The 70,783-nt window shown below is 40.3% G+C and overlaps 4 protein-coding genes across 9 annotated transcripts in view; 3 read left to right on the top strand and 1 right to left on the bottom strand.

The window, feature by feature from the left end:
* The first annotated feature begins 5,172 nt into the window (after positions 1-5,172).
* Positions 5,173-34,300, top strand: fgfr1a (fibroblast growth factor receptor 1a). 5 transcript variants are annotated; one of them, XM_008276704.1, is made up of 18 exons: positions 5,173-5,791; positions 10,268-10,448; positions 18,337-18,579; positions 19,033-19,122; positions 19,805-19,977; positions 21,945-22,068; positions 23,034-23,224; positions 24,758-24,908; positions 28,364-28,560; positions 28,980-29,125; positions 29,492-29,613; positions 30,129-30,239; positions 30,945-31,135; positions 31,328-31,450; positions 31,535-31,605; positions 31,712-31,849; positions 32,739-32,844; positions 32,943-34,300. In XM_008276704.1, exons 2-18 carry the CDS (start codon positions 10,295-10,297, stop codon positions 33,117-33,119), a joined length of 2,508 nt encoding a protein of 835 aa, XP_008274926.1. In that variant the 5' UTR covers positions 5,173-5,791; positions 10,268-10,294; the 3' UTR covers positions 33,120-34,300. The 5 variants fall into 5 exon arrangements, with proteins under 5 accessions (XP_008274926.1, XP_008274930.1, XP_008274928.1 ...); XM_008276708.1 differs by having other exon boundaries at positions 28,364-28,554; XM_008276706.1 differs by having other exon boundaries at positions 5,173-5,467.
* Positions 34,301-48,729: 14,429 nt separating this feature from the next.
* On the top strand, positions 48,730-55,112 carry lgi3 (leucine-rich repeat LGI family, member 3). Its single transcript, XM_008276710.1, has 9 exons — positions 48,730-49,006; positions 49,852-49,923; positions 50,523-50,594; positions 52,101-52,172; positions 52,326-52,397; positions 52,643-52,812; positions 52,923-53,087; positions 53,180-53,270; positions 54,383-55,112. Exons 1-9 carry the CDS (start codon positions 48,804-48,806, stop codon positions 55,110-55,112), a joined length of 1,647 nt encoding a protein of 548 aa, XP_008274932.1. The 5' UTR covers positions 48,730-48,803.
* Positions 55,113-56,971: 1,859 nt separating this feature from the next.
* Positions 56,972-62,890, top strand: chmp7 (charged multivesicular body protein 7). The gene is made up of 10 exons (XM_008276711.1): positions 56,972-57,508; positions 57,585-57,756; positions 60,098-60,283; positions 60,386-60,519; positions 61,201-61,249; positions 61,338-61,457; positions 61,537-61,635; positions 61,735-61,792; positions 61,888-62,103; positions 62,185-62,890. The coding sequence occupies exons 1-10, from the start codon at positions 57,252-57,254 to the stop codon at positions 62,238-62,240; spliced, it is 1,347 nt and encodes a 448-aa protein (XP_008274933.1). The 5' UTR covers positions 56,972-57,251; the 3' UTR covers positions 62,241-62,890.
* Positions 62,891-62,897: 7 nt separating this feature from the next.
* The window catches only part of ccdc92 (coiled-coil domain containing 92), an 8,173-nt gene continuing 287 nt past the window's right edge, over positions 62,898-70,783 (bottom strand). Inside the window, exons 2-4 of one of the 2 annotated variants that reach the window (XR_520013.1) lie at positions 70,299-70,340; positions 67,548-68,884; positions 62,898-62,908 (exon numbers count right to left, since the gene is read on the bottom strand). Coding sequence is in view for 1 of the 2 variants with exons in the window: in XM_008276712.1 (XP_008274934.1) it covers positions 68,076-68,884; positions 70,299-70,340 (851 nt within the window). In the remaining variant the exon portion in view is untranslated. Of the gene's footprint in view, positions 62,909-66,979; positions 68,885-70,298; positions 70,341-70,783 lie in introns of those variants that run through there. The other variant, XM_008276712.1, reaches the window with a different exon arrangement.

A 70,783-nucleotide genomic window follows, 5' to 3' on the forward strand; every position in this document is an offset into this window, starting at 1 on the left:
TTTATTTTCCTTCATCTGTTTTGCACAAATTTTACCACCCTGAGCTGCCTCTGCTCAGACCGAGTCAAGATTTCCAGAGGTTCTGACATACCACTCATCTCCGATCATGCGTGGAAAACAATAAACAACCAAATGAATTAACAATCACCATATGTTGTGAATTTTGCCAGGGCTTTCATGTCCTGTGCAGAACTTTTTTTTTTTTTTAATATCATTAACAGCTTTGTGTGCGTCTCAAGGGAATTCTTCATCAGTGACACAAAAAGAAAAAGAAACATCTATAAAATATCTGGTTCCACACTGCTGTTGCATCAAAGATCGTCTCAGTCGTGTTTTGATGCTGAAATCCTAAGATGTGGCTGATGGCGGCACATGCACCCCGAACTCTCACTGTTAGTTACTCTAATAAACATGCTTGGTTTTTCTTTGGTATGTATGCGGTTGTCAGATTCACACTCCATCTGCTTCATAGTCAGCAGTGCTGTTTGAAGTTGAAAGTTAATTTGAGCTCAAAGTGCGTTTGACAAAAAGACAGTTTAGAAATGTTGAAAGTAAGAGTGTAGCATAAAGGCAGGGTGATGTTTGGCATCGACGTTCGTCACTGTTATTTACAGGAAGAGTTGACATTCTGGGAGATATATGTATTTATTTCTTGCCAAGAGTTTAATTAGAAGATGGATGGTGATGGTAGAAATATTCAGAACCTTTGCTTAAGAAAAAATACTCAAGTAGAAGTCCTGCATGCATCACTTCTAAATGTATTAGAATTAAATGGTGTGAGAAGTTTAGAGAAAAATTACAATATAGTGGAGCTGTTAACAATTCAGACATATAAGATGCTACCCAGACTACACATTGTTTTTGTGTAAGACACCAGAAGCCCAAAAGGTTAGAAACCAGTGGTTTAGCAATGTGTTGTATATTAAAGATTTGCTATATTATACACTGTGTAAAATCGGGAACTTAAAAGTTGTCAAATAAATGCACTGGAGTGGGAAGTACATTATTTTCCTCTGAAATGTAGTGGAGTAAAAGTGTAAAGCAGCATAAAATGGAAGTGTACGTACCTCAAAATTCAAAGTAAAGCACTTGAGTAGATGTACTTAGTTACTGTTCATCAGAGTACAGAGGGAAAAGCTGTCACAGCTTGATGAAAACATTAATACTAAGATATTTAATGTTACCTGATATTGTGAGAGGGACATTTTTAGAGGCCACCTTCTCGCATCATAGTATAACTTTGCATTTAGACCGATTTGTGCAGGTAATCTGAGATATCTGGGCACATGGATACGAGACTGAAAACTTCTGGAAAGGCTGTTGAGATAAACAGGATGTCATCTGCATAGAGTCTAATTTTGAGATGGAAAAAAAAAGATCTAAACTGAAACAACTTACTCACTCATAAAAATCTGTATTTTCATGAATGGTGATTTAATCATTTACAACGTTTGACTGTAAAACTACACTATTTTTACTGCATTTGATTCAGCCAAAAATATAATTATTTTACAGATATTTGTTGATATTTGAAAGGAAAATGTTATATACTGACTACTAAAAAATGGTAAATAATTTTTTAAAAAACATTTTAACATCCAACCCGTGTATTTTGTATTTTGACAGTAAAAATAAGCTATTTTTAAAAAAAAAAAAAAAAGATGTTTAAAACCACTAAAATACAATTATTTTGCAGATATTTTTATTTTATTTTATTTTATTTTTTTTACATTTTTGACACTTGTTGCCAGATTTCCATTATTCCTTTTTTACAAGATTTTTGTTTGTTTGTTTACAAAAATGTGAATATTGACAGGTTTTTAAAAAAAAATGATGCAACAGAATAAGAGACATCATCTCTTTTATTCCACATATTGTTCTTCTATCCCTCTCAGGGTTGCCTGGATTACCCACAATGCAGCACGACCACCGACTGTTTAGTTAGAGATTCAGGTGGGTTCTACTAGTAACTGCTGATGAGGCTACTAAGGTCTGGTAAGCTCACTTCTTTTTAAAGCCAAATTCTCCGATTACGTTTTTTCTTTTCCGGCTCAACTGATGCTGAAGTCTGATAAATTGCCTCAAGTGCTGCCCTTGAGGCAGTTCATCAGACTTCATGCAGATCCCCATGGAGCCACAAAACCCTTCATACAACTGCTGCACATATGGATTAGTACTCCTCAAATCCTATAAACAGACTTTGATGTGAAAGATCAGCGGAGTCTCCCTTTAAGAAAAGTTATTGCAACTGAAAACAGAGTAGCATTACTTTTATACATACAGTCAAAAATTGCAGATAAATGTGATGCATATTGAAACACTCTCCTTTTAATCAATGGCTGAGCATAAAAAAGACTTTGGGTGAAGATTTTTGGTGAATTAACATTATCATAAACTTTTGTATTTTAAGTAGCCCCTTTTTTGTAAAGAGATGTGTGTTTCCAAGAGTGTGTGTGTTGTTAATATATTGTCATTCTCTATAAAATGTTGCTTATTTACTATAAAGTTGTTTTTGTTGTGATCTTTTCTTGCACTTTTAGTTCACTATCTGACATTTGTATTGTAGATGGAACAGTACCAACAAAAAAAGTGACATCCTATAACATGGTGCCAACATCCTCCTGTGTTTGCTGATAGTAGATCAGTTTGGAGCCTGTGTAACAGCCAGTATACCTGCAATAAGACAATGTTTGCTTTCTCAGTACGAGACAGGCAGTAAAATTATGTAGCCTCTGGAAATACAGAGCAGAAGTATCTTTGTATGAGGCTGTTTTTCTTTTTGGGATATTTGACACTCCAGTACTGAGCGGAAAAACAGACTTTGGTTGTCAAACAAAGCCCAGCTAATAATAAAGTCACGGTATTTTATAAATGTCCTTTAACCCCACGCAAGGTTAACATTGCATGGAAGATGAAAGGCTAACACATGTTGAAACACAGCAGTTTTCTTTGTCATCTCTTACTTTAATCTAACTAAGAAGCTGGGCTTCATGTGTCTCTGCAGCTTCAGTCGTCAATCATTTGTCAGTTGTGACGGGAAATCAAAGACCATATGAGCTCCTCAGATACGAACTATGTGTTTGATCAAGCACAGCAAACTTTATGTTTGTGCTGAGTTGGCAGACACATTTGAAATTCTGATGCTCTTTGAAATTCTGCCAAAGCATATGATCCATACGCCAGCACAGTAAAGCTGTTTTATAGACCGCCTTGAACAAGAAGTTGATGAAAGTGCTAACGTTCTGTCACCAAATTAGTATTCGAGTTGGTTATCTGCAATCCTGCAAAACAAATCATATAATTGCCTTCACATTCAGTCATCCAACATCTACACTGATAAACATTTGTCTTCTTACATCTGCTAGCCCAATGACTGAACTGGTAAGTTGGGCAGGGTAAATCTACATCAAAAAGTAACTTGGCTGCCTTGAAAAGTTCAGTTAATTCAATAAGATGCGTTGTTAAGCCAACTTTAATGATATGTTTGCACAACCAATAATTACAGATCAGTTCAACAAGAAGCTGAGTTTTTTTTCTTCTTCTTCTTCACAATTCCACATATCAGTAGAGGTTTGTTGGTTTCATTCATCATTTTATGTTGTCTAAGTTAGGATTTAGGTTTGTACAACTTGAAAATTTCCTATTATTATGACAAAAAAACAACAACTTGTTGATTCAATTTAAAGAATAAAATCGATTTTCTCAGCTTCATCTAAAGTAGTTATTCAAAGTTTAAGAAGCTCCATTATATGTGCCAAAAATTAAAAGTTCCCAGCTTGCCTAACTTCAGATTTTAAGGCATCCATATAACATATTGTTCCAAGTCACATGTTCATTTCTACAGTGTGGTAGATGGTAGGTATGTGGTTGTACTGATGTGTTCTAATTCACGTGTCTTACAGGCCTACTGTCTTTCGTTGTGACCACGACGTTGTTTACAGTGACTTCGTCTTGTTTTTTTTTTTTTTTATCTGCTGTGGCGTCTAAAAATGTAATGCAGGAGGACTGTAACTATCTATAGTCAGAGCACCACCCTGCGTGTTGTCCATGTCTCGGGTCGCACGATGCACAGAGCAGCGTGGAGAGTCGGCGGACTCAGCTGGAGAGAGGTGCTGTGGATGGCAGGGGGAGCCAGGACTTACCAGGGCGAGCAGCCGCGCGTCAAGCTGGAGAGGAACTGGCCGAGTTTAGGCTGCTTGACTTTCAAAATAAAACATGCACTTTATACTATTAAAAAAAAAAAAAAAAACTAAAATAAGCCTAACACTGACAGAGGCAGTGTATAAAATATGGAGGGAATATATTGTGTAAAATGATTTACAAAATGATAACTGTGTAACCTTTCCAGATCAGCTGTCTTCCACTGTTCTTATTGTCACTTATGCCTATCTTTCAATTTACATTTATCAGTGTTTATATTATTTATCTAGCACACTTATGTTATCGTCCTTATGTACGTATCTATTTATATAATAACTATGTTCACACCACTCTGCTCCTTCTGTTAAGACTGTGTCATACTGTATATCTTGCATACTTACATGCAGTGTTGATACTGTATATATCTTAGCACATCCATACTGAACTCCACTTTCACTATTTCTTTTGCATTTCTGGTTAGCTGATAAATGTTGTTGCGTTAGTACTCGTACTCTGCACAATGACTATAAAGTTGAACCTAATCTAAGCTAATAAAGTCAAATGTGGGATGTCTTTCGTAGCCTATAATGGAAACCTACTGTGAATCAACTAAAGAGCAACAAATTTTAGTGTTAACTCAATTCAAAAGTGAACATGCTTTTTGCTATAATTTGAAACACAGTGAAGAAGTATTTTCTCTTCATTTTGGTTGAATTGTCTATTCTAACAACCACCTAATTCCATCTTCCCTTCATTATATTATATTATATTATATTATATATATATATATATATAATTGAAAAATAAAAAAAATACAACGGAAATAATAAAAATATAAAAATCTATCAATATAAAAGATAACAGGAGGCTTTTTTTTTTCCACAATGAAAAACTATTCACTTATCTGAATCACAACATAGTTCATCTTCTTCCGGTCTTTTACATTACACCAGCAGACCGGAAGTGATGTGTGTGTTGAGTGTATGCCCATTGACGGTGGTCCGGAGGATGCGTACTCTCAGATTTAAGGGGGGAGGTTTGTAGCTGCTCGGACTCTCGTTGTTGAACAGCATTTCTCCGCCAGGAATAGTCAAAAAATACTTTCTAGGACTGACTAAAGTGCCTCTCCCTTGTGAAAAAATAGAGCTCTGAACGACGTTTCGTTTTCGGATATTTTGTTAGAGTGAGTTGAACAACTTTAGGATTGAGTTTTCAGACGTGAGGAGAAAAATTTCATCGTGAGCGAAACGTTTTGGGATAAAAGGACTCTACGGCGAACTGCCGCAAAGGCTGCACTCACGTACTTTCTTCGGACCTGTTTAGCTAGGTAAGATAAAAGAAGCCGGGAGTTAACATTAAAAACTTTTAAAAAAACAAAAACAAAACAAAACTCTGTTTAGGAGGTTATTTTTTCCCACTCCGTTGATTATTTTGGGCTTTTCTGAGGGAGACGAAACATTCTTTTCTCGTGTCGCGCAAGTTTGGCGAAAATATGCGCAAACCTGTTAGCTAAACGTGGACAGCTTCGTTAACGGGACGTCTGGATTTACTGTTTTCGAGAAGTTTTTTTTCCCCCCCCGCATCCAGTCTGAGTTTAGGAGTCTTCCTTATCTGACCGAGCCTGACTGATTGTCAGCTCCCCGCCAGTAAGGTGAGCTGCTGCCTTTTTTATTCTCTGTGATTTAGCTTCATTTGACTGTTTGTTAACGGGGTTAGCTGCTGTTTGCGGTTGCACTGATTTGATGCTATCGAGGAACAACGTGTGTGAAAAAGAAGCTCATTGGAGAATTGCGGGTATTTGATGACATTCAACCTGCATGTTTTTCCTTTAGGACATATTTCTCTGGTGTGCATCGTACACATGTTGCTTTCTTTCCAGACATTAGACCTGGGTTCATGCGTCGTAGCTCCACAGTGCTTGGAAATAAAAGGGTACACATAATAATGTTAAAGCACAAGATCTGAAATGTTGCCTGGAGCCTTTGTAAAACCTTCAGTCATATCAGGCGCCTTTAATGAGATTAGATAACTTGTTTTTTTTTTTTATTACGTCAAGGTTACGATTTAGAAAGCATTAAAAAACAATTTAAAAAAAGAAACCTGCATGATACCCTTCAAACAGTGGAGTTTAGCTTCGTGAACACTTTACTGAACTTCTTGATTTAATTTTTGCAGGAGTCCTGCTAAAAGTGATCATGCTCTGACCCATTTAGGCCACAGGCTTAAACATCCAACCAAAAAAACCCACTAAAGGTCAATCCCCAACAGTTTTTTTCTTTCTTTCTTTCAAATCATGGAGTATATTAATTATTGAGAAATGCTGTGAAGCCACATCTTAAAAATCCTGTGTGGACGGCCATCATTACTACATCTGTCATGGTCTGGAAGGGCCCAGCCTGATGTTATGTAAAGCTCTAAAATGTTATGTTATAAAGGCAGAGGGAGAAGATGGATGGTTTAGAAAAGCAGCGTGTCCGCAGGGAGTTCACCGGAGGAAAAAAGTTTTTCCTGAACCATATAATGGGGAGTGAGGGATACGTCTGCCCTTTAATTTACTAGGCTGCTCCTTTGGCACAGGATTGTTGTCACTTGAGCTGTATGCTTGTATTTTATCTAAATCCATCAAGAACTCAGAATTATATGTTTCCTTGAAACCTTTGTGTGAGTGTAAATTTTATGAGTAGACAGGTTGATAATTTTGTTGTTTTCTAGGTGTTTTCGGGATGTTTTAGGCAGATTTGCGTAACATGTTCTTTGCATCTTGGTAACATCTCTGAGATTCTTTCAGTTGTGTGAAAGAAGAACATAAACACACATACTGAGTAGCACTGAAAAGCATTTTGGGTCTAAGTGTCGAACCAAATGGCAGCGTGTCGGATGGCTTGACATTGATTGTCTTTGCATTTAAGTGTAATCTAATGTCACCTGATCTCCTAGCGGAGGCACACTGTTGGTGAACCACCAATTCAGATTGTGTGACTGCAGAGGAAAAAAAACAAGTGTCTGTTTTTGTGAAAACAGTAGCCTTAGGGAATGGTCTGATGCTCTCCTGTCCACTGAACTGCAGCCATGAGCAGACTGGCCTGTTGCTGGCTGGAAGTGCAGACTGAACTGGGAGGGGGGGGATACAGAATTTGGGAGCTGAGGAATTTTATGCATGGATGGCAGTGAACAGTAATTATGGTGCAGGCCATGTTATGGGTTAGGCCTGTAACCTTTGTCTTTGTATAATGAGAGAAGCTAAATGTGTCGTGCGTGTTCTAATCTGTTTAGTTGAACCCTTTTTAGTTTGACGGATTTTCAGGAGAATGCTTTAATTTCTTAAAAGCACAGAAAAGGGAGTGGGCCTTTGCCAAACTTCTTTTTTATTTTAAACCACTTTTATACTGCAGAAAATTGTACAACGTGAATGTTCTATCTAGAATATTTATTTTCTGAACTGTCATTATTCTAAGCTGAGTATCTTTCCGTGTCATGTTGGTTTTTTGCCAGAAAAGGTACTAAGAATGGGACACAAGACGGTTGAGCGCTAAAAAGAGTAACGTCAAACCAAATTCATGGGCAGGTGTTGGTCTTAATATTTCAGTTTGATTCTTCCACTGCTCAAGGGTGTAGACGAGGGCTTGAACAATTAATCGATTTTACAATCAAAGTCACAATTTAAAACAACACAATTAGCAAATTGAAAGTACTGCATTTTAGGATATATGTTGTGCAGCACGACTGATTCAGGGTTGAAACTATCTTTGTGTGACAGTCACACTTTGGAGGATATTTCATGTGACAATGCTTCATCATGTTTTAAATTAATTACACTGTGAATATTAAGCTGAACCTTGATTTGGAAAAAAAAAATCCTATCACAAAGCAAATTACAATATCCATCAGAAAAATCACAATTAGGTATTTTTCCCAGATTGTTCCGCTTTACTGCAGACTTTCCTTTTAGTCCCCACACAATCCAAATAAAGTGGCATATAAATAAGGAGCATATGTCACACTTTAATCTTGCCTGATCGAATGAAAGAGTTTTATCTGCTGCATGGCAACAGTGCAGGACTGTAGTGTTTGAGAGGTCCCTCATATGAGATGTGCTTTAATTCTTCTTCCTTTTATCCCTTGTGTCATTAACGTTACTCAGAGTGTGTCTGCTATAATTTTAGATATAAAAGAAAAAAAGAAAGATGCATTTTTTCTCCAACTGGGACTTAATTGTTTTTCCTAAAATTGAAGAAATTGTAAGCAAGACACATAGACAGGTGTCTTCATTTATGAATATGAGTAGAAAAAAACCCAACTTTTTTTTAGCTTGATGTAATATTTTTGATATCGGTACATTACCTGCTATATGTATTTCAAAATACAACAAATATATATATATATATATATATTATATTATATTCTACTTTACATAAGATCCTTTAAATTTGGTTTGAGCGAGGGCTGATATTTTAATATTGTGAGTCACAAGTTTAGTGATGATGTTCATTTTATTTCCATTAATTGTTCAGACCTAGCTTGAGTTTTGCAACAAAAAAAAGCCTTGTACTATGTATTTTTTCTGTTGAATAATGAGCCAGCCAACAATAGGCAGGTAGGTACAGCACTTTGACATGACAATATGCACGAATAACAGCTTTTCATTACACAAATCCACCTCCGTCTGCTCCCACATTGACGAGGAGCATGCCCTGAATGTGGATAGTAAGACATACAGTATGTTTTACTCATGCTCCCAAAGGAGAGGACGATGACTAAATGTCCCGTCACACTCTGAAGAAGCTACTTCCGTCTCTTTCAAATATTCACGGTTGTTGTAGTGACGAGGGCCCAGGGAGCATGTTCGGCTGCTCTTTGCGGTTCCTTCTGTCTGGCAGCAGAAGCACTTTGTTGGAGACTTCCCAAACACTGACTCACAGCTTACAGAGCAGAGATGACCAAGCTTCTTTATCCCCCTTGGACCCCCCTGACCCAGCTCAGCTGCTGGAACACTAGACCATTCTTGGAAAGTGAAATTGAATTGGTTTTGAGGAGAACACAATGACTGTTTCAGTGAGCAACACTCAGACAAGCGATTACCTCCTAAAAGAAATCACAGCTGCATCTGTGCAGGACTGGATGTGAAAATGTTGGCCAGGCCAGGGTTTCTATGACCCAGATGTGATCCTGTTGTTGTTACAAAATGGACTTTGATATTATGGATTAATTTGTAAATGCATTGATTTTTAAAGGCTTCAGTGATGAGCCCTGTAATGTCAGGCTTGACTTTCTTGAACACTTGTTGACAACTCATGGGAGCAAATGGTAGCAGGGGGGTCATTTTGGGTTTGGGAACCAAAACCAACTGTTAGGTGATAGATCTCTCAGCGTGGAAATGATGGCCTGGCAGTCTCTCTCTACAAGGGTGTCACATAACAGCCTGTAGTTTTTTTTGTCTTTAACAGATTCTTTAAGGGGGGTTATAGGGGTTGTGGGCAAGTGTTAATCTCTGTGGCCAGATGCTGCAGAGGTGATGATTCGAGCAGATGTGCATGTGAGGGTCACCCACTCCCCGTTTTCGGTACTGATTAAGCAGAAAAACTAAACCTCATTGTGGCAGTGTCGGAGTGTGATGACAGTCTTAAATAGTTCAGACTTCGATAGTTACTTTGAAGTTTTGGAAACAAAACATTTTATTCCTAAGAACTGAGTGAGACGTATCCCCTATTTGTTTGTTTAAGCTATCACAGTGGGCCTTGTGCTCTGCAGGTTCTTATCAGTGTTTTGTATTGGCAGCCTGAATACTCAAGCACCTACCTTGAACCTTGCAGACATACAGAATATTCCCTTCTTTTTGGTGGGGAGGAATTTCCTTCTCAATACTGATTGCAATCAGTCAAAATTGATGTTATTACAGAGAGTTTATTTTACAGTTTTATTTCAGTTTGGGGCCCAGTTTCATTTTTGCATATCAAAGTTTGTTTGTCTTAATCATAGTCAAAGCAAATGTTTCTTTCTATCCAAGAATCTTGTATCCTAAACTGATTTTGACATATTTTTTCCTTGTTGATAGCACACTTGTTAAGGGATGAGGCTTGCTGATGTGGTTATCCATTAATTTGTTTTTATCATTTTTATTTGTTTTTAGTTGTGCACCGTGAATGACCCACTGCTGATGCCCCAAAGATCTGAATGGAGTTCCAGTCACAGAAAAGCCAACAGTTGTAGCTCCCTCAGCAGGATGCTGATGAGGCCAAGTATACTTCTGTTTCTGGCTTTATTTGCCCAAGTTTTAAGGACCCAGTGCCGGCCTGCCAGCACGGATGAAGGTAAGATGGCTTGATAACTTAAAGCTACTAAGACTTCATTTGTACAGAGCTTTTTTTACCCCCAGGTCTGGTTGCAGTATTATGAAATATCATGTAACTGTTTGAACTTATAAACTTATTAAGTCTGACTTATCTTGACTCTTTGCCTTGAGAAACAGCCCATTGATAAGCATAGCTTTGTTCTTTGTACAGGAATGTAATCCTAACACACTCCAGACTTTGGTGAAGTCTGTCTTTGTAGCGTCAGTCCTCCCTCTCCACCCCCATTTGCCTGAGTCTGATGTTGTTTGAGTGCACTTTAGTGTGTCAGATGTGGCACAACTGTGTTTCTGACTATCAATAACACCTTTTCTTTTTTCCTGGCTAATTAAACTAATTCATACTCCTGAGCTCATTAGAAACAACAAGTCTTTCTGACAGAACTTACTGTATAATAATAATTTTATTGTTTTTAAACCGGACAGTGTTATTAGACTTTCTGTAAAGAAGTTATCCTGGTCTGGCTGTTACACAAGTTCAGTTCTGAAAAGGGGAAAGAGGCACTGAAATCAAATCCTTAAAAATGTGTTTCTTGGATACAGTCCAGCAGTGTAATAGCTGCCTGGATTTGTGGGTAGATGGGTTTGGATGTTTACACTCAGCAGTCGGAAGTGGAGAGCAGCAAAAGAATATGATAAAGCTGAGCATTATAATTGAAGTAATTAAGCAAGAGGGTCTCTCTTGGGTTTTAAGCCCTAAAATAAACTTGGTGTGGCTGTGTTTAAGCCAACAGTGGGACAGGGAGGAGTAAATGACTCCCATCTGTAGCCCAAGGGCAGCTACCTAGCAGTCCCTGCTTCTCTCCTCCTTTGTAATGAAAAGGTATTTGTTGTCACTGAGAGAGGAGTTAACTGCCAGGGAACTATAAATTAGCCTATTTTTGAAAAAAGAAAAGAAGATGCAACTTAAAACCCTTCCTTATCCTCAAGGATAAGCTTTCTGAGGAGAATGTTTGTCTTCTAAGGTGAGCCATAAATTTCCACCAGGGTGGGGGAAGTCTGATGCATTTATACTCCACCCAGTTCTTGATCACCAAATGGCCAGGTACTATCTATGCACCTCGGTGCTTCTCCTCCTGCTCCCCCACTGACTTTTGCTTGGGAATGCTTCACTTTCCCCCCGCTTCCCTGCTGGGTGACGGATAGCTTCAGCTGTCGACAAACAATCACAGCAGAGGCATTTGGTTGCATTCCTTTTGTCTTGGATGGAGAAACAAAATAGTTATATGGAAATGGTCTTGTTTTATGCATGCCTCATTGTTTGTCTTGGTTTTTTTTTTCTTGTGTGTTGTTCACATAAGAAAAGAATATTCTGTGAACAAATTAAGTTCATTGTTTTTCTTCAGGGGCAGCCATTCAGATAATTACAGCCCCTTTAAACTTTTCTGCAGTGAGATCATTCAGAGAAACTCCACTCCGTTTTTGGCTTAACATCATCTTAATCTGTGTTTTTTATTTATTTTTTTGTTGCAACAGTGAAATGTCAGGAAGTTTTTTATGTTATTCTCAGTGGATTTCTTTGCCTCGATATTTTGCTGTCAGTCACAGTAGAAGAGCTGCTGACCCTTTGGCGGAGGGCTCTTAAAATCTGAAGCTGCCACAGTCCTGAGAAAGACTTAACAGACAGAAATGGAGGCCCAGAGGAGCATAGCTCTGCTGACTCTAGAGTAGGAGTAAATTGTTGTTTTTGTGTGAACACAATTTGCGTTGTTTTAGTCTTTCCAGGTCTTCTGTAGAAACCTTTGTCTACAGTGAAACTCCAGAATAGCATGAAAAGGTTAAATCTCTTTTTCTTCAGCTGCTCTTCAGATAGACACAAACAAACAATCAACATTTGGTAAGAAGTAAAACAGACAGCCGCTGTATCAAACATTATTTAACAGTTTGGACGTTGTCAACGAAATGAGCATGAATACAGCTGTGCTATACTGACATAAAAAAAAAGTGTTATCACAAAAAACAGCACCAGCCTATTACCAGATTCCTTCTGGTTTCTGTGGTCACTGTTTTTGTTGCAGACAAACACCACATAATTTATTTTCTGTTTCTGCTGCCAGGACTGAACAAAGATAAAAAAGTTAGTTAATCGCTGCCTATAAATGTTACATGCCTGTGGTGATAAAATCAATATTTTATCATTTCAGCTTTATCTGAAAGAAACAAAACACATAAATGGTGATTAATGATAACAACTCTGATTTGTGTTCAGCTTTAAGGGCATTTAATAGAACAGAGAAAATCACAACTAAAGGTTTACTTTTTAAATTTTACTAACAAGTTCAAAAATAATGACAAAAATAATTACTTCCTAGATTTAGGATTTAACACTGATGCACAAAACTTGTTTGATTATACTGCCTGCACAATTGTTGGGCAAAGGGTATTCCTCTGGATTTATATTTTTTAACATGTTTATCTGTCTCACTCACACAGTGTGTACAATTATGAGGTGACTAAATTACAGTTCCCCCCCAATTCACTTGTTTATTCTAATTTTTTAGAGTAAGTATAAAAAAAACAAAAACAGAAAATGATGATTAAATATTGTTGTCGACCTTTCAAAAGTATTCAGTGGCTGGTACAGTCACACTTCTTTTGAAGCACTACCCTGAGTCTTGTATCCATGGAGTCTTTCAGTTTCTTGATGTGTAGATCATCAACTGTGGCTGAAACAGCCTCTGTAGCCTCCTAAATGTTGTTCAAATAGGTGTGATGTCCTCACTTTATGTAAATCTCATGTTTTAGAAGGGCCCACAAGTTGTGACTGAAGTCATCAGTTGGAAGGGGACCGGGTTTTTATTCATTCATCTATGAGACCTTTTCTGGTTAGCCAAGCAGTTGAGTTGTTGGATGCATGTGATGGAGCACTGTCCCAAGTCCTAGTAGGCTCAGGAGTTGATTTTCAGTCCCTTTTCAACCGTAGAAGATCCAACCCATGATGGCAAACTACACCAGTACCCCTCGCCCACCTTTCCGGACTGACTCAGAGTCATTTTCATTTGATATGCCCAAAAATCCTGTACAAAACCCGTCTTGTCCTGATGTCGACGCTGTAATTTGTGAATCTTGTTTGCTAGTGGTTGTGTTTGAGCCTTCTTTACCTTGGCATGGCTCTGAGCACTTGACACTTTGTACTTGTGGACACTCCAGGTAGGTTTCAGTTCAGAACTATGGCAGCACTGCTGGATAATGACTTTCTGGTAGCTTCACGTTTAATTTTTATTCAGTGTTTTGCAGATAGTTTTAGCCTTTTCTTCTTCGTGGGTTTCTTTGCAAACCTGAGTATTGCGTCCAACTAAATGGCAATTTACAATTTTGGACAGTTTAATCTCTTTTTTTGGTCCATGTCACTTAAGGTAATGAAGCGGCCTAATAATTATGCACACCTTAATTAAAGGTGATGATTACTTCAGGCCACACCAGCCCCTATTGCATAAATGCACATCACCTGAAAACGATGAAATTCAAAGGGCATACAGGGTCAGTTGTATGTTGGATGAAATATGGATAGAAATAATAGTCAGAATCCTCACTTACCTAATAATTGTGCATGCAGTGCAGAGTAGAAATAATGCTTTATAAATATATATTATACACAGCTGGAAATAGTAAGTAGAATTTAAATTCAGACCCAAAGAGCAAAAACAATTGGACAATGGTTTAAATCATGATCAAGTTTCCATTTAAAGTCAGGGGAACAGTAACTTGTTTAGCAAGTTTCTTCCACGTACTTAGGAAAGACAAAAGGCAGTGACATGACATTCACAGTTCGCACTATCCTTAATAAGCAATGCACCGGATGGAAACAGTAAAACAGCCCAGTTTAACCGCTCTGAAAAGTCAGGTAAGGAAGGCCAGTGATGCATGTATTGTTTGAGTGTAATGGGCTACTCATCCATTTAGCAACATGTCTGTGCAAGCCATTTTTATTGGAATTTCTCAAACTGTTTAAACCTGTGACTGAGGCACATCCACACTATACAAAACGGCAATTAAAAACAACATCCACATAGTTTTATTCTTTTAAAAGAGTTTTTGGTTTTACTGTTTGTCCATTAAAGACATAGTGTAGCGCCAAAAGTAGCTGAACTCATTTAAATGACACTGGAACAACTTTGCAGAGCACAGCAACCCTTGTAGCTCTCAAGTGTTAATCCATGCTGATTGTCAGTGGCTCATTTAAGAATGAAAAGGTCCTCCACTGGAGGGCTTTAAAGAGGGACACTTGCTCTGTGAATTTTTGGGGCTTGCTAATGGGCATTGTCCTATTCTTTTTCTTCCTGCCAGTGCTGCCTTTTGTCTGTTATCAGTCCTCTCTGCATGTCACCCACCCCTTCACTCTGGTGTGGTCAAATCAGCAAATCAGGAAACTTGCCATATCCATTTTTCGCTGTGTGCCACTGCAGAGCCTCAGCTACCCTGACGTTCCTGCATTCAACCATCACTCCAGTGAGAGCAGGAAATCCCAGAAGTCATTCACGCGGCATATTGCTTCCTATGTTGTAGTCAGAGAAAGTTCCATAGACTGGCGCCAACTCTTCCTTTTAGTTGGTCTTGCATTTACAGACTAGTGAGCTTTCTCCCGTTGTTTTTAAAACCTCTCGCTGCATTCTTCTCCACCAAAATTCCTTTCATGATTTATGTAATTAGGCTGATTATAAATTATGTCAGTCAATTTTTCCAGATGGTTGAAAGAACTCATGAGAGACCATTCCAGGTGGGTTGCTTTCTGAAACTGTGGTCCTTAATCCATTTTAATCCAATCATAGTTGCAGGAAGATTAACTGAGATGAAACATCCTCAGATTCAAAGAAAGTGTGAAAACTTGGCACTTGCCTCCCTGTGAAGAGCTGAAAATAAATTTACTGTGAGTGATACAACTGTGTAGCTATTTTTTAGCATGACATTTATACACGGAGTTTGCCAGAAAGATGTTGGCTGTAACTTTTTTTAGAGAGTGATTGTATTGCTTTGGCTGCATTGCGTTATATCTTACTCCAGTTATAAGAAGTTTGTCACAGAAGCACAAATGGTCCTGTCTGCGGTCTAGAATAAAGCAACAAGCACATTTCACAGCTTTTATAGGTGTTTTATGATATCTGGAGTGAGATTAACAGCTGTGATGTTGACAGTCTTATCAGTGGCATCTCTATTTAGAGGGCAGGGACAAAAAGATACTGGACAGCCCTCACACACGGCACAGAGACTTTGTGTTTAAGGCTGTGCCCAGGTTAGATAGCGGTAGGCCATCACTAACAGTATGGGCCCGTTTAGCTCGCAAAGTATGTGCATGCGTCTTTTTCTTAGTTGTAAAAAAAAAAAACAAACAAACAAACTGCGTTTTTGTTGCCCCAAAATGGAGCTTTCCGAAGTGATCCCAAGAGTGTTTAAATCTGAAAATACTGGCCGTGTGTTTCAGTGTGTACAGGGACAACAGAGCTCTTGTAAAAGGATGATTAAGCCAGCGCAGTGAGGGTAGTGGCTGTGTGCCATAGCGTCAGTAAAGTTAAAACAACTTTTAGTTGCCTCTAACGTACTTGGCGTCGTTCACTTTAGCAGCCAGTATAGCTGAATAACCGGTGAAGTTGTTGGCAGTAGCCAGAATTCATGTTGATTCTGTCAGATCATGTTGACTTTGTAAAAGCTGTGTTGTAGCACTGCAGCAGTTTTGGAATGACTGCTGGCTCCCATGTATGGTCCATAGTTGTTCACTATTTAATACATTTTCATTTGTCTGAAAGCAAAAATGGAAAAGTATATAAGTGAGAACAACATGAGTTGTGAATTCAGCTGCAATAGAAACACAGTACAGGTGGATGAAGGGAACAGGAGGTGTAATGACACTCAGCAGAGTATCTCCTTATCTGTGACTGTGGGACACAGACAGGGTTTGTGTTGTATAAGATACATTCAGCGTGGTGCCATAATATGGCACAGGTGTTACTATTGACATGTATATGGGTTTTATTAGACAATGTCCCAACCAGGAAATAATGAGCTCTGGGTCCAATTCCTCATCAGATGTTGGCTGTGATGCAGCCGTGTTGTGTGCTAAATGAAAATGTTGCAAATAATAGAAGTGATGGGTGTTTTCATATTTTTGTGTCACTATAGACAGAGCTGTCTACATAGAAAGCCTTCAAACAGTAATATGAAGACAAATGGTTCCCGTATAAAAACTACATTTTAAAATTTTGACTGCTTAATGTAGACATGGTCTAAATGCCTCTTCTGCTTTCCCCCGTTTGGTTTTGTTTTTGAGGAGAAAGTTGATCCTACCCCCTGGCCCCTTTTCCTGCTGGGATTAAGGGCCTGTCAGACATATGTGATCCAGGAAATACCTTTACTAGGCCCAAGTGGGGTCACCATAGCAACTGGCACTAGAACCTGCCACTGCAGGCCCTCTCTCGCTCGCTCCTGTGCACATGCTCACTAGCGTGCTCTCCCTGCTCCCTCTTCCCCTTTATTGTTTGCAGTCCTTTGTTGTGATGGTGGGAGGGATTAGTCAGGTTTGCTGATGTTGTCCTGAGGTTCTTCTGTATAGATGTGCTTCCTGTTGTGATCCGAATGAAGCACATTTATAAAAACACAGTGTGCTTTGAGAAGAGCTCAGAATAATCTCATCTTAAAGGAAAGTTCACCATTTGATATTTGATTATCTTAAACGGTTTGTTATCGTGCTGAGGGGCTATATAGGAAATGGGGAAAGAAAAACAAGTAAAAGGACACAGACTTTATATTATAGCTCTGCCTCAGGAGACTTTGGAGATGCTCACCTGGCTGAAACAACAGAACTACATCAATTAGAAGGGCAGTGATTAATCAATGAAAAATTGGCTAGTTGACATGAAATTGTAACCATTTTAACAGTGGTTAAATCTTACAATTAACCTGTCAAAGAAATAATTCAGATATAGTTTTAGCCCATTATCGACAGGAGAATTGCTGCTTTTCTTTGTATGTTACATATCATACGTTTATGTGAGTTTTGAAATGTTGGTTGAACAATGAATACTTGAATATTATCTTTGGCTTTGGGGAAATCTCACTGATTTCACCGTTTTGTGACAGTTTATAAAATAATAATTACCAATAAAGCAATGGGCAGAAACAATTAATGAATCCTGAGATAAATCATTAGTTACAGTGCTTATGTCCACAAAATCAGGATGCAAATTAATTAGAACTGCATACCTTGTGTACCTTCTGGCTACAGACTGTCATCCTAAAGCAAGAATGTCAAGCAAGTTGGCCAGTGACAATCTTTACCTTTTGTAACCAGACAAACAACACCACTGTGATGGACAACATGTCAGCATAATTGGGTTACCCCCTCCCCCTTGCCGACTATGTAGTCATTTAGAACAGGGGGGCTCAGGTGTCTCGCTTCGTAACACCTCCCCTCTTCTCATTCCTCTAATTGAATTTCACCTTCCTCTCCCAAGTAGCTTCTTGCCTGCCTGATGATAGGGCCTTGACTAATTTGGGATGCGATTTAATTTGGAGAAGAGGTTGGGCAGGGGGGAGGAAATCGAGGAATGACTTTTCTTGTGTCTTTAAAATCTTGTTTTTTGACTGAAGTACTTTTTATGTGTTTACAGTACACACACAACCCTGTTCTGTGGAAGACTACTCTATTTTAAGATATGGTTTGGTTTACAGTAGGAACAGACCTAGTGGTTGTCTTATTGTAAAGAACTTGCAGTATATTTCATAGTTTACACCAAAGATACAGACTCCTTCATGTGTTCATGAGTCTTAATAATGTTTTTTTTAAAGTGTTTAAGGTTTCAGAGTGTTTAATGGCCTGTTGAGCTGTTAACTTGAACCGTGTCGTTCTTCTTTTGTAGGTTCTGTGGAAACGCAGGCAGAGCTGTTCACTCTCTATCTTGGGGATCGTCTGGATCTGAGTTGCTCTTCCAAGGACTCCCCCCATGCTGTCAACTGGACCAAAGACCATGTAGTTGTTGTGGATGGAGAACACACACGCATCCGCAGCGGCCAGCTGGAGATCGAGGCTTTGGAGCTGTCTGACTCTGGTCTGTACACATGCACCACCTTTGGCAACCACAGCGTCTTCTTCAACGTCACAGGTAAAGTCACAGAAACAGTTTCTTTCACAATGAACTGCAGATATCACTGTCCAAATATTGAATCTGCATGTGTGAACCCTATGCTCATTTATAAATAACCCCTTGAGTTTACTCTGCTTTTTTTTTTTTTGCCATTACACTTTTAGATTATTTTACAATGCACAGTATTAACACAATGCAAAAAAATCACTTCAAATCATCACTGGATCCCTGAGGCTTAAATTATAAGAAGCAAAATGAGCATATTACATTGAATTAGTACAGTCTGCATATCACTAAATGTACATATTTGCCCTTGTGTTCAAAAAGCACTGAAATGTTGCCACTTCGCTCCAATTGTGTATTTTGTTCTTGTTATTTTCATCTATCCTAAAAATGTTGCATCACTGACAAAATACTGTGTGGATAAGTACAAATGCGAGTGTGTTCTCACAGTTACTTTCTGTTCACTAGTTGATACCTCAGCCTCATCTGAGGATGATGATGAGGATGAGGAGTCTTCATCCGAGGAAGCTAAACTGTTGGGCAGTCAAAAACTGCTTCGTAAGTGTGCTAGTCTCTTTTATGTTACTAATGCTGCTGTAACAAATGGTCATTACTGACTAATCTAGAGTCACAGAACTATGAGTAATTGTCATGAATGGTCAGTTATTTAAGAGCTTTACAATTTAATTATGCGCCTGCCATGTGTGTGGGTCACATCTGGGTGAATGATTTCACTCTGAATCAGAGTGTTTTTACTACCTCAGTGACAGCTTTTACACCAGGAATGTCCCCGTGGTGACTACTTGTGGTTAACCTTAGATGTCCTCCAATTTGTCTATAAAGCAATTAAGACACTCTGGCTGTATGATCAGGCTACTGCTGCCCGCTCTGCCCACAAAGAATCCAGCAGCCAACAAGCATGGCAAGCATGCTGACCTTGAGTTTGTGCTCTCACTGATTTTTCAATGAAATTTACACAACATGGCTTAACTTAACCAAGGCAGTTTTAAAGCCACAAAATCTAAAAGCAAACAACGACTGCCAAGCCCTGGCACTAAAATTTTGAATTTGAATTTAATTTTTTTGTAGGGGGAACATAATAATCTGTCTGTTATAAAAGTAGATTGAGGTTCAAGGTGGTTAAAAAGTGTATCGAGCCTTTAGTTTCATGTAGTTAAAAAAATAAATATACATTGTTTTTTCACTGATATCAAACACATTTTATTTATCTGTTTTCTAGCAATGGCCCCACAATGGGCTCATCCAGAAAAAATGGAGAAAAAGCTTCATGCTGTTCCAGCCAGTAAGACTGTGAAGTTTCGATGCCAAGCCAGCGGAAACCCAACTCCCACTCTGAAATGGTACAAGAATGGGAAGGAGTTCAAGAGAGACCATCGCATTGGAGGCTTCAAGGTTAATAATTAAAATATTCAGGAAATTTCTTCCCCACGCATTCTTCTCATGAACACTACACCATTCTTAGCATTTCTTACTGAATCATTTCACACTCATTCACTATAAGCGGAGATGTGGCAGTGAGCTCATCTTCACATTAGATCACCACCCCCTACCCTGGAGTAAGAAGCACTTTTCAAGTAAAAAGGAGAGGCAGGTTTCACATTTGACCTGAGAAACAATAGAAGGTGAAACTCTATGCCACAAGAAGGAACTTTGTACCACAGTAATACCTCCAGGTGGGCAATCCTACCCATTCGTTCGGATGAAGGATAACATTGACTGTCCTCATTCTAGATATCAGTGGCTCATATTTCCTGTAATAACATCCATGCTGCTGTAAATTTATCATTATACCTGCTGTATTTATGACATGTGGTGTGGTTGCTCTATTTGGCAGTGTCTTTCCATTTACAGACAGGCTGTATTCAAGTTTAATGATAACTGCTGGCAACTGTTAAGGTCATAATACTTGATTAGATGGTTAACTGCTGTCTCTGGATTTACTTAACGGAGGTGCGGCAGGTGAGGGGTGTGGACCGGATCTGTTATATACCACTTTACTATTTCCTGTCAGTTGCATCATGATCCCTTAAAGATTATCATAATTAATCTCGTTTTAAGATTTTGTCTGGGCTTTAAAGCCATTAATTATTTCCTATGTGGCACAAGGAAGATTTGAAAAACATTGCCATTATATTCATCTACAGCCTTATCAACCAACATATGATATGTGCATTTGGTATTAGGAGTCTTCAGATATAGTCCTGAATAATGGCTTTTCTGGGAATAGGTGCATTCAGTGGCAGTTTCCCCACAGGTGTAGAATGTATGAGCTAAGAATAAGAAACAACCCTCCTTCTTCCCTACATCTGCTTGTCCCATCAAGGTGTGGGCCAGTCCAGCCTTGTCTTGTGCTTCCCCAGCCTGTCTCTCCCCCCCCAGCTGGGACACATTTAGGAGTTTCCTCTCAGCTGCCTGCTGCCCTCGTTCCCCCCCTTAGTCCTCCACCCAGCCAGGCAGCACACTTAACCATCTGGCTGCTGTTTTTTCAGTCAAGGTGCAAAGGTCCGCATCAGCGGTCGGGGACGTCTCTCATCCCTCCCACACTCTTGCTTTTATGGCCGGACTTCTATTGTTCATATCGTCTGCATGGAGACGTGCAGGAGGGAGAGAATAATGTGGACCACATGTATATGAAGCCAAGCACAACACATCTGGCAGCAGGCAGCTGGACTCCCTCATCACGTTTTTAGCTAAATGAGGGAAACCGTATGGCTCAGTCTGTGTATATACATGTTTGATGTTGCCATTGCCTTAGAGGTTCGTTGGCTAATCACACACTGCCGGTCTTGGCAGATTTATGGAAGAAAAATTATAACATGTCTTGGAAAAAAAAAGCCAGACATCAGTTGGTGCTAATAAGAATGGTTGGGGCAGATATATATAAAACATGGACCCATTTTCCTGTGGTCTTTGTTAGGTTGGACAAAAATCTGCTCTTTAAAGAATTGGGTACCTTCACAGAAGGAAGGTTAGTGTGTTATCAGAGCACACATCATTGACCTTATTAACTAGTGCTTTAAAATGAACAAAATTTGATTGATTAGATTTCAAATTGGGCAAAAGCAGATGAAGAAAAAGAATCCCAAGTTCTTTGAAGTTTTTCCTGTTAGATTTAGCTGTTGCCTCATTTATAATTAAATCGGATTGAACATTTTTTTGTTTTTAAGTCAAACCTTGGAGACTACAAAGTACAATTAGTTACTTTCATTGTTTATGTGGTAGACAGGAATTAAAGCAGACCTGCTGAGAGTTGTTTTTCAGTTAGTAACTGTTCTTCATGTAGGTCTTTACATAGCATATGGTTTAGTTATCAAGTGTTATTGTATGCCAGCGACTGTAACCTTTTCCTCCACTTTAAGGTTCGTGACCACGTGTGGACCATCATCATGGAATCTGTAGTACCCTCTGACAAGGGAAACTACACCTGTGTGGTGGAAAACCAGTATGGCAGCATTAATCACACCTACCAGCTAGATGTTGTTGGTAAGTAATTACTATAATTATGTTTTTAATGGTATGTACCTTGTCAGGAACTGTTGGCTAGGATTTAATCACCTGTTGAGTATTCATGAGTCTTTACTGTCATGTTTAATCAGTTTCACAAAATGTCTCAAACGAAGATATCTGAAAATCCAATCAAGTGAGATCCTTCATCTAAAGGCACAGAGTTGCAGTCTCAAAGTCTTAGCTAGGTCCTTGCTCCCTTTGCCACCTTTTTTGATAAACTGCGTCTGTTTACTTGTGACATGATAGATGGATCCACGTAGAGGAGAGAAGTGATTACTCCTCTAGGGCCTGCCCTGTGACTTGCTTATACGCCATTGGTCTTATAAATCACAGTCCCACTTCCTCCTTCGCTGCTGTCCCCTGGGCCTCGCCTGACCTCCGTAGATGTCTAGAGCCTGATGAGCATTGAGATTGTTTCAGTGAGGGGAAACTACTGTCACAAGTGCTTACTAAGTCCCCACGGATGCCTGGGTTAGAAAAGCCTCCACAGTTGACATCCTGCCAGATTCTTGGCTTGTAAGTTTACTTTGGAGAGTCATTAGTCATCAAAATGGAGCCACAGGAACATTTCATTTCAGAGTAACGGCACCAGATAAGACACTTAACTTGCTTGCACATCTATCATGGCCAATTCTGAACAATTCCACAAGCAGTGGATAGCTGGGGAGGTGGCTGCTTTAAGTCTTTACTGCTACCTGTAACTTTGGAATTCTAGTCTGAATCTTGATATTACACAGTATCAGATCAAATAATGTTGGCAACATTGTTTGCCATCTGCCCTTGTCATTTCCAGGAACAAAAAGGGAAGTTTTATTTGGCTTTTGTTTGAAAATCAGTCAGCCGTGAGAACTTTTGAATATATTGGCCATTTGTTTGTCATTGATATTGCGTATTTGCGTCACTGCTCACTAAATGTTGACACTAACATTTGTGTGTTACAGAGCGCTCTCCCCACAGGCCAATCCTGCAGGCCGGCCTACCAGCTAATCGCACGGCAGTGGTCGGCAGTGATGTAGAGTTTGAGTGCAAGGTGTTCAGTGACCCTCAGCCTCATATTCAGTGGCTGAAACATATCGAGGTCAACGGGAGCCAAAATGGTCCTGATGGTTTGCCGTATGTCCGCGTCCTCAAGGTAGGAGTCAGACCAGCCCTGTGGCAACTACATAACTCTGCACATGTTGTTAAAAATGGTTTCAGTGTTTTTGTAGCACTATAGAATTATTTGAAAGCAGGAGATTTTTGTATGAAGAGATTTTTCCTCCTTAATTAGAATTTTCGTTCAAGAGCTCATATTATGCAATTTTAAGGTTTTGCTTTTTCTTTTGTGGCTTTTGTGTACTTGTACAAGGTCTGCACATTTATAAAGCCTACACCAAGGGGCGTAAATCTCTACTACAGAGGACACTGCTCTTTACCTGCCTGAAAACCTTTGAGGTCCAAGCTTTTCTTCTGTTACTTATCTATGTCACAATGTAACACAACATTTGCATAATGTCTGCCTAGCGCTGCCTAGGTTGGCACGACCTCTAGCAAAGAATGAGCAACTTCATTGCAGCCTGCCAATATTTCCGCCTAGCTTCTGCTAGTGGTACAGCTCTCTATTATTAGATCTAGGGCTCAAACACCTAATCTGTTTAATCGATTAAAATCGATTATTAAAATAGTTGTCAACTAATTAAATCATCAATTAGTTACTTAATACCATTTTTTACCATAAGCAGCCCATTTTTTTAACGTTTTAAATCAATCTGTTATAGCAGCTACCAAAGTGTGACTGTAATCTACCAGTACAGCAGGAGAAGTAGCGAACAGCTAATAGTTGCGTCAGCCTTGTTTTGCGTCGCTTGTGCCACGGCACAGTCTATGCATTCAGCAAGACGGTGGGGGCGGCTGGTGATAGTACGAAGAAAAATAAGAAAAAAGATCAATCAGGACAGAAAACTTCACGAACAAAGTCATCCAAAGTGTGGGAGCACTTCACACTTAATCTCACAGTAAATCTCACTTAGAAAATGTTTTTTCAAACAATTTCACATCATCTTTTGTGTTTGATGCTTTGAATTGAAAAGCTTTACACTGACAAGGTAGATCTAAAGCTCATTGTGTTCCTTCTGATTTAAGCTGTGTTTTACAGAAATTTGTTAAATACAATGTTGTAGAATGCACAATTCTCTTGTGTTTTTCTTTTTCTTAATGAAAATATGTTCTTCATAACTTACCTAGATAAACAAAAATGTTTTAACAAAACAATTATTCAAATAATCGTAAAAATATTTGACAGATTAATCGATTATCAAAATAATCATTAGTTGGAGCCCTAATTACATCTAGGGTTATGGTACATAACCAAATGTGCAGAGGACCATAAAGCGACAGGAGCTAAAACAGAGTGTTTCAGACAGGGTGAGAGGAGGTACTGCTCCAATGTATAGGATTATAATAAATAACGGGAGAAAGTGTTTTTAAATATCTAGTAAAAATAAAATTATGAAATGTGCATAATATGGGCTCTTTAAATGCTCTGTACTGTTTGTGAAATGAGTTGTAAGTGTATGCCTTGCTGTTTTAACTGTGATATAACCCACACGATCCGTCAAAGATCCTGTCAGCTGCTGTTTTGTTTTTTTCTCTTTCTGTTTTGCACATAACTTGTTTTTATTTCCAGCATTCTGGGGTCAATAGCTCGGATGCTCAGGTGCTGACCCTCTACAATGTGACGGAGGAAGAGAGCGGAGAGTATATATGTAAAGTGTCCAATTATATAGGAGAGGCCAATCAGTCGGCCTGGCTGACTGTCATCAAATATGAGTCCTCAGGTAACCACCACGCAGCAGTACAGGGACGACACAGTGGACACAGCGCTTCTAGGACCACCTGGAAAATCTAGAGCCGTATAACTCGAGACAACCTCAGCTGTTTCTCTCCTCCCTCCCTCCTTCTCTCCCTCCATTTCTCCCTCCCTCTTTCCTCAGTGCTCCTGACTGTAAATGACGCTATGGAAAATTCCCAGCAGAACAGTTGAAAGTGTTTAGTCTCAGGTTTATGTTGGACCCGTTCTCATTCCTGCCCCATGCCTGTGCCGTGCCCTCCTAATAAGGGCCTCTCTTGCCATCTTCTATTACTCCCGCTCCCTTGCCCTTCAAAGTCCTCTGTACACGGCTCACAAACTCTCTCTCCTTTTTTTTTTTTTTCCAGCTGTCATCTTCTGCTTACCTACCTATGTTTCACAGACCTCCTGTTGTTTGTCTACTGCTTACATAGTTTGTGTGATTGAGAGTTTGAGTGTGCCCTGTTCTGCTGTGGAGGTTTCCATGCCCATCTCTTGCATGTAGAGATGAAACTGAGGTATTTGATGTGGTGATGGTGTGACCCAATGTGGGGTTCAGCAGTACAGACTCAACCTAACCATCTTTTCCACTAACAGATACTGGAGGCTCTTCCTGAGAGAGTCCTCTGCAGGGGCTCTCGGTGTTACTTTTTGGGCAGATGGTGTTGGATTGAGGAGGAGAACGCTCCTCCATCCCCTTTCTCTTTCAGAATGTTTTACTCATGGTCCCCTTTCCCTCTTGGGCCTCTTGTTGGGTCTGCTTCCTTTGTTATTTTCTAGACCGCTGGCCTTAACACCACGGACAAGGAAATGGAAGTCCTTCAACTGAGAAATGTGTCTTTAGATGACGCTGGGAAGTATACCTGCTTGGCGGGCAATTCTATCGGGTTCTCTCATCACTCTGCATGGTTGACCGTTTTTGAAGGTATCAGTGGTTCTGTCTCTCTCCTATGTTTCCAATATTTCCCTTTTCCAACCAAAGCCTGGCTCTCCATCTTCACATTTGACAGAAAAGGGTCTTGCCTGATTCTATTTCTGGTGAAAAATGTGAGAGGAAGCCAGGGCATGTTACAAATACTAAAACTCCCCCTCTGTCTGTGCTCAGCATGACTCCTGCTCCATCTAAACTCTCTAGATGGTATGAGCCATGCTCTGCTGTTTCTTAAATGAAATCAGTTAATGCCAAACAGCCCAAAAACTGTCTGCTCTCTAGTCTACCATGACAAAGAAATGAACTTATAAAAACAGGCCAGGGTATTTTAAAAACAAAACCCCACAGAAGTATGCTTAATGGCCTTCAGCCAGGTAGGACCTTGCATTTATAGAAGGGTTGTTTGGCAGCTCTGATCAGATTTCACTTTGAACTGTCTCTTCCTTTCTGCTTTTTAATTGGTGTTTGCATTTGATTTGGTGTTGAGCTGATTTTCTTTGACAAGCACTACAAATGACATATATTGCTGATGTCATTTCCTGCTGTGAGCACAGCGGCTGGCTTTGATAATTGGCTCGCTGAAGTGTATGTGTCTCATTCCTGAGGATTGGAATGGGCTTTTGTCCAATTATCAAACTGCTTGTCAGTCAGCCTCTTCACACAAGTGTAGCTCACTTGTGTTGCTGGTGTTGGTTAGGGGTGTAACGATACACCTCATTTGGTATGGTACCCTTGGTTTGGGATGTTCAACATAGAGTGATTCTAACACAAATTATTTATATCTAATATCCTCCCGATAGCATTAAGCAACAAAACACATCAGTAAGACTTCATATGTACTATCGAGCAAGCTATTTTGATAAAAAAAAACCTTGCATCCAAAAAAAAATAAAAAAATGAAGTTAAGGTGGCATACGATCTTCAGAAGTGTTTTTAGCAGTACACTAGACTGGAATGCGGCAGTGGATTTGTTTAAAAGGCATTTTCCAGCATTTTTCTACAATTGGTTTTGTATAATTTAAAAAAAATAAAATAAAGAAAGGCCTAATACAATTAACTGCACAATTATTAACCTTAATGTGATTTAAAGCAATAGGCAGACTTAAAGAAAACATATTCAGAACTGGCATCTCTTGTCGTGTTCCCATAATGTATTTTTGTGCTTATTTTGAAGTATCACAGAAAGAAAGAAAGATTTAATAGAAGTAATGGGAGATGGAAACACCTTTTTCGAATAAGCTCCGACATAGCGAACATTTATCTGACATAACCATTTAGCTGTTTACGCTTCTTTTGCTATTGTCGCCCTTAAACAGCCTAAACATGGCCAGTACCATCTGACATGAAAGAATAATTACAACTTTTTCAATTGAACAAAGCTCCTGAAGGCTTCTCTCTATTTTTCTGCTGTAGATGGCCAACGTTTTGTTTCTTTTTCTTAATGGTTTTTTAGCAGGTAGCCACCCTGCGAGGATACTCGACAACCTTGTTTAAATTACCCAAAGCAGTTTTTTCTTTTTTTTTTTCTTTTTGTTTCAAAGTTTGCAACATTTCCAAAGTTTCTCTCAAATTTTACACTTCCATGGAAACACGGCTTCTAATATCCAGCTCCTCTGCACGAATCTATATCCCAAACCAAAGTATGATCAAACCAAATTCTTTTCACTAAAATGTGGAATTCATTACACCCCTACTACTGGTATGAATAAACATTGGTGTTTTCTCTGAAAGGGAGGAAAAAAACAAGATCTGAATTGGAGCATTTGCTAGCATTCTTTTTTTTTTTTTTTTTTGGCATTTTAGCACACAGATATGTTGTCTAAAAAAGATTGTATTACCAGCACCAACACACAAAACTGCATTACAAAGGAGGTTAGAATTGGATAAGGTATTGATAAAGTCAAGCTGTTAAACTACTGAACTGAGCTCATGCTTTGTGGTATGCTGCTTTAGACCTACAAGTAGATAATGAAATGTGATTTTGATTATTTGATGAAGAAGAAGTTATGTGCAGTATTGAAACATTATGTTTAAAGTACTGATATTCTGTGTAAAAGTCAGATCCTTTGCCAACTCTTCACTTTAATATATCCATTACCTTGGCACATTATCAAAACAATATTTGTGGCTGCATTAGAGATTATCTGAGTAAAACAATTTGTTAGTTTGCGCAACCCAAACTATTTCTGGTCTAGCCTGCACCTGTAGAGAGTTTGGTTGCACTGTGATTCAAGAGACCGTATGACCACTTCTCACACTGACAAAGTATTTTAAGTGCAGCCGTCTGCTTGGGGAGTTTGCATCCCATATGTGTTGGTGTCGAAGGCTCTGACTTTTAGACATGGAAGTGTGTCCGTGTGTGCGTGTGTCTGGGTGGGCCATTTGTTTTATTAGTGTTGCTGTGTGCTCGTGTGAATAGGTGTGTTTGGTGTACTTGGGTGTGTTCAGACAGTTCATTCATGACAGCTGACCCTACCCCTCCCTGCCCCCTGTCACCCTACGTCCCCATCTAGCTGTCGCTCACTATCCTCCAGCCAGCCACACCTACTTGGAGGTAGTCATCTACTGTGTGGGCTTCTTCTTCATCGCCGTTATGATTGCCATCGCAATCATCGTCAAGATTCGCACCTCCTCAAAGAAGAGTGACTTTAACAGTCAGCTGGCCGTCCACAAGCTGGCCAAAAGCATCCCCCTGCGCAGACAGGTAACAGAAAGTAGATAGGGGGTTTGGAACATTTATACTTCTAACCTTTCATCTGCTATTTCTTTATATTTTTATAGATTTAAACTTTTTTATAATGTTTACAATTTATTTTAGTCATTAACACAGTTACACAGCAGTTTTTGTTGATGCTTTCGTAACACTTAAAGCATGAATTCACTGAGCTTTCAGGTTCATTGTAGATCCCTGAGGTCTTGCACATCAGGTAAGTATGAGTATTCAAGGAGTGCTAAGACTCCTTGGGCATGCTACAGCATGTCCAAAACACACCAGTGGTTTTTACATGGTCCTATATAGGAACTGCAACAGTCACGCTGCAGTTTTTCTTCATGTCTTGGCTAAATTATTTTCTGCTTCCGGTGTCTGTTCCACTATGAGAGGAGTAATGTCAGTGTTTCTTACCTCAGGTATCTGTGGACTCGAGCTCCTCCATCCACTCTGGAGTGATGCTGGTCCGTCCCTCCCGCCTGTCTTCCAGTGGCTCTCCAATGCTATCAGGAGTGTCTGAGTATGAACTGCCCCAGGATCCCCGCTGGGAGCTTCCTCGGGACAGGTATGTATTGGACAAAAAGGCAGCAACATCTTAGAGGCTACAAAAGTGACTTTCTGAAAGGAAACTTCCTCGATAGATGGAGACGAAGCAGCTTCACAAGCGCAGAGGAAGTTTCTCTCACTCTTCTCACACTTGCTTTTTCAGAACAGTGTGGTTGTAGAAAGCTGTTTGTACAGTTATGCGAGTATAAAATTAAAGCAGTATGCATAAAATGTAACTAAACGTCAAAAAGTGCATGTCTAACATTCAATTTGTTTTTGATTTGGAAGATTAAAAACCCATGGCAAAAGTTTCTCACATAATACAGATTGTGAGTTTATTTCCACTGACTGATAACAACCATGTCACATGTGTTCTCCTCCTTAGACTTGTTCTTGGGAAGCCTCTGGGTGAAGGCTGCTTTGGTCAGGTGGTGATGGGGGAGGCACTCGGTCTCGACAAAGAGAAGCCAAACCGTGTGACCAAGGTTGCAGTCAAAATGTTGAAATGTAAGTTAACTTTTCTTCATAAATATTATGTTCAGTAGGTTTTGGTGGATTGATACAAAAACTAATGAAATCGGCTGTAATAAGTTAGCATTTTGCAGGGAGGAAAGATCTTAAGTGTACAGTAATACATTTTAGAGAAGTCTCAAGTCCAGACTTCAGGGACAAGATCACTTCAGACACCTACACTGTGATGAGCCGATTGTAAGAGGCATCTGTCATTGGATCCTAGCCATTGTGCAAATGTGGGAGCGAAGTAAAAATTTATGAGACATCCCATATAAAAGTGTTCATTAAAGTGCGCAGAGTAGTGAAGATGTAGGGAAGGTAACATTTATTGTCTCGTACCTTAAGTGCCTTTCCTTGGGGAGCATTCTACAAACGCCAGCCAACTCCTTAAGAGCTGCTACGTAGGTGTATATACTTTGCAGGGTGATTATTGAGCGACCTTTTTGGCCTTTTCACCAACAGAACTTGGACTAATTATCCTAATATGATTTGTTTCTCCTCCCTTACAGCTGATGCCACAGAGAAAGACCTGTCAGACCTGATTTCAGAGATGGAGATGATGAAGATCATTGGGAAGCACAAGAACATCATTAATCTGCTGGGAGCCTGCACACAGGATGGTAGGACCAGACAGACGGGGGCCTGCTACTGACCTGCCCTGCTCTGCTTAGACAAACACACGCAGACACCCACACACTCTTGTCCCTCACTGTGAGAGATGTGTAGAAAAGCATGCATAAACGATTCTGACACCAGCTTCCGACTTCACAGTTTGAATCGACCACAGCTGCTGTCATTTCTCTCCAATCAGCCCTGACAAAAAAAAAAACTAAAGGAAACTGACCTCTAATGACCCTGCAGTGCACGTCACGCTGTTGCCTTCACACTGCAAGACAAGGCTCTTTGTTCATTCCACTTTATTTACTCTTCTGGCACTGAATTGTATTTTAAGTAACAAAATCACATTCATATTTGATACGAATGTATTTATAACATCTGCCAGTTAGTGCAGGAGGTGTTTCATTTACTTGCTTGTATCTCAGTGATCTAAAACTATAACATTTTACATGTTCTCACTCACAAAGACAGGGAATCCAGATGGTTTTGAGGGTATTGTGACCATCGCAAATAGATTTTTAAGTGCCCTCATAATGCAGTAAAGTAATTGTCATGCCTTGATTTTGTAGTTGTATGCTACATAAACTCTTTTCATGGGGATGATTTTTTTATTTCTTAAAAGTTAACTTGTATAGAGACAGTGAATAACATGGACCCACACTGTATGCCATTTGACTTATTCGTGTATGTCTTCCAACTCTTTGTAGGTCCTCTATATGTGATAGTTGAATATGCATCCAAGGGCAACTTGCGGGAATACTTGCGAGCTCGACGCCCACCGGGAATGGAGTACTGCTACAACCCAGACCAGGTTCCTGTGGAGAACATGTCCATCAAAGACCTGGTGTCCTGTACTTACCAAGTGGCCCGAGGCATGGAGTATTTGGCCTCCAAAAAGGTAACCACAGAGTACAACCAGCTACGCTCAGCCTTCCATAATAAATTTATAGAATCGGATAGAGTGACACCCCTCTATTAAAAATATATTACTTTGAAAAATAAATATTCTAACAGATTTGTACTTTAGGCACTGATTTCAAAGGCTTGGGTTCAGTTCAAATATGGTCTTTGTGTGCGTGTGCGTGTGTAGTGCATCCACAGAGATCTTGCCGCTCGCAATGTTTTGGTGACGGAGGACAATGTGATGAAAATAGCTGACTTTGGCCTGGCAAGAGACATCCACCACATTGATTACTATAAGAAGACCACTAATGTGAGTGCTCCCATCATTTGTTTAATGATCTTTACATTTCAACATACCTTAGATGGCATAGTCACATTCACACCTTTCCCACAGGGTCGTTTACCAGTCAAATGGATGGCTCCTGAGGCTCTGTTTGACCGCGTATATACGCACCAAAGTGATGTGTGAGTACCACATGCAATTACCTTACCAATTCAGTCTTGACGGACTGTGAGGAAAACATTTAGTCAAGCAGAAAGTCTTGACGCTCCCTTCTGTTTCTATCTGCAGCTGGTCGTTTGGGGTGCTGCTTTGGGAGATCTTCACCCTGGGAGGCTCTCCGTACCCCGGCGTCCCGGTGGAAGAGCTGTTCAAGCTGCTGAAGGAAGGTCACCGTATGGACAAGCCCTCAACATGCACTCATGAACTGTAAGGAAACAACGGTGCACACAATGTTGCGTGTTATGCAGACTTGTACTGTTTGAACTCTACAAGGTAAAACTAGTAAATAGTATTACATGTTGCAATACTGCCAGATGCATTGTAACTGCTTTCATTAAGTTCTTTTAAATTTCTGAAATAGTGGCTTATTTTAAATAAAATGTAAATCACACAAGATCTTTAAAGCTTATTATGAAATGATAACTTTCAAAAAATAAAGTAGGAGTTCTGTGATTTGGAAAATAACAACCTCCTTCCACATTCTAGCTCATTAACTAAATACAGCTCTGTGGTTTTCTGTTTATGACCTTGACTGATCACCCACATTGTTCTGAAGCAGATTATTCCAACTTGAGTAGCAGAGTTATTAAGGGCTGCGTGAAGTGATGCACTTTTTACAAGATAAAGTATTAATATTAATCGTCTGTAAAATTGACCTTAGTGTGTGAAAGTGTTTGTCACTTGTGTATGCACAACCTGTTACTAAGTGATTCTTAGACAATGTACAAACCATCTTGAAAGCTCAGTCTCATGTCTCATGCTTGATCCACACAGTTGGCATTAATTATATTACCCATGTTTTTGTGTATCAGAAAAATTCCAGGTGCTTGGCAACGTAGTAATGTTCTCTGACATCGTTTGTGTGATGACCAATGAAATTAAATGCTCAAAGGTTGAGTGAGCTCCAGCTGGAACATGTTGTTCAGCTTTATGTTTAGACTGTCACCTACCACCTCTAGCTGGAGATCTAGGCTTTGACCACGCCTCAGAAGAATGTTAACATTCATTTAACATGATTGATGTTTGAAAAACTAATACTAAGAATCAGGAGGAAGGATAAACCTGACTTTTGCATTCTGAATCATGATCTCTGCAGGTATATGATGATGAGGGACTGCTGGCATGCTGTTCCCTCTCAGAGACCCACTTTCAAACAGCTGGTAGAAGACCTAGATCGCTGTCTGGCCATGACATCCAACCAGGTCAGTCCTCGTCTCCTTAATATGCAGACAAACCGCAGATATGTCTGTTGTGGAAGTTCAAAGCTGATCTGATGATTCTTCTCCCTTTGTGCCTGCAGGAGTATTTGGAGCTCTCGGTGCCTCTGGACCAATATTCTCCGAGCTACCCGGACACCCGCAGCTCCACCTGCTCCTCCGGTGAGGACTCTGTTTTCTCCCACGATGCTGGAGCGGAGGAGCCCTGCCTGCCAAAGTTCCCTCCCCACTCCAACGGGGCAGCCATTAAGAAACGCTGATACCTCATCTTCATTCAGACAAACATTGACATTTCCTCCGCTCCCTGCCTCATGGGGTTGGACTTCTCCCCACATTCCCAGAGATGAAGCTAAAAAAACACTGTTGCTCTGTGAGAAAGGAGCTTGGAGACACCTTGTAGAACTTGTTGGATCACATGGACTGATGATTGCAGCCATTCCCTGGTTCTTGGCGGTGACGATGTTTATGGGGCACTTTGTATTAACGGGAGTGGCAGTTTGTCACAGCGTCAGAAAACAGCAGACTCCCATTTTTCTCTCCACTTTGGGCATTCCAAAGGCAGGCCAGGAGAATCTAAAGGACTGACTAGAATTCTGTCAGTTTTTTGTAGGTTTGTTTTGTTCCATGGTCATTTCATCAGTAGCGAAGGACAGCATTCTGCTTTACTGACCAAATCTAAGGGACATGCAGCACCGTGGTCCACTGCTCTATTCACTATCTTGTAAATACAGTTAGAAAATTATAAATATGAATATATATTTACAATGTACTCTTATTTTTATTACCATAATTGATTTATTTTGTTTTGTACAAGGATTCTTTCGTTTGATCCATTTTGAATATAGTCCTTAGGGGCAGTTGTTACATGAGGGTATTTTAAAATTGCTGAGGATTACATGGCCAGTTTTTTTTCGCTCTATCACAGCTTTGATTCCCCTAAATTTACTTCATAATCATCAGTGGAAAAAAAATATATTGGGTTTTCTATTTTTTTTAGCTGTAAGTGTTTTTCATGACACAGCTTTTCAAAACAGTGTAACTCAGTGTTTGGGGGTTTCTCTCCAGCAGAAAGATATAGATTTATGAAAATGTCTGTTGTGTGTCTGTGTACGTCTGTATGTGCGTATGCGTGTATGTATGCAGGGTGTGTGTGTGTGTGCGCGGAAACTTGTCTCAGTCAAGACTGTTCATTTGACTTGGAGGATGGTCACAACTGTAAATATTCCTGGTTGTTCGCCATGCTTGTTAGAATCCAGAGTAATCTGCTTCAGTCAACATCGTGCACTTCCACTGTGCATGCCTTCCATGTGATGAACTTATCTTCAACTGTAAATGCTTTAACAGAGGTTGCTGCCATATAACTTCTGACGAAGGGTTGCAGAACACGTATGTCATCGTAAAAAGGATTACATTAAATAAAATGCTATTGATAAACAAACTAGCCTGAGCTTTCAGAGTTTGAACTCAACTCCATAAAGCGGTCCATAAATATCAGGATTTTCATGTTTGCGATATAAATTATATTTACAGAGATGGAACGATGGCTACTTCAATCTCCCACCCATTTAACACGGGTTGCTGGGGTCTGATTAGATATGATAATGTGCTGCTGACATCAGAAGAAATGTTGGCGAGTGCAGAGAGCCACAGCCGGCAGTAAACATGTAATTTATGACTGTGAGAATGGCTTGGCAAGTGCTGGTGCTACACTTCCATCCATCAGCTGCACCAACCTTGATGCCCGTGTCTGGCTCTGGCTTTCTGCCATTGGCTGATGCATCACCTGGATTGCAGTCTCCATGCAACAGGCTAAAATCAGCCACACAGCGCCACGAGCTTTCGACCCCTTTTTAAAGCCAGCTCTTACAGCTCGGGTCAATGCAGTTAGCCTTCGCTGCATACTGTATTACAGCTAAGGGGGAGGGCAGTTTATTCGCTAATGGATAACACATCCATGTTACTTTCCTGCCAGTAGTTACATGAATTTAAGCTGCTGGGATTTGTAAATTAAAACCAAAATAGCGTATGCTTAACAGTACATGTCATGGCCTTCAAGGAGGTCTGTTTTACTGTGAATAGCCCCATTTGGATTTCCACACACACTTTCAGGATTCAAACAAACATATGACCTTATTGTTTTTGGGGAAAATATCCCTCACTCCTGGAAACGGGGAGTAATAAAAAGTATCATCTGTGTGCTGTGGTTGAGGTGATGATGAAGAGCTCTATTTAAGAATAGAAGGGACAGACGAGGCCTTGCTTTATAACCTGCTAATGGTACAAAGCGAGGAGCAGAGGTGCCATTAGGTTGAGGGTATTATCACTTCTGACAGATGGCACAGGAAGAGTTTGGTTGAGCAAAGTTCATCAGTTATTGTCCAGGATAGCAACAGTTAAACTGTTGGTGCTCAGCTGATAGCTGTGATTTCAGTGTGTGTCTATAATTTAGCTCTGATGAGGACACACACAGGGGAAGGTTATTGTTAGCTGTTATGACTGGGGAATGTGACAGTATCTAATTAAATGGTTTCTAATCACCGAGATGAAAGAAGAAGAGACTGCTATGTCCTGTTTTTGTCTTCTCAGAGAAATTACTGTCTGGTGACTGATTGGGGAATGCAAATTGATTTGGGAATACTGGAATTTCAGCCATCCAACCAGTACCCAGCTGTAATATGTATGCTATAGCTCCAGCAACACTTATTACTCAGTTCTGGTTATCCTAATATACTGCCTCCTAGTATACCAGCGGCTGGTACATTTTATCGAATATAAAAAAAGAACAAAAATCATTAGATCTCGACTAATGCCCTGAATTGCAGGATGCAAAATGCACATTTAGAAACACTTGGCTTTGAAATGGACTGTCAGAGGTGGATCATGATGTGGTAGTAGATGAAATACTATAGTATTTGTGTGACAGAAGCAGTTATCCAAAATGGGCCACTAAAACATTGTTACTGCAACCAAAGTCAAGGAACTGTGGTTGGGATTTTCCAAACATATTATCTGACACCTAGTAACGGAGCCAGACCAATTTAAAAAAGTTGGCTTGGCTGAGAGCATTACTCACACTGAATGGCACAGAAACGGATATTTGTGAAGTTTTCTGTGACGAATCTCTGTAGGTTAAGTAATCAGTTCTTCTGCCCACTTACTTTTATCATTAAGCAGGCATGACTGCCATGTAGCAGAACCCTATGAAAACTTGTATATAGTTGTTTGCATTTTTTTTTTTTCAGTTTGCCAACAAATTTTTGTAATCACAATAATGTTGGTTAATTCTACATGACCAATTAAATGAGTAAAGAATTAGACAAAGAAAAAAATTAAACACTGACTGAAAGACACATTTTAGAAAGACCTTGTCTAACAAGATGGATTAGTGTTCTTTATACATCCAGAAGAGCATTAAAATACCATACAGTTGTCACATGTTTGTATATATGTACACATATATACATATTATTAACATTATACATTACAGCTGGAACAGCAAATTTAAAAAAACACAAAAACAAGCCACTTGTCATAATAATTCACACTTTTATACTGAGTATAGTTTTGCGGTTGTCCAGATGGGTGTCTTCAGTGTTAATTATCAAATGACTGCTAACAGATGAAGTTAAAATGGCTAACGTTATTTATTTTTTTTAATGCAATTTTTTATTTAGTAACAAAGAAATGGCTAACGTTATTATTAGCAACATCCGGCTTGTGAAATACGTCATTTCCTCCTGCCGCCACAGCAGAAGATACCAAATTTTTGTCATTATTGCTGTTGCTGTAATTAAGAAAATAACGAAACAAAGTCATGGGGAATAACATTTCACAGGTGAGACTTATCTTGATATATTTTAAGAGCTGAATTTGATATATAAAAAAGTAGTCTTTGTCTTAAGCTAGCATGAATATATAAAAGTAACTGTTGATATTATGCTAAGTTAAGCTAACTGGAGCCAACTGCTAATTGTATAACTATGGCGAGTACGTTAGCCCGCCAATGTTAGCGTTTAGCTCAAAGCACAGTTATGTGTAAGTATAGCCCCACAGACCTGCTAGCATTTTAGCAGCTCATTAGTCTTGTTCAAATCACTCTCTGGCGAGTTGTTAAAGAAGTTCATGCGCATTTTGAGGTAGCTGGAGTCAACGTTTACATGTGAAATGTGATTAATTTTACAAAATGTACTGCCATTATTTTAATTGGAATGTCACACTTTATCCCAGATTTGGCTGAATTAGTTGAATTTTTTCATTTAAGTATTTAAAAGTTTTTCCATTTTAACATTTCTCTGTGGTGGTTTTTACATGCTACAAGACATTATGAGTGAAATAATCAGTCACTGCCATGGCTGAGTATTTCCACCTTGAATCTCCAGTGCACTGATGACTGGCAGGAGGTTGCAAAAGTAAAAAATTGAGCAAAGCATTCATGTGTACTTGTATGATTGTACTTTCTGTATCATTAATTCAATTCAATGTAGTTTTATTTGTATAGTGCAGTTCATAACGTATTTAATCTCACAGCGCTTAACATGGTAAGGTACAGACCGTACGAATTTCATTACTCTTCTTCACTATCAGTTTCCAGTTCAAACAAGTGCAGCTGAATTACTCCAATGTTACAGCTTTTTACTGTGTAGCAAAGAGTAGTTTTACCGTGTCTGAGCAGAGCACTGGTGGTTGGAGGATGTTTGTCAGTTCCACTTACTGATACACATCAATCCACGCAGGGTTAACATAGACCTGCACATTTTAGAGGTGTAGAGTTACAGCCGAGCCATTTTAAGACTGGAGTGATTTATTTTAATGGGAAAAAGTATATAACTAAGATACGAAGAGACAAAGTTTTGAGATGTTTCATCAGTGACCAGAGAGGGACTGTAACAGCAGGGTGTGGACTACAGGGAAGCCACGGGGTCTTGGCTATTCTTTACAAGACACAAGCTCCTTTAAAAACATGATTTGTAAACATTTTGGGAGGGTCTTTTTAAAATATTCACAGTATGCTATTTTTGCCTTGCTTTTCTCGTTTTCTTCACCACTGTGGGCCCTGCTTCAAATTATGACTATAATAATAATAATCACTAATTCACTGCAGTAAACATACCATCAGGCATTCTGTTCTTGCCATCACAATCAAAGCATGGCATTGCAATGTCATTAACTTCACTCACTTTTACCAAAAGATCAGAAAGATCCCACTCAGTCTGGGCACTGAATCACCATTATTCATCTCTCTGTTTTGCTGTCAGCACACAGATATGCCAAATAGAAAACAGGGCAGCTCACTAGCAAATGTAACATTTACCCAAACATCTATGCCAGCTGATTCTGAAAAGCAACCAGAGCCAGAGGCGTGTTCTGTTAGCACTTACCGAAATATTGGTAAATAAAAGCTAAATAGAGTGCTTTATAAATGTTGCACCTGTTGTTTAAGACCACAAAAATGTTAGCTCTCCCAAAAGTCATGATGTAGTTTGCATAGTGGTCAACATCTTACAGGTAAGGGATAAGATTGTCTTCTGTGGGCACGACATCTTAAAAATATCCATCCATTATCTATACACCGCTTAATCCTCACTAGGGTCGCCGGGGGGCTGGAGCCTATCCCAGCTGACTTAGGGCGAAGTCAGGGGACACCCTGGACAGGACACCAGTCTATCACAGGGCTACACTTAGAGACAGACAACCAAGCACACTCACATTCACACCTATGGACAATTTAGAACCAAGCACATCTTAAAAATATAGATTACAAAAAAAAAAATTAATTAATGTATCATGTGCAACATGTATAATTTTCCAGTCAGTAATATGAGCAAGATGAGCCTTGTGCATGTTTCCTTGGTGGCCTGTGAGATGAGTTGCTTTGTGTTCTTGTTTACCAGAGATGAGTTGATTTATTCCATCTTGGGATTATCATCTGCAGGTGGAGAGGAAAGCCTGATCCTCTCCATTTATCTCCACCTTGTGTTTCCTGTCAGCGCTGACAGATGACCTGCCCTTCAACTCTCTGCCACCCTTGTGGAGGAGACACATCGTCAATCAGAGTTCATTTCTCTGCTCAGGAGAGAGGGTCCTTCGACGGTGACGCCTGCAGTGATAATGGTAGTGGTGATGGTGTGTATGTGTGTTTGTTTCTGCTTACTTGAGCCTCCAGGAAACATGGAGCGGTGACATCAGCCTGTTGTCGTGCACCTCTGTCTCCTCACAAATTAACTGATTATTTATGGGAGCGAGAGAGGAGAATTTAGTGCTGGGGCTCTGTCACTACACATGAAAAGACTTGGATGAGGGTTGCAATACTGGAACCCATGAATATCATTCTGGCCAGTATCCATGTGCAAGGTGAAGGAGACATGTCTCTTGTCCCGACATTCCTTCCCATGCCAAGAACATAAAAAAGAAACCTCAGACAGTTCAGACATTATGTGTGTGGGTAACCACAGCAGACAGACTTAACTCCAGTGCACCATAGATTTCAGATGATTTCAACACAGAGGGGGAATTTTAATTTTCAGTTGTTTGCTCTCTGTGACCGATTCTCCACCCTCATTAACAATAGTTATGATGATGTACAGCTGTTTGGGGACTGAATGTGGCTGCTGTGGTTTTGGGTGTAGTTTGCTCTTTTGCTGCAGAACCAAATACCTCTAATGATGTAAATATTTTGTCGACGGATGTCAAAGTCTTGCTACTAAACCTTCTGTTGGCCTCCCGAAGTAGAAATGACAGCCGAAGACTGTCGGTGTCCTCTCCTCATGTATGCTCTTTGCTTGTTGATGTGTCTGTCTCCACAGAGGGCCTGGGCCCCTGTTTTTGAGGAGGCTGTCTTTATGACAGGTCCCCAGTGCCCTGGCTGCTCTGTGGGACAGACATGACAGAAGGGGTGAGCCTGGGGCATGCCCTGTCACTCACTGCATGTCTTACTGTTGTCTTTCTCCACATCACAAAAACCATAAGCAAGTAAGTTCATGGGGAAGTATCTCTTTCCTGCATGGTAACTCTTCAGAGAACTTTAGATTACAGTGTATTTTAAAAGACTGAGTATCTAGACTGGAGCTTTAAGTACAGGAGAAGTTTTCTGTCAAAAGGTTATAAGGACTTTAGTTTAAAAGGGGCTTATGAATGCATTTTACTGTAAGAATGTTTCAGTATTTGGGTTTCAATTTTGTCATTAAGCAGTATCTTACTATTACTACCAGGTAGCAAAGCAGAAAAAAATGTGAAAAAAGTATACTGATACAATTAGTTAGGATATTATGGGATTATTCAGTTTAAAATTCTGACACATTTACAAAAATGTTATATAAAAATTTTTAATGATTCTATTCATCCATAAAGATTATTAAATGTAAAGTACCGTACACCATTATTATTACAAACTTTATTTAAGTTTCCTAAACAGCATGCAGTATAAAGACTACAGCGCCTAAGTATTTGCAAATTTATCAAATTGCATGTTTTTATAAACTTATTTTGGCACTGCACTATAATTACAACAAAGCATTACTAATGTGCCAGGAAACGTTCTAATCACAGAGTAAATTCGGGGCATGCAGGCTGAAAAATAATGCTCGCCCTTGTTTACTGCTTTCTGTCTGTAATTTTAGAGGAGTTGATTCATTCAGATACAAAACAACCTACGCAGAACACACTTGTCAAAATATTCACCAAACAAACACAAACAAAAAGATCTGATCCAACATGAAACGGGTAATTACAGTTACAGGATACGCAGCCTGTAAAGTAAAGCAGGCTCTTGTTCATCCGTTCTTCAAGGCAGTTTTAAAGTACTGGGTGTGTGGGCTGCAGCACTTTGTAAATACAAAAAAATAAAACAAGAAGATTATTTACAGTGTAATTCTGTTTTATGGATCAACTCCTAATAGAATACTTACCGGTTCTTATTGGTGCTTAAATGGAGCTACAGAGGATGAGAATAAGACCATGGGCCACAAGGGGATAAATATTGAGCATTACAGAGGTAAGCACATGTAAATTATACTCGGAGTGTATTTATAAATACTGGCTAGCTGTGCAGTTCTAGGAAACATGACTCGAAGGGGTTTTTCCTGCAGAAAGGAATTTTCAGCACCCCCCCCAAAAAGTTTTCAGCCAGCTCCAAAATAGTATGAAGGGAAATTTTAAAAATACATGTAAAAACAAACAAACAAGAAAAACTGAATGGGGTTTCGTTTACTCATTCAAAATACACATTTTTGTTCAGAAGTGGGAGGGGAATGCATACATTTCTGTTAAATAAGACAGACTTATTGCCTTTACTTACTGTTGTGCGTAGTCCGTGTCGTGTGTCGTTCCCCCCCCCCCCCCCAAAAGACCCATTCTGAGACAGGAAAAACCCTGCTTGCGGTAAATGATGTTAGCTTTTTCTTTATGTGTAATTAAAGAGTAAAAGGGTTCAGCACTTTACAGCTTCAATACCTTATTGTTGCTGTGCAATCTAAAGTACATATTGTATTCCCATGAATGGTCACAGCCTTCCAGCTCTTTCCTCAAGCACTTTATTATAAAAAAAAATGTCTAAGTAAAATGACTGTAAATTACTGTATTACGAAGTGTAATTTGTTCCAAGGTTGCCTCTAAACACAAATTTGCCACCCCCTTATTCCCCCTGTACTTTTTCCTTCTAACAACCAGCTCAGTAAGTATTTTATTGTGTTTCATTTACTGTAATTTGCAGATACAGTTGACTTTACCAAATAAAATCTGCGAAAGTGCCACAGAACAGACTGACAGCAAGAAATTTTGAGGCAAAATTTTCTGCAGTGTACACGTATCTGCCGTGATTTGTAGAATGAGTATTTATGGCGTCTGGAGGCACGGGTGTGGTCAGGTAAATGAGATGGGAGAGGGTGTTTGTTTGGTGTTGAGCTTGCAGGGGGGTGGAGAGGGGGCAGTGGTAGTGGTGTCTGCCTGACAAGGTGTGTGCTGGCAACTGTACAAAAACTGACGCCTACAGGCATGGCCCCGCCTCTTTCCCACCAGATCGACTTTCTTCAGCACAGGAATGAGACACAGACACCTCCTCCAGGCTGAGACATATAATCTGGGCCTGTCAGGGCCTTTATCAAACAGGATCAACTGGTGTGCTGGGCCTTTCTCCACAGTCCCCACAGGCAGAAGGATACCTGCACGCGCATTCCTTCGACACATCCCTGTCCCAAGAGGCGTATCGCTTGTCTTTTATGGCAGCTCAGCTCGGCGGTGGGGGGAGGGCTGGGGTACAGTTGCTCCTCTGCATTGTCCCGACTGAAAACTAAGATAAGCAGCGTGGCCTTCGGTTTGGAGGATTTTCCTGATCCCCTGAGTCTCAAAATGTCAGAATGCTGATCAACAGAGAATCCCTGTTTTAGAAGAAAACAGATCGCAGTCTGTTTTCACTGCGAGGATAATGACGATGTGACATGCTGATTGTGAGGGATTACTTCAGAAAGCCTTTCATAGCCCCTTGAGGATGCTGCAGCCCACCTGAGGGAGCCCTCCTTGGCTCAGTTGTTTCAGCTCGAAGCCCCTTTGCTGCGCTGCGAGTGACCAGATAAGAGAGGGTATGAATCAAAGCAGCAGCGTCACTGTGCAGAGGACTCTAATCATATCACTTGCCCCTGAGCCATATGTCTTTGTACTCTCTTTAATTGAATTGAGCCTGGGATGAGATTGGCTGACATACCTTCCAGTGACTGAGCTGCACTTTAAGAGCGAGGGAAGGAATTAGAGCAATTTGGGATGGTTGTTTTCTTGGCACAGTTTGGCATCAAATCCTAAAGGCATCCTACTGCCTGCCTTAGCCCTTAGTTTTGTTTCACAGGCTTCGCTGCTGCAAACACGCTGTCCAAGGCCTCGACCTTTATTGTCTAATATGAAATTATTGTGAATTTTATTAGCATGTTTGCAACCCTACGATTGCTTGTTAAAGACGGACTCATCAAACCTGATAGATTTGTGTTCAGCAAGGCTTGTTGTGACAAACACTTACCTTATTGAATTCTTGGTCACGTGTGAGTACATTAGTTGCTCCTGACTCACCAAGTCTGACGTCAGCTTGTCTTCAGACTTGTCCGACTGAATTATCGGTATCTATCGGCCAGTGGCCTCACAGAGACACGTGGAGATTAAGTTGTTGATTGAATGCCTCAAAATCACCTGTTTATTTGTGACCTTGTTCACCTCTGTTAATCACTTTGTGTAAAGAATTGCAGAGGAGGCGCAGACATGCTGCGCTCATGTCTCCAACAGTACTGTATCTACACTATAGAAACACCATAACGTGTATGTACATGTCTGACTGAAGTCTGAACACCTTTGTGAGGCCATTGCCTGCAGCACCTGGGATTTTCCCTGAAAAGAACTGAGGTGAAACAAATTTCATCTTTCTTCCTATTTTGTTTTCCCTGCTTCCTGTGCAGCCAGAAGGCCAAACCGTGAAAACCAAACAGAAATGGAAACAGACTGACAGAGAGGTCTTTTCAGGCTGCTTGGCTTATAATCAAAATGGAATGTGGGTTTGAAACGGAAGAGAACGAAGTCACTGTTAAATGCGGCTGTGACGTAGAGTTAAAGTTGTCCAAACACGGTTGATACCTGGTGAGAGCTGCCTGACGAAGAGGTGGAAAGCTCTGATTTTAGAGCACATACGTGGCAGACATTGGAGTACATGGAGCCGGTGAGAGTCTGGCAGACAGGAGCACTTGTAATGTTTGATGACTCATTTTTGCCAAACTTTGCATGGCCAAGTGCTGCTTCTAATGTTGAGCTCTCAGAGCGAGTGGTAACTTGGCTGAACTTTCCTTTATCACTTCAAGGGTTGATATTAAACAAGGCAGTTCAAGAGGCACAGCTGTGAATTCTATTCAGTTTCTGACTGGGAGGTGTGCTAAGGCTGCGCTGCTTGTAGAAATTCAGTGAAGCTCAAAGTTTGTCCTCAGTGTTGCTGCAGAACACAACCTGGAGTTTATTTGACTATAAAAAAAGGCCTTTGAATATTCATGTTCTGCAAACTATATTGCATTTATTTGCCTTAAAGCAGCTAAAACTAAGTATTTGAAATAACAAAATATAAATTAATGTCATGAGATACAAAAATAATGTGACAGTGTTTGCTCGTACTAATGAAATTACAAAAAATTGTCACCCAGATCTGCAGCTCCTCTCAACACTTTGGAGCTTTGTAATGGCATAAAGCTCGTAGTTTGGTTGTCTCGCCCACAAATGTATTGTTTTGGTTCACTGTCACCATTCTCATTACGTTGTTTTCAGTTATAACAAGTAGATAGTATTTTGGGGTTTTTTTTAAGCAAAAAAGCTCTTAAAACCAACTGTACACTACTTACTTAGCAGACAGACACAGTCAGAAACTAGCCAGTGAGCATAGTGGAGCATTTAAAAGCTACAAAACCAGGTATTGATTAGTTGGTATTGATTAGAGACTAAAACCGAAGCTAAATAAGAATAAATCACCTGGTGGACAGAAGTGTGGCTTCATGGATGATGTTGTTGCTCCATATGTGCTGGATATAAGCAGTGTAACTTTGGTAAGAAGTTTACTGTTGCACCTGAAACAGTGATGATATAAGTTCTGTTCACAACCTTTTTCTGTTCCATCCATCCATTATCTATACACCGCTTAATCCTCACTTGGGTCACGGGGGGCTGGAGTCTGTCCCAGCTGACTTAGGGTGAAGACAGGGGACACCCTGGACAGGTCACCAGTCTATCACAGGGCCACACTTAGAGACAGACAACCAAGCACACTCACATTCACACCTATGGACAATTTAGAATCACCAATTAACCTCAATGTGTCTTTGGATTTGTGGGAGGAAGCCGGAGAACCCAGAGAGAATCCACGCTGCACGGGGAGAACATGCAAACTCCATGCAGAAACGCCTCCACCACGACGCGAACTGGCAACCTTCTTGCTGCGAGGCAACAGTGCTAACCAACTGTGCCACCCTGCAGCCCCTTTTTCTGTTCCTAGTAGCAGAAAAAAAAAGAAATCTGAAAAGTTACAATAAATGTAACTAAAATGAAACACACAATTAATAGAATAGAATAGAATAGAATAGAATAGAATAGAATAGAATAGAATATCCTTTATTAGTCCCACAAGGGAAAATTTGCAACATCACAACAGCAAAGTGACAGTAAGAAAAGCAAGCAAACAAGTGTAAAGAGGTGAGGTATAAATACTATAAATACACAATATAAATAAGAAAAACAGAGGAACACAAGGATACTTAAGTATAAACTTAAGTATGTTAGTGAAAGCTGGGGTCAGCAGGTAGAAATATAACTACCAGCATACTATTTAAAGCATTAACACATTTTACACTTTTATGAGGATATCTTTGCGCTAAGCTATGCTAACAGGCTGCTGGTTGTAGCTTCATGTTAAACAGCCTTCTCATCTAAATCTTGGCAATTGAAAGCAATGAAATGTCTTCACAGTTGCTTCAAGGGTTGAGCGTTGAAAATGCAAAGCAATTGTTTGTGACAATGAAATCATGCTTTGATTACATAAGCAATTTACTTCACATGGCACATTTTCCAAAACAGTACTTTAAACTAAGGCCTGTGATTTAGTAAGCATACTTGCATAGAGGGAATTTTGTGGCTTAATCTCAGCAGTATTTCAGATTCCACTGCCTCACACAGGGCATGTTAGGGTTTCCAGCTGCCGTTTCATGCTCCCTTGTCTATGCCATGCAATTATGCTGGTTCCCACCGGAGGTTTGGATTGGGTGGAGCTCTGCAGAGACTAAGCTCAGGCATTAACTGTTGCTCACTGAGCATAATTTTCGTAAATCCACGAATACAGTTAGCACAAAAAAAAACTAAGACGCATTCAAATATGCTGCATCAAAGCACAAAGAAAATAAACCATAAAAATAGCTGCTGCGTTGAAAATTACATTCCATAACTGGATAAAGCACAAAGCGACGCCACCCATACTTCTGTAACCGGTTCATATGTGAATCTATACAATTGAATACTACAGTGAGGCCTAACAGATTTCTGTTCAAAAACACTGGATCCTTTGGAGGCCACTTACTGATAAACATCCATCCGTCCCAAGGCAAAGAGACCATCTAACAGATTTAAAACGCAGCCCCTCAGGACATTAGAGTTTTCTTTTTCATCAATCTCGATAATACTTTTATTTCATTTCATAGCTTACAGAAGGTGTACATCAAAAAGCAAGGGACTGAGACTAAAAGAACGAATATTTTAGGAAAAACGTTGCATCAACATTTGAGAGACTACATATTGCCTTCAGAGTTATCTGTTTTAAAATCAGTACACGAAGCTGCTGCATTAGGACTGATGTTTGAAAGCACATGCTGTGTGTCTGGGTTGTGACGCTGTGCTGGGACAGTACATTTCAGGGTCTCTTTGCTTGTGACAACAGAGCTGTTGTGCAGGAAAGCTGGTAATGCCTGGCACTGAGGCTGCAGCTCTGCCACTGGCCATTCAGCTGCTCTCTGTGCAGTCCAGTGCCCTGAACTGATTTCATTTTATGGACAACAGTGCCCTCTGTTGTCACAAGTCAGTATTGACTGAGAGTGACTGGCAGAAATGTTTTCATACCTTTATTATTACATGATTATCTTAAAAATATTGTGACTGTCTTTTCTCTTGATAGTACAACTCAAATGTATGTTGGATTATCTTGAAGGAAAACTTAACTGAATTGTTTTTGTACTTTCATAGCATTTTACAGAATGTTGTGGTCTTATACATAGTGCATTTTCATATGAAGGAGCAACAACAAATACATATTTTTAGTTGAAGAGATTGTAAATGTAATATCTTAGTTATTACATTTTATTATTCACACAAAACACAATAGTGCGTAAGAACTGAAACTTGTCTAATAACCTAAATATACAAATGTAGTATTAGAAGTGACTCCCAAAAAGATATAATAACAGTCTTTAAGATCTAAGGACTAAAGTCAAAGATTAGGTGTTAGAGTGAATGAATTTCATCAAACATTGAATAATCTGTATACCAATCCATCTAAAACTGACAGCAACTTACAGGTATTGGTGTTAATTGTGTCAAAGCAAAACAAATCTGCGACTTTTCTTTTTATCTGAATTATTTCAGTGTCTCTGAGCGTTCAGAAAAGCGCTTTATAAATAAAATGTATTGTTATTATGATGATGAGGATGATGATGATTATTATTATTATTATTATTATTCAGTCTATCAACAGAGATCTATCAGCTCGTCAGTTCATTTGACTGAATATTTTGAGAAAAGGTATCAGAAATGCATTGGTTCTAGATTGTGATATTGTTTTTTGGAGCCCCATTAGCTGCTGTATCACAGCATTTATTCTTTCTGGACTCCATGTAAAAAAAAATATACAAAGTGACAAAATAAATCAGCATCACTTCTACATGGTTCAGTGTAACACACTCACCAAACAATGTGCAACATGAGCCCCTAGGCGCATTAATTATAAAATTCCAGTATGTTAAGCAGTGCTATCCTAATGGCACAGACTAAAAGCCTTTCACCTTATAAGTATTTTTTTCCACCAGTGATTTTTTGTGGGGTTTTTGTCGGTCTTGTACAGGTGGCCTCATTGTGCAGGGGTTTGCACTGTAACCTCACACATCTGAGCTTGAACCTGCTGGTCGGCCTCTCTGTGCAGAGTTTGCATGTTCTCCCTACTTCTGCGTGGGTTTTCCCTTGATGCTCTGGCTTGTAAAGACATGCCTTGTGGATTATTTAATGGTTCTGAATTGACCATTGGTGTGAGCATGAGTGTGTGTGGTTATCTGTTTCTTGGTCTTAGGCCTACAATGTACTGCAGATCTGTCCACAATGTACCCTGCGTCTTGCCTTGTGTCAGCTATGATGGGCTCCTACCCCCTGCGACCCTCTAGGGTAAAGTGAGTACAGCTAATGGATGGATAGATGCTGGTGTTATTTTTGATCAGACAAAACTGGACATCACCAGCCATCGCCTTGACCTCTGGGAACTTGTAATCACACAGTCTCTGCTTATGATGGGCATTTTATGACCAAATGATTAAACAGAGAATTAAGAATAGGATTTTCTTTTGTTAATTAATATATTTGTTAGTTGGAAATATGTTAATATGACATTTATAAGCTACCAGTTTGTATTTTTTCCTTCTAAAACATGCATCCTGTGCAGTACAATGTGTTCATTTTGACCTTATCATAGATAGTGGTTGTTATTCTTCTTCTTCAGTGAACTGTGTGTACCTTGAAGCCTTCAAAAAAAAAATCCCAGTACTGGTTGCTGTTTGGAAAATGCCAGAATAAAAACAGCCTCCCACACACACAGCCACTGACACATGAATGCATGCACACACATTTCCCCTGCATTCTTGATGCCTCCTTGTCTACTCTCATGACTGCAGCAGCTTGACAGGACTTCACACCTGATAAGAGAACACACAGATGACTGGCACTGAACTGATGTGAGTCTCCTCTACATCCTCATTCTCTCTCTCCCTGCTGCTGTTGTTTTAAGGTTTTTTCTGCATGTGCAATAGTAAATAATTCATTGTCAGCGCTGCCTACAGGTCCTAGTGGAGAGAAAGCAGCCTCGCTCGTCATTCCTGCAGTGTGCATTCTGGCAGCAGCTCCTGACAGGGACAAGGAAAAAAGATTGCACAGATCCAGGGAAGCTGCAGAGCACCCACGCCCACCAAGGATACACAGGACTACCCTTACTCCCCCTCCCTCCTCCCTTCTTTCTCTCTCACCCATATGCTTTCTCTCTCACACACTGTCCCTCTCAACTCTGCGTTCAGCTTGATCACAACTGCTGGGGGGTGTAGGCAGGCTGACCATCGCCTCTCAACAAGCCACTTGCCACTGAGGAGAAACTTCAAGAAGCTTGCTCATACAGCTTTGTTCTTTCTTCCTGCCCAAGGATGTTGGAGCTCGGACCACGATGGATGAGGCTGGTCTGCTTGACAGTTTTATGTCTGTGTCTCTGTCTGCCGAGGGAATCAAACGCCAGGAGAGCCCCCAAGATACCTCGCTGTCCTTCAACCTGCTCCTGCACCAAAGACAGTGCCTTCTGCGTGGACACTAAGGCCATCCCTAAGAGCTTCCCCCCTGGAATCATTTCTCTGTGAGTCCAAAATTCATGTGTGTGCTTTTCACTCACCAAAAGCATCTTTTCATAACCTGTGTGAAGCCTCGGCAGTAAGCAGGCTGGTACAGATGGCTACATCACTGATGTCACCCTCCATTATGTAATGATGCATGAAGCACCTGCTTCTCTTTTAATTACTTAAAATTGACTACAGCCATGTGTGGTGTTTTCTTCGTGCAGTGTGTGTCTTTGCTTAGGCAGCATTACATAATATTAATACTGTCCCTTTATGGTGCCAAATGCAAGTGAACTGAGGGAGCACAGCAGTAAAATCCTGTCGAGCTCCAGGGAGGACTACTAACAATAGATTGCCTATCTGACTGCAGGAGACCTGCTTCTCCTCTGAGAGATTTAATCTTGAAGAGAGTGCAGAGATATGCTCAATAAATGGAGCACAAATAATGAAGAGGAAAGCTGAACAGTTGAGTGGGGCAAGGTTATGTTTTGCTGAGAAGGTTACAAGGCACTCCCTTTCATCTGATATTGACCCCCATTGCCTTAGGGTTGAATATTGAGTTGAAGCAGTCAAGGGAATTCAAGAGCACAGGCTGGGGGAAGGTGTCCTCATTTTACAACAGAAGGAGTAAAGAAGTGAAGAAGGAAGTTATGTGCCCTAGTTTTTAAAAGATGTAGCCCCTTCCAAAGTTCAAACTGACAGACATATCTTGAGAGAAGACGGGCTTTGGATGGAGTGAAAATGACATAGTTACTGACATGTTTCCCCATGAAGCACGTGACGTCCTGCTTTGGCACTGCCTGTGTAATCTGTATCCTAACATCAAGATGACACATTTAATGCTGACTTTTGTTTTGTTGAACAGGACGATGGTGAACGCAGCCTTCACTACAATCCCAGAAGGAGCTTTCTCACACCTACACCTGCTGCAGTTCCTGTGAGTGCTCCAACCCACAACAGAACACTATTACAACTGCAAAACATCATAAACTTTTGATTCTGTTTCACAAGCAGTTCGCTATAGCTTGTCCCTGGTTAAAAACATAGTCACAGTACTTTATACCACAGGTATGTTCATACATAGCACGCAGACATCTTTTGTTTTGCAGTGACAATGAAAGCACTTCAGCTACCAGCACTAGAAATGAATGGTTATTGAAAACAGTGGTGACATAGCAGTAATCAGGGTAAAGTGGCTCTGTATCAGTGTCATTGCCAATGACTGACTCCCTTCAGCTCTGCTCTGCCACACAAAGGGTCGTTTATCTTCTCAGATGCAATCATGAGAGTGTGTTCATGTGCCTGTGTGTGTTTGTGTGTATTTCTGTGTCTGATTGTGCTTATTGTATTCTTTTTCTCTCTCTTTACAGTTACTATTATATACTGCAAATATTTTATGTGAACATTGTTATGACATTCATTTAATTCTTTAGACACGTAAATGGCACTGAGTTGCTTAGATGTTTCAATGCAGCTTTAGTTGGACATGCGTATCATTGTCTACATGATTTAACCATTACTTCTTCCTTTCGACAGGCTGTTGAACTCCAACACATTCACTATGATCGCTGATGATGCTTTTGCTGGTCTGTCCCACCTGCAATATCTGTGAGTGTCTTGATTTATGCTAGGAATTGCAAAATAAATAAATATTACTTTTAAATGAGCGCTGACTGCATTTAGTCTTAAGGATAACAACATGCAGTGCTTAATTTTTGAAAATACTGAGAAAATGTGTTCCTGTGTATGCACGACAAAAAGTCCATCTTTTCCTCAAGGAATAGCCAGACTGTGTGACTTTAGAATAAATGAAATTAGATTAGATTTGACATTTCACAGAGTGCAAGTTTTAAGACAACAAAATGCAGCCAAGCATCTAACCTAAAGTGTAAAAGAAGCAGTAAAATGCTTTATATAGAAATAAGACATAAACTGAAAGCTAAATTTAGAAGCATTCAATTGGACCTTTGCTAGGTTTACTGTATTCCAGGACTTTGGATGTACAATCTGGCTTAGTCTGGTATGTCCAGCCTAGCTAATGGTAGCTAATGTTGGTAAATTTTAGATTTACATGTCTACGTAGCTGACATTACTGAGTCAGCATGCTGGCTATTCCTTATATGTACTACCGTTACATTATGTTCTACCATTATGCTGTAAGTGCATCCAGTGTAACTGTTCCTCAAATGTTACGTAAACCCACATTAGAGCAAAGTTCTGAGCCATTTTTACTCTGTCAGGCACTGTTTTGCTTTTGTGAATGATTCATTACAATAAGTCTAGGTTGGTTCCTGTCTCTGTAAAGCCTGCACAGGAAGATTTCAGGGGTGAACGCTGCAGTATGGCAAAGAATGCCAAAAGCTGAAAATAAATTCTTCTCGGGCAGTGAACACTTTGCCTCTGCAGTGTGATAAAGCTGAATATGCCATCCTGTGAATTGATGGGCTTTAGAAAGTAGTTAGCTGATGGCTTGGAGGGTGCAGCTTTCCGTGATGGCCCTGCCTCAGGCTGCTTGCTGTGTGGCTTTGGCTGCAGCCCAGCCATCAGGCCTCTGCATCACTGCCGCTACCCGCTGTGAATGCTAATAAAGTCATATTTTCATATCCAGCCCCCTCCAGAGAGTCTGCACATAGTGTATGTCCTCATCTATTGATAGACAAAACAAAGACAGAACGGGATCAAATGATGCTAACACGCAGGTTTTTGTAATACTTGCTGCACTCAGCATATCATGTTTATCAGACACAACAAAGACATAAATTGACCTTTTACCATTAAGAGTAAATTCACTCGCTTTCTTTGCAGTTAAGACACTCAGTGTAGCAGTCAACAGGATATATCATATAATATTAACATAAAATGATAAAGTATTTATCTGTTTTTTTTACATCTTTATTTGTTGTCAACGTGGACTCATTTAAAAAAAAAATACACAGGCTATCACCATTTGACCGTTAATCAACGAGAAGCAGACCCTGCTATAGCCATAATCATTGCTTCTTTCTGCACTGCCAACACAGCCTCCCCTTAACATGGATGACTTTCTGTAATTATGGCTGGATTTCAGAGGTTGCCATTACTGTGTGACATATGAGCAATCTGCTCTCTTCTCAGGTTCATCGAGAATAATGACATCCAGGCTCTGTCAAAGTATACCTTCAGAGGACTCAAGTCCCTGACTCATCTGTGAGTATTTTGCTGCTGATAACATGGCAAAAATGTAGAATTTGTCACTTACCATCATAGCTGTACTGTCTGATTAAGCAAAGATGTATATGTTTTTAAACTAATACAACCAATTACAGACTATGTATCACAACTTAACTCCTTATTTTTCAGATCTCTCTCAAACAACAACCTGCAGCAGCTGCCTAGAGATCTCTTCAAACATCTAGACATCCTCACAGATCTGTAAGTACGCCTACACTGAAATCAAAACAGTGTCTTGACCTCCCCAGAGGTTTGACCCAGCAATCTGTCACCACAAAGCCGTGGTTTTCTCAGGTTCCCTGAGGGTTTAGTGGACGACCACACTCCAGACAGACAGTCTGTAGAGCGCTCTGTCTGGAGTTAGTGGTTTGATTCTAATTCAGTTCTAGCCCAAAACCATGCTGATGTACTTTATTTTTTCATTTTTTTCTTTACTTGTTACTCAGAGACCTGCGTGGGAACTCTTTCCGCTGTGACTGTAAAATCAAGTGGCTGGTAGACTGGATGGAGAAAACCAACACTTCTGTTCCTGCTATCTACTGTGCCAGCCCCTTTGAATTCCAGGGACGCAGGATCCACGATCTTGCACCGCGAGACTTCAACTGCATCAGTGCAGGTGTCACCTTTTTCCTTGCCTTTTTTTTTTTTTTTTTTTTACTATTTTGTAAAACTTTTTTTTTCACTCTAACTTTCTAAGAACTGTCCCTCTGGTTTCTCCTCCTATAGATTTTGCTGTGTATGAAACCTTCCCTTTCCACTCTGTGTCGGTGGAGTCTTATGAGTACAATGGAGATCAGTTTGTGGCCTTTGCTCAGCCTGATTCAGGTTTCTGTACACTGTATATATGGGATCATGTGGAGATGATCTTCAGGAAGTACCACAACATTTCCTGTACGTTGCTAAAGGAGAAAGCATAACAAATGTACAATACTAGGTTAGGAAATGAATTCTGATGTTTTTGCTTTCTGTTGCCTCTCTTGTAGCTCGTTCTGCTGTTTACTGCAAACCTGTGGTGATAAACAACACGCTTTACATGGTTGTGGCCCAACTTTTCGGGGGATCTCATATATACAAGTAAGGATTGCAGTGTAATGTCCACAGATAGTGACCTGTTAAATTTCTCATTAGGATTAAAAGAACATGACATAAAGAAACAAATAATTTGCTTGCTAAGTGTTAAGAAGATTATTACCAGTCATGTCTGTCAGGTAAATTTGAAGCTGGAGCCAGCAACAATGAGCACAGCTTAGCATTAAGACTGGGAACAGGAAGAAACAGCTGGCTTGCCTCTGACTAAAATATATCCGCCAGATGGAGCAGTAGTTAGAAAAGCAGAGTAATGTAATAGCATGGTATGGCGGCACCCAAGGTATCACTGGTGTCAGAGCAGAGTCAGGTTCGCAGCTAGCCATGAATGGCAGTGAATGCTCAACAGTGTGCGCTACAGTTTGTGACAAAATGAATGCTGCTATTCAAAAACCAAGCAGAGTTCCCACCAGCAGCTGAGTTTGACAGGAATAGCTCCATATTTACCCTTGGAAAATGAAGCTTCTCACCAGGTCACAGTTTGAGGCCTGAAGCAAGTCATGACAGATGCATCAACCCATGACAATTTGTGCTCAAATTTTAAATCCATAACCTAAAACTTAAGGCTGATGAAATTAAACAACAGAGGGATTCCTGTGGAAGCTCCAATCTCCTTGATATCTTATTTTGTTAGCTTTTGACAGAGCCAGAGTGGTTAGCATTGCCGCCTCACAGAGAAATTTGAAGGTCCTGGGTCCTGGGGCCTTTCTGAGTTTGCATCTTCACCCTGTGCCTGTGTGGGTTTTCTCTGGTTGCTCCGGCTTAGTGCCACTGTCCATTGTCTGTCCATGATTCTAAATTTGGCCGTAGGTGTCAGTGTGAGCATGATATCCTTGTAATAGACTGGCGACTTCTCCAGGGTGCACCCTGCCTCTTGTCCTTTGTCTGCTGAGATAGGCTTGAGGTACAGGATAAAGTGGGTATAGATAATGGATGGACAGGGCCAGACTTGCTGTTTCTCCCTGTTTCCTGTATGGCTAGCAGCAGCTACATATGTAAAAGTGGCATTGATCAGCCTATTCTCACTCTGTATAAGAACAGTATTGTTGAAACATATTGCTTTAATCGCAAATGCATTGAAAGCTTTTCTGTTACTACAGGTGGGAAGAGGACCCACAGCGCTTCGTCAAGATCCAAGACATTGACACCAGCCGGGTGAGGAAACCCAACTTTGTGGAGACCTTCCAGCTGGATGGAGAGTGGTACTTTGTAGTAGCGGACAGTTCCAAGGCGGGCTCCACCAGCATTTATCGCTGGAACAGCAATGGTTTCTACTCACACCAGTCCCTCCATCCTTGGCATCGAGACACCCATGTCGAGTTCCTGGATGTTGGGGGAAAGCCTCACCTCATCCTCTCCAGCGCCTCTCAACCGCCGGTGGTTTACCAATGGAACCGAAACCAGAAGCAGTTTGCTTTCTTCTCCCAGATCACAGAGCTAGCCGACGTGCAGATGGTCAAGCACTTTTGGGTGAGGAAAGTTCTTTACCTTTGCCTCACACGCTTCATTGGTGACTCCAAGATCCTCCGCTGGGAAGGGCAGCGTTTCGTGGAGATCCAGACTCTCCCTTCTCGGGGCTCAATGGCAGTGTATCCCTTCACAGTGGGCCTCCGCCAGTACCTCATTCTTGGAAGTGATTTCTCCTTCTCCAGAGTCTACCTGTGGGACGACCTCACTCAGCGCTTTCAGCCCTTCCAGGAGCTCAACATGAGAGCCCCAAGGGCGTTCAGTTTGGTATCCGTCGACAACAAGGACATCCTGCTGGCCGCCAGCTTCAAAGGCAATACCCTGGCCTACCAGCACCTGGTGGTTGATCTCAGTGCCAAATAGAGCTGTTAGGTACAGTCGGAGCAACGGGAGCCGTTTCTGAGTATATCAAATGTGCCAAATAAGTCAAAGACTGCAAAATGTTTAAGCCATGTAACTAAGTCTGCTGGGTTCTCTGATCTTTTCGGCAAGGCGACTAATTAATGATTGTTTAATCTATTTTTATGCACTATCCCTTAATATCTGAATGAAGTGTGTTCATTAACACGCCAACACATGTGTCAAGTCACTGCTGCATCACTACTCCTGCACAGCCAAATTATGACTAGGGCAATGTTGTTTTTGGATTATTATGTATATTGTACTTTACGAATGTGAAAATGATGTGCATGTGCCTCTACTGAATTATTCACCTCATGAGACTGGGTATTGTATAAATGAGAGTAAAACCATGGAAGTTTTGTAAGGTATACTGTGCTGTTAGTCTGAGTAACATTTTGCATGACACTGTATAACTATATAAAACAAGCTTACACTGCACTACTTTAAATCCTGATTTTCTTTGTATACGAGATATTCTTGAATCGATTTTGGATTTAATGTTTGTTCTGCATTAACAACGTAGGATCAGAGCTGGTACGAGGCATGAGTAAACTAAACTAAATTAATTGAAAATATGAGCAAACTGAAGTGTTGTTCCGTTTATTTTCTTATTATGATACAATTATGGCTTTCAAAGAAATGCCTTGATTTTGTTATACTGCAAATGTCCCTTTTTTTGGTTTCTTGGTAGGACATAGTGTAACTTATAACTGATTTGGGAGGTATTGTACAAAATTTGAAGACTTGTGGGAGCTATAACAAAATCAGAGAATGTACATTAAAGTTATAAAAAAAAAGTTCTGATCCTATCCCAATCTGTGTTATGTACAGTCACAAACTGTATTAGTTGTTGCTGTGTACATCCGCACATGGGGGGGTGAGCGGGTCCAGGGTCTAATTAAATCTTGCTTATGGCCCCTAAAAAGTCCTGTGTCCTATGTCTTATGTGGTTACAACTTATTTTCAAAGACCATGATAACATTAAAACAAAACTCCTGCAGGTGTGAATTTGATAACCAGAATATGGGTGGAAAATTCAATTCAAAATACTTCGTCTTGAGAAAAAAAATGAACGATTCACGTACAGTCATCCTCAAATTTATTCATACCCTCCCAAAAAAGAAGAAAAAAAAACAGCTGTCACTGAAATAATCTAAAATTGACAAAAGTAATAATAAATAAAGAAATTTATGAAAATCATGACATTAGTTTTGAATTGTGGTTCAACGAAAATATTTTTATAAAACAAACAAACAAACAAAAACCACACAAGCAAACAAGCATGATGGGACCCAAAAACTAATATTTTGGTGAACAATCCTTTGAGCCAATCACTGCAATCAAGTGTTTTCTGCAACTCTCAATCAGACTTGTGCACCTGTTGACAGGTATTTTGGTTTTGACCCACTGCTCGTCAGCAAAGTGCTCTAATTTGTCCAAGACAGTTTTTTTGTTTGTTTTTTTTAAACTATTCTTTTCAGCCACAATTCAAAAGCAATGTCTTACTTCACAAAAATATAGTTTAGCAAAATGTTATTTATTATTTCTTTTTTCAGTTTCTAGTTATTTGAGTGACTATTATGAATTTTGCCTTTTCTTTAATGGAAGGGTATGGATACATTTGAGGACGGCTGTATATGCGCAGAAAGAGCGCAAACACAATGTTGGTGAGCAGATTTGAGGTTGTGCTTGTTTTGTCCACTGGGGTGTCTGCGCGGGTGGAGTTACCATTGCCACACATCGGCGCTGATCCCCGCTTTTCCGCACGGGTGTGAATTATAAACGCAACTAACCCACCGTGTGTTGTTGTTGACGTGAACGTTAGCTCGTGTTAGCTTGACAGTTTCACATGAAGGCAAAGCCAGGCTCTGCTGTGACATCCGGCGGTGACGTGAGCTTCGGCTGGCACTTTTCCTCTAACACAACACATCTGAACTTTCATGTTACTTGACGTTCAGTGGAGACATTTGCTTCTTTTCGGAGGCTCGTAACAAACCTAACGGTACCTCGGTTTTAAGCTAGCTGCCTTAGCTGTCTGCTCGGAACAACGAGCGGGTCGATAAACGGGTTTAGCAGAACTTTAGCAGCAGGTAAGCGGACATGTCCAGCGAGGTGAGCCTGCCAGCTGAGTGGGACGACGACGAGCGGATGAATTTCATGTTCTCCGACTTCAAGGAGAACCGAGATGTCAACACGACGGACTGGGACAGTAAGATGGACTTCTGGACGGCTCTGGTCCTGAAGAGCTGCAGGGACCGAGGCACCGTGTGCGTCAACCTGCAGGAGCTCAACAAGACCTTTAGGAGGAAGGAGCGATCCCCGATGGGTTTGGCCACTGTGCTGCAGTCCATGGCCAGGTAGGTGTTCCTGTGTTCCCCCCTGTCACTGACACTCCTGGCCTGGTTACACTGTCTGTGATTTACCTTCTTCCAGATGTGGGAAGATCCAGAGGGAGTCAGAGTTTGCTGCCAATGTGGACTGTGGCTGGTTGTCCTGGGGAGTGGGCCTGCTGCTGGTGAAGCCTCTCAAGTGGACCTTCTCCACTCTGCTGGGCAGCAGCCGGGTGCCTTTAGAGGAGTCTTTTGTTGTCATTGAACTAGTCAAGGTTTGTCATTGTGGTGTCATTCAGATGCACAACAATATATCATTATCGCTATACTTCATCCTCCATGGTTTTGACATTTCTTGCTTCTACTTTTATTTAGTTCATTAAGTCTTTGTGCTATGCATCTGCTTTTCATTATCGTGGTCTCGCCTAGTGTGCCTCAAGATTTTATCGCATAGAATAGAACCAAACTTTATGGTCCACCAAGGTGGAAAATTCTCTTCGCCTCACCAACACAGAAGGTCAACATGACAGACATACATACAGACACAGCAATACATAGTATAGGTAGCCTACAATAGAACAATAATATAGAATAAAGCAGTAAAATAGCAGTTCAGGTTCAGGTTATATGTGGCTTGATCACTTTGTTGAATTGAGAAGGCCAATGGTGTTTGGGATAAAAGACTTCTTAAAGATACCTTTGGCCAGATGGGTTCTGTAGCATCTGACAGACTTTAGAGGTGAAAACCTGTTAAAAAGAGGATTGGAGCTATCATCAAGATTCTCCTAGCTTTTGCCCTCGTCCTTTCAGTCCATATTTGAGTCAGAGACTTTTGGGATTTACCCACAGTTTTACTTCCCATCGTGACAATCCTATTTAATTTATTTATGCACTTACAGCTTAGGTGACCAAACCAAGCTGAGAGGTGAAATGATAGGACACTCTCTATGTGTGCAGTGTACACAAGTTTAAGGATCTGTGGACTCACTCCAAGACAAATCAGTCTTCTCAGAAGGCACAGTCGCTGTGAACATTTCTTAAAACCAAAATCAGCATTTTCTGAAAAATGGAACTGGCAGTCCATAACAGTGCCAAGGTATTTAAAAGCTTCCACAGTTTGAACATGTTGCCCATCAAGTGAAACAGGGTCTACTGTCAGATTTCTTTTTGTACAGAAAACCAACTCCTTTGTTTTAGAAACACTGATTTCTAGCTGGCTGTCTGGGCACCATGCTTCCAGGGCTTTAGTGTGGGCAAGATAGGAGGTCTCACCAGAGGAGTCAGTTTTCTGTAACAAGCCAACTAATGCCATGTCATCTGCATACTTAATCAATTTGAAATTATCATCACTGAGTGCAGATTCATTGGTAAATAAGGAAAAGAGCAGAGGTGAAAGAATGCTGCCTTGTGGGCAGCCTGTGTTTATGACGGCCTCATCTGACCGAGTACCAACAACACACACCCTCATCTGGGACATAACACAGATTCATGAACAATCTACATTTAGCATACATTTAAGTAGAAATTTAAACATAATGTTTTTTTTAAACTAACCAAGGTAATTAATTTTTCAAGTAGTCTTGACACTCAACCAGATGTATTTGTATCAGCAGCTGTTTTCATATTTAGCATGTTGAATAATTCATAGCATTGGGACAGATGTGGAGGGTTGGTACATGGAGGGACTCCTGGCCTCTTTTGGTGTACTTGGTCAAGATACTGAACCACAGGTTACTCCTGATATCACGGCACCTCTGCCACCATTAGAGTGTGTGTGCGAATGACACACAGATTGTGCTTTAATAATCTAGATCAGGTTAAAAGGGGCTATATAAGTGCAGAACATGAATCAGTTCAACTGGATTGTTGACTCTGAATAAGTATTCCATTTCAACCGGCAGTAGCAGTTTTAAGCAGTGCAGTTAACAAATGGCAAAGGCTGCAGTCTGGGGATATAAATTATGCAATACGTCAGTCCCAGAGTTTAAACTGTTCTGTCAGTGGTTTTACAAATTAATGCCGTCACTTTTTTGATGGTATGTCACTTGATAATCCCCCAGCACATGTTTTAAAGTCTCTCTCTGGTTGATTTAACCGCTAATGACGCATCGCTGTGTATCAAAGTTTATTCATGAAAATAATCCATTCCTGCCACTAAATGGCTCAGATGTAACCGTACAGTTCCTTCCTCTATAATTTGCAGATCTATGAAGTCCCAGTTTTCTTTTTACTGACCCTTCCCCTCTCACTGCAGCTGGAGCACACCGGCTCCCTTGTGAATCCGGTCAAACAATGTCAAATCTTTGAGGCTACACTATGGCAAGTTGTACTGTTGGACTAATTCAGTAGTTTATGATGTGCTTTCATGCATATATAAAACATCACATAGACATGTTAGCAAAGTTAAAAAGAAACTGCTTTTCACACTGTAGAAACTGAACTGTCTCCCCAAATTGTTTAACCCTTCAACGGTAACCCCACGAATATTTTAGATTTGGTTTAAAATACAGCCATTCTGAATTACGTTAATTTCCTTTAACTCTAGTTTTTCCAACAGAAAATAAATGGTATTTTGGCAGCTGCTTGCTACAAAGGTATCTTTTTTTTGTTTCCCAGGAGAAAGCAGCAGAATTACTCAGGGTCTACCGCAGCAGTGAATTTTCAAGCTGCTCCATCGTGTCATTTCAAGAGCTCTGTTCCTTCTCCTCTGATGTCTGTGCTGATGAGAGCACCCTATGCATGGCTCTCCTGCAGCTGCAGAGGGACAAGCAAGTGACAGTTTCATTGCACGAAGGCGAGAAGGTAATGGATAACTTGCTGCCAGCCGTTCAACAGACTGCCCATTCAGCGTCTTAAGTGGCATCTTATGCGTGTTATCTGTCTGTCCTTGTGTGTTTTCTCCAGATTGTGAAGTTTTGTCAGCCTGGACAGGAGCGTGTGTCTCCAGTTAGTGATGTGGATGTTGGCATCTACCAGCTGCAGCGCAGTGAGAAACTGCTTGGAGAGAGGGTGCAGAAACTGAGCCTGGAGGCCGACAAGTACACCAGCTCAAACTTCAGCTTTCACGTAGAATGTGTAGTACTGAGTAGTGATAGGTGCAATGTAACAGTAACTGTATATGTAAAGGTGTGAAGCAAGTGCAGATTCATCAATGTCATACCATGCTAGAGATGCATGGTAATATCAGCATCATTATCAGTATCATCCGATAAAGACTTTAAAATCAATTATTGGCATCAACCCCAAATTAGCATTTACAGGATGATAATGCCCGTCGGGCTTTAAATTTACTGTTTAGTTTAAAAAGTGATACATAAAAATAGAAATGGCATGTTGTATTTGTAAAAATGTTGTTTTATGTCCGTGCATGCTCGTGGGCCATCATGGTAGAAGAAGGCATATTAATATGTTAGTTCAACTACAGGAGAGACTTGACGTTTTAGGTGGAAACTGATATGTGCATATATCATCGATTTGCCAAAATGAGACGGAAGAAAACGGCATATCGGCAAAAATCCAGTGTTGTGCATCCCTATAGTGTTATATTACTGTAGACAGTGACAGGTGCAGTATATGTTTTAGGCAGGATTACATTATCAACTAACTGGTGCTGTGTGTGTAACTTGATGCCTGAGCCATCCATTTCCAGGGTCTTGACTGCACGGCACTCAAACACACTCTGATTGTTGCTGAAGTTACTTTACATTATCTACTTGCAGGTGCAAAGAGGAAGCGAGGGTTCTGCTGCGGGAGGGGAAGAAATCACAGGTTATTGTTAATATTACCTATATGAGCCTGTTTTAGTCGTTAGTGTCATGGTCATCAGTTCAGTTGTTTTTATAACTGCATTCCAAAGGCTCTGAGGTGTTTGAGAGGCCGCAAGAGGGTCGAAAGGAGAGCAGACAGCTTGTTTGCCAAACTGGAATCCATCAGGGGAATCCTGGACCGAATAGCCCAATCACAGACTGATAAGATGGTAAGACTCGCAATATCAGTGCAACAGTTGTCCTGAACAAAGTCTGTTGTCAACAAATGTGTCCTGAACACGTCTGTAGGTTATGCAAGCATATCAGGCTGGAGTGGCTGCCCTGAGACTCTCTCTTAAAGATGTGACTGTGGAACGTGCCGAGAGCCTCGTGGATCAAATCCAAGAGGTGCAGCTTTATTTTAAGACAATGATTTATGTACTTTGTTATTTTGATGTGAACCATACAATGACGCATCTTTATTTATCTTTTCTATTGCATAAACAGTTGTGTGACACCCAAGATGAGGTGAACCAGGCTCTGTCCACTGGTGTGACTGCTGCAGGTAAGTCATTCTGTCAGTGCCTTATCTTTAATATACTTTATATAAGAATATCAATGAACTCTATTTTGACTTTTTTTTTTTTTTTTTACCTGTAGATGAAGACATGGACGAGCTGGAGGAAGAACTGAAATCTCTGCTGGATGAATCAAAGCCAGATTCCATCTCAGGTTTGCCTGAAGTCCCGACTAACGGTCTGCAGCCCTCTGGTGAGCCGATCCTCAGTTCCCGGCCAGCTGTCCCTCGCAGCCATCTGAACATTACCGCTGAGCAGCTGGAGGAGGAGTTGAATCAATTAACTCTGACAGATTCAGGTTTGCACTTTCTCTTTTTCCTTCAAAACTGAACTATAGTATAAGTATGTGGAAATAACACATGGTCAACTCTCTGTTTAGGTTTTCAACAGAAGAAAGTAACATCGCCAGCCAAGAGGTTAGAACCTGCACAGTGATGGCACTGGCAAGACATGGCAACATATCAAGACAAACTGTATCTCTTAAAAATGAATGTGAGTTTAAAAAAAAAAACGAGAACAAGACAGATCACTAAATAATTACTGAGGAGTTGTGAAATCAATACCAGGTTGAAAACAAGGCACTTTCCTTCATTTCATAATAACAATAATAGTAATAAAGAATTCCTTTATTGTGGAGGCATGCCAAAAAGGATTTTGAAAATCTTTTCTCCCTCCTAAACTAACCCACTTCTTACCTTGAAAGCTTTCAAATCTGCTCATCATCAGGATCTGAAGGCTTTCAGGTCAGAAGTAAAGATTTTAATCCTGTGAATCACGCTCTTTGGTATGTCACCACCAGGGATGCTTTTAATTTTGTGCTATTTTTGACAAGAGTAAGAGAACTAGTGTATTTGTGGTTTATTGTGTGTTTGTAGACGTCCATCATTGGCAGTCCTGTAACGTGTATTAAGTGGCCTTCTGAACTGTAAATATGAACTTAAAATAAGGAGAATGCTATGCCAAATGATTTATTACAACCATACGTATATTTAGTCTCACTGCAACATACCTGTGAGGACTGACAAGCCTACCTTAAGTGAGTTTAACCAAATATGTTTCTGAAAATAAAATTTATTTTAATCACTTGTCGGCCTTGGTGTTTGCTGGTCACTTTTACTTTGTTTGATCCAGGAGTTGCACCATAGACTTAAGCATCTACACATATTTCTATGTGCAAATGAAAGTCATAGATTTACAGTGGCAAGAAACAGTATGTGAACCCTCTGAAATTTCCTTGTTTTCTGCATTAATTGTTCATAAAATGTGATCTGAGCTACATCTAAGTCAAGTATAGACAAACACAATGTGCTCAACATAATACCACACAAACATTTATAATATTTCATGTCTTTATTGAACAAATCCATTAAACAATCATTGTGCTGGTGGAAAAAGTAAGTGAACCCTTGGATTTAATAACTGGTCAAACCTCCTTTGGCAGCAATAACCTCAACTGAACGCTTGCTATAGCTGCTGATCAGACCTGCACAACGTTCAGAAGGAATTTTAGACCATTATTCCAAACAGAACTGCTTCAGCTCAGCCATATTTTTCAGATGTCCGCTGTGAACGTCTCTCTTCAGGTCATTCCACAGCATCTCTATTGGGTTCTGGTCTGGGCTCTGACTGGGCCACTCCAAAAGGTGGATTTTCTTTTTTTTGAAGCCATTCTGTTGTAGATTTACTTCTATGTTTAGGGTCATTGTCCTGCTGCATCACCCAACTTCAACTGGTCTTCACCTGACGGACAGCCACCCTGACATTATCCTATAGGACACCTTGATAAACTTGAGAATTCATTTTCCCTTCGATGATGGCAAGTGGTCCAGGTCCTGAAGCAGCAAAGCAGCCCCAAGTCACAATGCTCCCTCCACCGTATTTCACCGTTGGGATGATGTTCTCATGTTGAAATGCGCTGCCTTTTTTACGCCATACGTAGTGCTGCGTGTTCTTCCCAAACAATTAAATTTTTGTTTCATCAGTCTATAAAACATTTTTTTAAGTATCGTTGTGGAGTGTCAAGATGCTCTTGGGCAAACTTTAGGCGTGCAGTGATGTTTTTTCTGGAAAGCACTGGCTTCCTCCATCGTGTCCTGCCATGGAGCGCATGCCTGTTCAATTTTTTGTATGGTAGACTCATGAACAGAGATGTTAACCAGTTGCAATGATTCCTTCAAGTCTTTAGCTGTTACTCTAGGATTTCTTTTTACCTCGCTGAGCATTCTGCGTTGTGACCTTGGAGTCCATTTGGCTAGGCGCCCACTTCTAGGGAGAGCAGCCACAGTGCTGAATCCTCTCCATTTGTAGACAATTTGTCTTACTGTGGACTGGTGAATCCCTAAAGTCTTTGAGGTGACTTTGTAGCCACTTCCGGTCTTGTGCAAATCAACAATTCTTGATTGTAGGTCTGCGGAGATCTCTTTTCTTTTTTTTTTTTTGCAAGGCATGGTTCACATCAGCAGATGCTTCTTGTCGATAGCTAACTCAAAAGGTTTGAGTGCTTTTTATAGGTCACAGTAGCTCTACATCTCAGTCAAATCTTGTTTCATTGATTTGACTCCAGGTTTGCTAACACATGACTCCAATTAGCTCTTGCTGGAGTTGTTAGCCCAAGGGTTCACTTACTTTTTCCACCAGCACTATGAGTGTTTAATGGATGTGTTCAATAAAGACATTTATATATTATAATTGTTTGTGTGGTATTATGCTGAGCACATTGTGTTTGTCTATACTTGACTTAGATGTAGATCAGATCACATTTTATGAACACTTAATGCAGAAAACTAGGAAATTTCAGAGGGCTTACATACTTTTTCTTGCCACTGTACATACTCCAGAAAATATAGACAGCTAATGTTTGCTAAAGTGAACAATGAGACACCATCATCTATTCTGAGTATCCCAATATGACAGTACAGGAGAACTGCATATTCAGTATATAGAGAGAAATATTTGCAATATATGGATTTAAATAACCTTTGGAGGCATTAACATACTGTTAAATTACCCCTTTAGTAGCTCGTCGTGGTTAGAGGTTCAAACCTAATTGCAGTTGTGAAACTTTATTCAAGTAGAGTACTTCTGTACAAATTTAAGGTATTGTTCTTGGCTTACTTTAAACTTCCACTCCAGTACATTTCAGACAGCAGTACTGTATATTGTGCTCTACTACATTGATTTGACAGCTTTAGTTACTTTTAAGATGCAGATTTTACATAATGGATAGTCCAAGTTTTTAAAATACAATTTTTTACCTTCTGATGTCTTACAAAAACACTTTGTTGTCAGTGTCACAGTGCAAATGTCTCTGAATTGTTAACAGTTCCACCAAATAACGATTTCCCCCCATAATCCTCTTATGTGGCTCATTTTTTAAAAAAAATTCAAATTGTCCAATCTTTAACCAAAAATAAAAGATTAGAGAAGAAGTCCAGAAACAGATTTTTAGATCTGGACTTTGTTTTTTCTTCTTTCTTCTGCCAGTAATAATCTCATATTTATTTAACGGTAGTTCAAACTAGCTTCACCTGCAGCAGCTACAACAGTAACATGACATCATTTGATTATTAATAGTATCATGTATCAGTCAGAATGATCAAATCAGGACTTATACTTTTATATATTGCCACATTTTGCTACTCTGCACTTTTACTTATGGAGGATGTTTCATGCAAAACTATTTTCTGTAATAAAGTATTTTTACATTGCTGTGTTGCTACGTTCACAACAAGGATCTGAATACTTCTTTACCACTACTAATTAGATCTGGTACAGTAGCTTTAGCGAAACTTTTCAACAGAATCACTTTTACAATAGAATTTTACAGACAGGATTTGGCTTCATATGTGGTAAAATCGATGAGAAGGATGAAATAGTAAAAGGAACACATTTGCTGTGTCACTATCGTACACTGGTGATGTGATTAAAATAACATGAGTCACTTCGATTCAGCCATTCACGTTTCACATAAGAGTTTAGCATAAATGCTAATTGCTTCCAAAAACAGAGGTTTATAAAATTGTCTCTGAATTTAATACTGAGAATAATTTCATTCAAATGTGATGAGAAGCACTTTAAACATAATGTGCTTTTCCACTGTTATTTATCTACAAAATGCTGCATATTTAAATATGTGCAGCTATACAATATAATTGGTATTGAAGTTAGTAGCCAGGGCTAGGGATACAACTTTTACTGCTGCATGTCAAATCAACACTCTGTCTTATCTATTCCTGGATACAAAATGTTTTGTCGGTGTTGGAGAGGTTTGTTAATGATTTATCTTTTTTTATGTTGAGTCCAGGAAATAAAATGTGACTAAGTCCCACTCTAAAGTAATACACAGTGTTGTGTAAATACACAACTTTAAATGTGCATAATTTCCCATACACCTTCCACAACAGTGATATTACCATTTTATCTTTTTGTGATAATTTCTGACGCTGGTCCCATAAAGGACAAGTATTACAAGGAGGACACCTAGTGGCTGTATGGATCAACTACAGACACACATTTGTGGCGCCTGCTGTGATTCACACTAATTTTTTGGTAACAGTAGTTATCGGCAAATCAGCATGGCAGTGTTGCTGCAACTAGGGCTGAACAATATGCAAAAATTGAAACAAAATCATATTGTAGTTCATTTTACAGATATGGCAATTGAATTGTGAGGTACCATTTTAGTGAGAATGGTCATTTTTGCATTTGTTCTCCACTAAAAAAATATGACTTGATGATGTGTAGGCCAGGGTATTTCTGTAGCATATAATGGTATTTTGTGGCACAATTTGCTAAAATGTTTGATTATTCTTATAGCCCCAGGTGCTGCTGTGACATATTAATGTGAATCTTCATGGTTGTCGGTGCAGATCGGTGGCTCTCATACAAAATGGTTATTTTTGCTTCCTTGAGAATGCTTGTTACAGGGCGTGGTGGGTCATAAAATGGTGTAATAAGTATGAAATAATGAAAATTACATGCCTGCAGTCTTCACAGTCACTAGGTGTCAACCCAGATTAGGCTGTGCTCTCCACAACCCTCATCAAAACACAAAACGAGAATGTCTTTTGGAGGAACAATACTAATGTTGCTCTGTGAGCTCATAGTGGCCCATCACCTTATTGAGACTCTTCCTTTAATTTGTCGCCCGTTTATATGAATAGAAACCAAATAACCAAACCAAAAAAGCATTGCTTTATTGTATTGATTTGTATACTTCAAGGACAAGTGATCTTAATGTGAAAAGCAGGTTATTAAGTGAATTTAATTACCATCATGTAGGTGGCGTCATAACTACGGTGAATATCTGAAGTGTCGTATTTCCTAGTGTGTTCTATATTAAACAATAAATTAAAAAAAGAATTCATTACAAATTTACAGCCTTTATAAAGTACAGTTAATAATATCACAAAATCCTAGTACAGCAGTGTTTTCAAAAATGCCCTTGTATCACAAATAACATTGATGGATATTGTTGAAAACCAAAACTTAATTCTCTCAATGGCCTTTTGTTGTGTCTCAGAAACACACACTCTCCGCCTCTCTCATCTCTCGCACACTAATGCACGTCCTGGCCGCTGTCGTTTCATACTGCATTTAAACATGTACACTGCTGCTGTTTTTTTCCCAGAAAAGGTGAAAACACAGCTTTTCATCTTAACAACCAGCCAATTTCAATTGCACATTATGCAGCTCATACCTACAGTAATGATATTATACTGATATCACAAGCAGATGAAAGACATTCGGGGAGTAGTAGTTTTAATTATTTCAGTTCTATCCTACGCAGCTGCAGATATCTTTTGTTATATAGTTTGTTGATATGTCCAGACTGAAGGTAGAGCAGACAGAGATATGTAAAGATAACTATTAGCTATGACTACACCAAGCAGCTTGTGTATGGTTGAACCAGTTAGCAGGCACTGATGCAGATATTTGGCTGAAATTTGTTGTATGCACCATGTAAGACAGAATGACGTGAAAGTCTAAGCAAAAAGTCAAGATGTGTATAATACAAGTTGTAAATAAGAAACATTTGGCATGCTTTATAGTAGTCCTTCTCTACTTTATAATAAGAAAAACAAAAGTCCTTATGGAATACCACGAACAAAATTATAATTTTGTTTTGTTGTTTTTTTTTCATATTGCAGTGTTGCGTAAAAAGCAGGCTACACAGTGGGTCAGGCTCCTTCCTGTTCTTGCAGTGTGGTGTGTATACAGTAGATGTGTATGTGTGTGTGCGCGTTTTATGTGCATGTTAGCATTGCAGTGTTAAACTGTCCTGTCGGCTCCTGAGCGCTTCCGCACTACCTTCTCCTCATTGACCTGGTCCACTGCCAGCGTCTCCAGCTCTGCCTGCGGCGGGGCCAGGGGAGGGGTGCCGTGCGGGATGCGGTGCGCCACGCCCACATGAGCCCTGTACTGACGGTCCCGAGCGGGGCTGTGACGAGGGCTGGCCGTAGCACCCAGGGGAGGGACGGGGGGACGCTCCGAGGCAATAGGAGGGATCACTGCAGGCCGTTCTCGCACTACCTGTGGTTCGGGAGACTCTCTGCCTGCCTGCAAGAAGGGTGTGGGGTCGGGCATGGCATCGACTGTCTCCCGCAGGACCAGCCGCCTGCCGTCCGGGCCGAGGCGGTACACCTCTGTCAGCTCCGGGTGAAGAGGCTGGGAGAGGCTCTTCTTCATGCGCCGACGTGGGGTTTCAGGCTGCCTGTCTTTGGCCGGGGGAGGTGTGGGCTTGTATGAGGTGACGGGACTGACATTAGGGCTGGCCTCAGAGGAACTGCCAGCCAGCAGCTTTTTCTTAGTAGCATGCAGCTGTGAAGTCAGGTAAGCTATGGTGCTCGCTCTCTGCTCCAGCTCCCCGGACAAAACAGCCAGCTTGTGGCTCTTCATCTTAAGCTCCTCCAGGTACTTCTTCTCCCTCTCTTTGATGGTGTTTTCCAGGACGGAAATCATGGCGTTCTTTTGCTCCAGGTCCCTGAGCAGCTCTGTGTTCTCCTCCTCCTTCTTCTTCAGCTGAGCCTCCAGTTCCTCGCACCTCCTTTGCAGCTCCTTGCATCGGACCTCGCTGCTGTCTGCACACAAAATAAAAAAACAACAGCCATTACATATATCTATAAGCACAGCAAATGCTTGTAGTAAACGGCAAAGAGAGAAAAAAAACACACACTCAGGTACACATATTGCAGGGCCAGACTAATCATTAGTACATTAAGCGCAGACTATGGGCAGCCTGTCAGCTGACAGAGACAGTATGATCCTATGGAGACTCATCTGCAGTGGGCAGAGAGCTCCAGTCTCACGTTACAGCTCTGGTAGAGAAAAAGGACGCTGCTCTTGTCTGACCTCCACCCTGTCCTGCCCCACCCAGATACCAGATACGTGTAAAATACAATTGTATATTATCTATATAATACAATGTGACCACGTAAAAGTTTTCAATGTATACTTTACATTTCCTGAACTAAGTCCTGTATCAAACACAGGGCTGCTTAGAAAGATGAGTATTCATTGTTTGAAGGGGGGGCTGGTACGTTTTCACCCCAGCTGGAGCAGCTGAGCTCTGCTGCACTGAGCAGGTTGCAGGCTGTGCATTAGTGCTGTGACAGATAATCTCATTTCCTGCACTCCAATCTCTGAGATGTCCTGCACTAACATGATAGTGCCTCTCACTGGAGGCCGTAGCAATATTGATTTAGGTCAACCATGTCAAAAGTCTACAACATATGGTGATCCTGGTGACAAGTTACATGCTTCTTGTTCAGCTACACACATCGCCGTGGTCATTAGTAGCAGGTAAATAAATTAAACTGTATTCGGCCTGTTTGGGGCCTCCGTGACTGTAGTGTGGAGCTGGATTGAAATCAGACCAGTGACGAGAGTCCATGTCACGACCACGTTATTGTGGGGGGAGGGGCAGTTGGCATTGAGCGTTGGGAGCTCTAATGAACAGCAGGGAGTCCCACAGTGCAATGCTTCCTGGGTGGGACTTTGTTACCAGGAAACAGAGAGAACCCTCTGCTCTTTGGCCTGTCAACTAACACAGAGCTCTTTTTCAGGAGAAACTGTTGATTTATAGCCTTGAGTGTTGCAGACTTTCGTCTGCTGCTGCTGTGGACTTTCACAAGTTGGATCAGTTGTTTCAAATATATCTGTACTCTGAGATATTACTAGAATATAATATTATGAAACCAGATGATATAATTAAATCATGCCTGACTGGAGACATATCTAAGTTAATATAGTTTGCAACAGTACAGCAGCTTATTTAGCTTCTCTTGTGAGAGTAGTACAGTCATGGCACTGACAAATTCTAGATTAAACCACAGACACGTGGCTTACACTCACCAAAAACAAGCGTTGAACACATTAGCGGTAATTAAATTTTTCACAGCAAATTAATATTGATGGTAACTAATGACAAAAGACATTGAATCCTAGTGGTAAAATCGATATGCGTGTGTACTACACAGTATGATGGAGGCTTACCTGAGGGATCAGAGCTTCTCACAGTGAGCTCGTATGTCAGGTCTGTGAAAAAAAAAGAGCATGGTTACTCACATGTCTGTGTTACATGAGGTTGCAGCTATCAAAGAGCATGCTCCTGACAGACTAACTGGTGGCAAAACATGTCTGGGGAACGCATGTCACCTCTTTCCATATGGTGCAGTATTCATTTAATAAGATTAGTGAGAGTTCTCTGTCAGCTTTAGTAAACAGGTTAGCCAAGGATACTGGAAATCAGGCCTAAATCACATAGTGTTCTGTTTGTTAGGGTGACTGTCCTTATATTCCGTCTTACATGTATATCTTCTAATGGTAGTAAGATCGATACACGTTTTGCCATCACTACGCTTAAAAGCATTTCCCATCAGCCACCCTATTACCTCTGAAAGGTTTAGTAGGGGCACAACAGCATCTTGCTAACTTTTGGTCCCAAATATCCACTTAAGCTTTACACCTGTCCTGTTTTT

Source organism: Stegastes partitus, unplaced genomic scaffold, assembly GCF_000690725.1.
Source record: "Stegastes partitus isolate 25-593 unplaced genomic scaffold, Stegastes_partitus-1.0.2 Scaffold79, whole genome shotgun sequence".
Taxonomy (NCBI): domain Eukaryota; kingdom Metazoa; phylum Chordata; class Actinopteri; family Pomacentridae; genus Stegastes; species Stegastes partitus.

What these genes read in the sequence shown, in the direction of transcription:
- fgfr1a (XM_008276704.1), top strand. Translation starts at nt 10,295, where the DNA reads ATGCCCCAAAGATCTGAATGGAGTTCCAGTCACAGAAAAGCCAACAGT. An exon ending in ATCGCATTGGAGGCTTCAAG is followed by an intron (nt 19,978 to 21,944) that starts GTTAATAATTAA and finishes CTCCACTTTAAG; the next exon opens with GTTCGTGACCACGTGTGGAC. An exon ending in CTACCAGCTAGATGTTGTTG is followed by an intron (nt 22,069 to 23,033) that starts GTAAGTAATTAC and finishes TGTGTGTTACAG; the next exon opens with AGCGCTCTCCCCACAGGCCA.
- lgi3 (XM_008276710.1), top strand. Translation starts at nt 48,804, where the DNA reads ATGTTGGAGCTCGGACCACGATGGATGAGGCTGGTCTGCTTGACAGTT. An exon ending in CTTCAACTGCATCAGTGCAG is followed by an intron (nt 52,813 to 52,922) that starts GTGTCACCTTTT and finishes CTCCTCCTATAG; the next exon opens with ATTTTGCTGTGTATGAAACC. An exon ending in GAAGTACCACAACATTTCCT is followed by an intron (nt 53,088 to 53,179) that starts GTACGTTGCTAA and finishes CCTCTCTTGTAG; the next exon opens with CTCGTTCTGCTGTTTACTGC.
- chmp7 (XM_008276711.1), top strand. Translation starts at nt 57,252, where the DNA reads ATGTCCAGCGAGGTGAGCCTGCCAGCTGAGTGGGACGACGACGAGCGG. An exon ending in GTGCTGCAGTCCATGGCCAG is followed by an intron (nt 57,509 to 57,584) that starts GTAGGTGTTCCT and finishes ACCTTCTTCCAG; the next exon opens with ATGTGGGAAGATCCAGAGGG. An exon ending in CTGAGCCTGGAGGCCGACAA is followed by an intron (nt 60,520 to 61,200) that starts GTACACCAGCTC and finishes ATCTACTTGCAG; the next exon opens with GTGCAAAGAGGAAGCGAGGG.